Source organism: Onychomys torridus, chromosome 8, assembly GCF_903995425.1.
Source record: "Onychomys torridus chromosome 8, mOncTor1.1, whole genome shotgun sequence".
NCBI classification, from domain to species: Eukaryota; Metazoa; Chordata; class Mammalia; order Rodentia; family Cricetidae; genus Onychomys; species Onychomys torridus.
The window spans coordinates 46,454,024-46,524,340 of NC_050450.1; the positions used below are offsets into that span (position 1 = coordinate 46,454,024).

Genomic DNA, 70,317 nt, shown 5'->3' on the forward strand with positions numbered 1-70,317 from the left:
TCTCAGGTGTTTTATCATAGTGACAGAAATCTGACAGACACATACCTGGGCCCAGCAGACCTGGAAATTGGTCTATCTGCCTATTTGCAGCTGAATTTAACCTTGAATCAGGATGGGACAGATAAGAGTCACAGTTCTGTCCACCCATTGCAGGACTGATTTTTCTCCCCCAGAAACAAGGACACACCCAGGAGTAAGCATGTTTCAATGTTTTAAAAACACTTTTGATGGTAGGCATCCCTCCAAGATTTCGGGCTGCCCTCTTTGTGTCTTTCCAGGTTTGAGGCTCTGTGGCCCCATCCTTGGGAGAAGCCAGGCCCAGCATCATGAAAGGCATCCTCATTGCTGGCGTCTTTGTGGTATTTGCCATCTCAGTTATAGGTGAGAGAAGCCCCCTTCTGGATAAAGTCTTCTTTTCCACCCCGTCAGAATGTCCTTGTTCTTGGTATTTTGGTACCTACTACCTGGCCTGGTGTGTTTCGTGAGACCCTTCAGAGAGACCACTCTGCTGCCGGCCAGGGTTGGCTCTTCCTCTTGGGGAATGGAGAATAATGGGGAGACACTAAAGGGCATAGCTCCATCTCACAGCTTCAGTTTGGGGATCTTTAGAGAGCATTGGGCATCCCCTCTGTTCTTTCTTCCTGGGGTGGGTGTGGTGCTCTGTGAATGTCTACTGGTTGTTGACTTCCATGAATCCTTTGTCCTCTTAGACTCCCTGAAATGTAGACAGTGTTACTCACCAACTGAGAGCTGCAGTGACGAAGCCACTGAGTGTAAAGGAGAGGGGTTCTTAAGTTGTGTGGAGTCCTTGGTCAATTCCACTCTAGGTGAGCGGGGCTGCCTCCATCTCTGGGACTTGTGGGAGGGGGAAGCTAAAGAGGGTGGACACAAGAAGGACACCTGAGCTGGGGCCGGGCTGTGCAGTGAGGCTAGTGGGTGATGAAGACGACTCCCCTGTGACTGAGGTGAGCAGGAGCTGCATGGCTGTACAGGAACAGACTCAAACAAGAGGATAAGCCCTGTGGTGACTTGGGAATCAACCTCACTGATTAAAACCTCACTGTAGATCCATTTTTTTGTAGATGTAAACAGCAAGAGCAACTCAGAGCTAAATAGGAGGCAGGCATTTTGCCTGGGACATGTGTTTTTCGGCCATCTCATCTCTCATCCTCCTGGCTCCTTTCTCTTCTAGATCAAATATCTTTTCCTTGGTGAACTCCTCCCCAGGCATTCTGACTGATAGGAACCTCTGGGGCACTTAGAGTTCTTCCGTGCATAAAAGCAGGAAGGACAACAAGCTGACATCTAAACTGTGACCTTGGTCAACAAGGGCCTCAGGAGATGGGTCAATCATTAAAATGCTTGCCACACCAAGATGAGGACCTGAGCTTGTCCCTCAGCATCTACGTAAAAAGGCCAGGCATGGCATGCATGCCTGTAATCTCAGCACCGTGGCAGCCAAGACAAGATGATTCCTGGAACTTGCCAGTCTAAAACTTGTGAGGTCCAGACCAGCTCAAGACCCTTTATCAAAAAACAAGTTGGAGAGCCATTGAAAAAGCCAGTGTTGATCTCTGCCTCTTCAATGCTGGGCTTACGATTATATGCCAACAAGGCCAGCTAACTTTATTTAACTTTTTTTTTTTTTTTTTTTTTTGTGGTGCTGGCAATTGCATCCAGGGCTCTGTATGTGCCAGACAAGCACTCTACCACAGAGCCACACTCCCAGTCCCTTAATTTATTTTGACCAATCCACATTTAATGTAACAGCCACATATGTGGATATCTCCATATTGGGTGGTTCTGACTAGATTCTCTTATGGAGTTTTTTTTTTTTTTTTTTTTTTTTTTCTTCCAGAGCTGAAGACCGAACCCAGGGCCTTGTGCTTGCTAGGCAAGCGCTCTACCACTGAGCTAAATCCCCAACCCCTGACTAGATTCTCATGCAATTTCTAGGAAGGAGCCCCAGCTAGTACTGTGATGTTGTATCATATACCAAATCCCACTGTGTCTGCTTTATTATATTTTGAGATGCCAAGATAAATTAGTGGTCTGGGAGAGCTGTATATGGGTTAGATTAAATCACCATTTTCTGGTGTCCCTCCTGCCTGGCATTTGTACCCAGCATTTTGACATTATGAAACAACATTGTCACCCACAAAGTTCATGTTCAAGAACCAAGAGATGTAGTTAACAGAAAAATTATGAAAACTTTTAATAATATGTTAAGTAAGTTTACAACTTTGTGCTGGGTCTCATTTACATCTCTCCTGGCTGCACGTGACCACATGAGGCTCATAAGGTGTAGGTTAGCTAATGGCAGAGCTTAACCCTTCTCTCCGCTAATCTGATGAAGGGAAGAGTTCTCTGATGGAGAAGGGTTTTCTTTTTGTTCTCCCCTGACACCCCCCACCCTGACACTCCCCACCCCCCACCTACCCCCACCAAGACAAGTTATCACTATGTATGCCTGGCTGTCCTGGAACTCACTTTGTAGACCAGGCTGGCCTTGAACTCACAGAGACATGCCTGCCTCTACGTTCCAAGTACTGGAATTAAAGGTGTGTACTACTATGTCCCGCTGGGTTCTTCTCATTTTAAGAAACCTTCTCCAGTTTGTGGGGGACCTTCCTCCACTTTTCCCAGGGTACTCTTGAGGAGAGAGGGATAAGAAATATTAGGTAGAATGATAGGCCTAGTTGATGAAAAGAAAGACAGAGAGGCAGGATAGCTTCGGAAGGACCTTAGTCAATACCCAACAGCCCAGAACTTTATTCAAAAAGACTTTTTATAACAATGCCAAGGGCAAGGCAAAAGACCTCCCCCTTGCTAGATACAGCCAAGTGCAGACCCTTCTACACACCTGGTAACCATGCCCATGGTCAAATCATTCCCTTATGCTACGCTGCTGGGTAAAGCAAGCTCAGATTGTCTGACCTTGAGTAATTGCGCCTCCACACCGGTCTCTCCCAAGCTGTGCTGAGCAGAGGTTCAAGTCAACTGCCCCTGTATGAAGCACTGTTTCCTCACCTCGGAGCCTCTCCAGGCACTAACAGTCTGTGTTTGCCTTGGTGTAGGAGGGTCCCACTATCTGTACCAGAACAGTTCCTGCTCCGCAAATAATTGTGCCAAGAACAGCAATACCCAAGTGGCCTTCACGGTGCATGTGTTTGATAACCAAACATTACATTTTTCGAGCCAGTGCTGCCAAGGAGAGGCATGCAATGACACCAACCATGGTTTGTACTGGGCCCAACAGCCTGTCCTGTGTCACACCTCCATGCTCCACCTGTGATTTTCTGTCTGCTTTGCTTGGCTGGGGGTGGGGGTGAGTGTCTCAAGTCCATGCACTTCAGCACACAGCTGGATGACGTTAGCATCTGACTTATAGCAGTCCCACAAGAAACATGTGAGATGCTCAGCCAGCCCAGTATCATACTTTCCTCTTCTTCAGTGAAAATAGGGATCTCACGGTTCGTTTGTGTGGCCAGTGAAGCGAATGCTCACTAGTCATTCTTAAACTTTGTGATCTCAGGGCCTCAACTAAGAGTTTCTTTTAGACAACGTTTCCAGTGGTCTAGGCTCACCTCAAACTTGCTATGGAGCCAAGGATGACCTTCACTCAGTCCTCCTGCCTCTTCTTTCTGAGTGCTGGGATTATAGGTGTGTGCCACCACACCTGGCAACATTCTAAATCTCAAAACAAGTGAAGACCCCCCCCCCCAAATCTTTTGTTTATATGATCTCTACATGCTAACATTTGCAAGGTTGGAAATTAAAGCTAAGCAAATTCACAAATTTTTATTCATTTACTCAAAAGCAAAAATATTTAGCCGGGCATGGTGGCACATGCCTTTAAATCCCAGAACTTCGAGGTAGAGGAAGAGACAGGTGGATCTCTATTAGTTCGAGGCCAGCCTGGGCTACATAGTGAGAAACCAAAAACAAATAAAAAGTTATGCATATTAATACTAATAGAGTTTTACATAGATATAACTTCCAAAAAACATTTAATGAAATGAATGGCATTGTTTCATATATATGTATATATGTACATATATGGATACATATTAAAGATTTATTTATTTTTATTGTGTGTGTGTGTGTGTGCTTGCGTGTATGTGTACCATGCATGTGCAATGCCCACAGAGGCCAGAAGGGGCATCAGATCCTCTGGAGCTGGAGATATAGAGGATTGTGACACATGGTGGCTGGGAACTGAACCTGGGAATCGAGCATGTGCCCTTAATCGCTGAGCCATCTCTCTAGCACCCCATCCTCAAATATTTATTTTGATAGAGTGTTTTAACTTCTGGCTTAGCAGGAAGCTGGGATCTCATGTTTGCTTGTGTAGTTAGTCTGTTTCAGTCTCACTCATTATGTGGGGCTCTTAGAAAATTCTGCTGCAAGCACACAAGGCAATAGGAGAAAAAGGAGCAGATAACACCTTGATGTCATATAAAATGGTTTTAGCCTCTTGGAGTCCCTGCAGGGCCTCAGGGACCCAGGAATTCCTGGCCACAGTTTGAGAGATGGTCAAAGAAATGTAATGTCAATCAGATCCCTGTTGGCTAATACTTCAAACAGCTGGCTGGGGGGGCATTGGTTACAGCGTGGATTCTTTCCTTTCTTGCTCCTGTCTACCCCAGGGCACTGTGGACGACCATTCTTGCAGACTGGCTGCCCCATAAGGGTGGCCTCAGGGGTTGTACATGGGAAACCCTTGGACAAAGCACGCATCTTTAAGGCTAGATCTGAGGTTCCTTGATCACAGACTCTCCAGCAACTTCTCTGCTTGCCTGTCCCCCCTTCCCCAGAGCTGTATGATAACATGATTCTAAGCAATGGCTTTCCTTTACCCAGGAACACAGGGTCTCACCAACACCCAGTGCTCTGCTTGCTATAGCTACAACACAACAGACTGCCAGGAGAAAACCCGGCAGTGTTTCCAAGGAGAACGATGTGTCCACATCATTGCTGAGTTTGTAAATGGTAAGTCTGGGACTTCAGTTCCTTAACAGGGCTGGAGCTGAAACACATTGGCTCTTGATCCAAGTGCTGAGCTAAGAAGGACAGAAGGGCTGGGGAGGGTGGAAGCAGAGAGGGGGATTAGCTCAGGATGCCTTTCAGCTAGAGACTGTCAGGGAGTCTTCTGCTGGTTGCTACCTTCTACTTTTGCTCTTAGTCCAGGGCTGCTTCTGGTTGCTTTTCTCCTACCCTCCTGTGGTCACACCCCAGGCTCACTTATCTGACTGCATGACCCTCCTGCACTTGCTTCAGCCCTAGGCTGCCATTGCTCTGTGTAGATGTGTGGTGGCTACATGAGTGTGTGGGTTCACGCGGGTCCCTGGAATGCAGACACAGAGGCATTTTAAGAATGAATCTAGCCTTTCATGGCTGCAGGGGGTCCAGCCTCAAAGGACTGAAGCACTAACCCTTTGCCTAGGGCATATTTATTTACTCTTTTTTACAGTTTAGATAGTTAATTTTCATACCTTCAAAGCAACCCAAAAGGAGCTCCCAGAGACCAACTGCCGGGTGCAAATTACTTGAATTATCAGGTACCTCGGTTTTCCGGGTTTCCTGGACCAAGTTTTGCATAGGCCTTTGATCCTTGAGGAACTCTCTGATCCTTGACTCTCAGACAAGATTCACATAGGGCGATAAGAGAAACAAAAGGTGTGATTAAACAAAGGAAGGATTAGGGTTAGTTGCTGCTCTCTGGAGCCAGGCCAGGAGCTCAAGAAATGCCGCCACAGCTCTGTAAGTGTGGATAGGTGTGACTTACTTTTTTTTTTTTTTTTTTTTTTTTTGGCCAGAGCTGAGGATCACAACCCAGGGCCTTGCGCTTGCTAGGCAAGCACTCTACCACTGAGCTAAATCCCCACCCCCAACTTACTTGTTTTTATACCTATACACACACACACACACACACACACACACACACACACACACACACACACACGTTTCTTCTACGTCTTGAGAGGTGTTGGCTTGGGGCAGCTAGGGCCATCTGGTTATTTATTTTCTCCTACAAAAGTGACAGTGGCCATCATTTTGTCAGAGTATCTACCCTGCCTGATAGCAGCATGCAGCACATGTTTGCTCCTTGCTGATGGGACAGCCCTGGGGCCTCTGCTGCCTGTAACTCTGTTCTTATTTTCCCAGGACAGAGTAGACCTCTGCTGGTCCACTGTGGTGGGAGGTGGGGGGGGGGGGGTTGCGGTGGGGGAAGAGGGCAGTGGTGCAAGGCCAGGGCCGTCTCAGCAGTCAGGTCTGGAAGTGAATATGTAGTGTCCATCCTGGCTAAGGGAACCTTGGGAATGTGGTCTAGTGACTTCTAAGTAGGAAAAAAAGAGGTACAAACCAAAAACGAATAACCAGCCTGTCTCAGCTAATACACAGCTCAGACTAAAAGGGTTTAAGGCCTGCATCCAAATACAAATTTCATTTCTTTTTTTTTTTTTTTTTTTTTTTTTGCCTAACATCAACTTCAAAGCTTACCTATGATCCTGGAGTTTCCAGTAGATCCAAGCACTTTATCTTTTTTTTTTTTTTCTTTTTGAGACAGGGTTTCTCTGTGTAGTTTTGGTGCCTATCCTGGAACTCTGTAGCTCAGGCTGGCCTCGAACTCACAGAGATCCGCCTGCCTCTGCCTCCCAAGTGCTGGGGTTGAATTGGGTATGCACCACCACCGCCCGGCTTCTTTTAAAGCCTTTAAAAATATTTTGAAAGAGCTATTTTAGATCTACAGGAAAGCTGAGTTAGAGACACAGGTATTTCCCACATTCCCCTGCTGCCTGGGTCAAGTGTAATTGTCATCACTGTCAAAGTGCTCACCACAGTGGTAAGCCTAGGCACGCACTCGTGGTCACCCAAGCCTGCAGTTTACCTCAGGGTTCACTCCTGATACAGTCCATTCCAGCATGACCGTATCACATAGAGGAAGGCCTTCTGCCCTGAAAGCCTTCTGGGTCCCACCTGCTCAGGCTTTTCTTCTTCCCCACAAGACTCTGGCAAGCACTGGTCTTTTACACCTCCTCTACACGTTTTCTTATTCTGGAAACTCTTTCTCCCTCTCCCTTTCTGAGTCTCTCTGTGTTTCTCTCTCTCTCTCTTCCTACTCCATCACCTAATGGAGGATGTACAAAGTATGCAAAACATGCATTGTACCACGTTTGAAATGGTTGAGGTGCCCACACTGGCCTGGTTTTTAATTCTAAAATTGTGCTTAAAGGCAGCAAAAGACCTTCTGTGCTCATCTCATCCCCGTGTCTCCTGGTGGTGTCATCTCCTTGACACTGAAAGCCAGTCAAGGCCACACATGGACCCTTTCTTGCTTGCTTTGTCCAACGTCACTTTTAAAACCCCACTGAGGTGTACAAGCATTTCCTGACTCAGGCTAGTTCAACTCTCAGCGCTGATACCTGGGATGAAGCAAGAGCAAACTTTCCTTCCTGGGGTCTGGAGGTCTCCTTCACGCATTATGCTCTGACAGCACCAAGTCCCTTCACACCCTTGAGTCCCTTCAGTCTTCTGGGAGCTCCCTGCTTCCCAGGGATGCTCGAGTTGCAGCTGACAGACCGGTAGGGGCACAACCACTCAGAAGTAGCTGCTATTACAACTACATCTTTGAAAGTGCTGTGGACCTTTTTTCTACAACGGGAATCAGAAACTGTTTAAATAGACAGAGCTTTGAGTCAAGACAGAGAGGCTGAGCATTGCCTGTACACTTTCTGTTGGCTTTTCTTTTCTTTCTTTTTTTTTCTCTCAAGGAAAACTCAGGCAGGAAGAAGTCAGATCCAGAGGAGTGAGATGTGAAAGAAAATGGGGCAGGGGGTGGGGGGTGGGTGGAGCCCAGGGTGCCCACTGATTTATTCCTTTCTGAATGGAGAGTTGAAAGAAAGAACTGCCCCTGAGCCTGTTAACCATACTTGCCTTTTTCTTCTTTTTTTCCTCCCCTTTCTCTCCCCATTCCTTCTTTTCCCATTCCCTCCTCTCTGTGTTTTTCTTGATTGAGTCTTGCCATGTAGCTGAGGGTAGCCGTGAACTCAGATCTTCCTGCTACAGTCTCCTAAGCACTGGGCTTGCAGGGGTGCACCATCACACCCGGTTTGTTTTTGCCTTTTTCATTTGAGAGCTCCACAGGAACACAAGAGATGGGGCATCCAAGATACAGCTCCCATCCTTTCTTTAGGCCTGGGTTTGCAAGCCAACTTTCACAGCCTCATTTGCTTTTGGGGTTGGGTGAGGAGAGGTCTGGCCTCTGACCTCCACAGTTCTTGTACTGCTACTACTGTCTGGCATTCTTAATTCTGGACTTCTTCCTTAAGGTGGCTTTCAGAGGCAGAGGGGCTGTTGCATGCTGCTCAACTGCTTGCAGATAAATAGCTCTGTGTGGGCTGGGGCTTGGGCAGTAGGGTTGACTAGAGTTCTGACTGTCTCATGTGCATCTCCAGGCACTGAACGGAACACGGTGAAGGTGAAAGGCTGTTCCGATATCAGTGAGTCTACTTGTGAAACCCTGGCTCTTGAGAACAGGACAATTGGAGAATTCGTTTTCCAGAGCGTTAAATGTGAAAATGCGACTGTAATCCCAGTCACCACCAACACCCCTCCGGCCAGCACAGGCGTCAAAGCTTCCTTCACCTCCTCTGTCTTCGGCAGCCTCCTTCTTCTGAAGCTGCTGTTCTGAGGTCCCTGGGCTCTGCCCCCCCCAGTGTCCTACGGGCGTTAACACCCTTTATGTTCACATACCTTCCAGTTTTATTGCTCAGTGGGTTGGAAGTCACAGGACTCGAGGCAATGCTAGCAGCCACATTATGTCCTTTATTAAAGTGATGTTTGACTTCTAGACAGCCTGTCCTGATGTGTTTGGGGCTGGGTGTGGTTCAAGTCACTGCCCACCCCTTCTCATCTCGGGTGGAGGTAGGTGGGTCTTTGCTTTTGAGGTAGAAGCTTATTTGCCTCAGGACTCAAAGATGTCCTCTCTCTTCTGAGAAGCTGAACCTATGGCCTTGCTGGCACCTTCTACTAGCATCCCTGTACTCCAGTGTTCTACTTGCTGCTGCTTGTACAGTCACATGCAGGGGGTGCCCCAGCTGAGCCCTGGCATGCCCTGGGCTGTTCTTAGTACCAACACAGAAGTTCAGCAGCTTTTCAATCTGCTGCGACATCTTGATATCTAGTTATTCAACAGTTGTCCCAAGGCCCACAGCAAACGAAGAAAAAAATTGTCATCCCAGAGGCCTGTCACTATGAAGGCCCAAGAAAGGCACGTGCAGGAGGACTGCCGAGGACCAGACTGCTCCCACTGGCTGCATGATCAAGTCTCCAGGAAGAGAGAGGACAGAGGGGGCTCAGAGCCTGGGATGAGGAGGTCTCCTGGAGCACTGTGCAGGATGGAGTGTGGCTGCCGAGCCCTGGTCCCTTCACTCAGAGAGTTGAACCTGGTCATGCATTCCACATCAGATAACCAAGGGGGCAAGACAGCCTCTCAGACCCAAGCTTTCAGGGTTCAGGTTAAATAGTAAGGTGGACATTGGGCTAGTTTTGGATAAATGGGGTTTTCTGTAATAAAGAAACCGAAAGGTGTAAGCCAGCAAGGGTCTTTATTGAGGCCTGCTGACAGTGAGGATCTTGCCACAGAGCAAGCCACCATGAGGCCGTGCGCTGCATCACCGTGTCCATTCCGACTTACCTTAGCTCTCTAAAAAGCATTTGTTTTTACTGTTTCTGTGCACATGGTGTGTGTGTGTGTGTGTGTGTGTGTGTGTGTGTGTGTGTGTATGTATGTATGTATGTGTTCACATGAGTACAGTGCTCACAGAGGCTAGAAGAAGGTGCCAGATCCTCTGAAGCTGGAGTTATTGGTGATGTTACAGCCTGATGTGGCTGCTGGGAAGTGAATCCAGGTCCTCTGCAAGAGCAGCAAGTACTCTTAAGTGCTGAGCCATCTCTCCAGGCCCCCTTAGCTCTTAATTTTTAATTTCAGGTTTACTGAAAAGTTACAGAACCCAGAATGCTTGAGAATGCCTTCACCCACTGCTCCAGTTTCATGTCTGCTGCTGTGATAACAGAATCTCACAAAAAACACAGCTTAGGAGACAAAGGGCTTATTTCAGCTCGCTGTTCCAGGTTGCAGTTCATCACCCAGGAGAAGTCACAGCAGCAGGGGTGTGATACGGCTGGTCACACGGCATCCACAGTTGAGAGCGGAGAGAAACATACGCACAGAGCATCACTTGTTCACCTTGATTTCTTCCTATACAGTTCAGGACCCCCTGCCCAGGGAATGGCACCACCCAAAGTGGAATGGGTTTTCCTATATCAGTTACTTAATTAAGACAATCTCCCCTACCACAAGACATGCCTGCAGGCCAACCTAATATAGACAAGCCCTGATTGAGACTCTCTTTCCAGGTGGTTCTAAGTCAAGTTATAGTGGAGGCCAATCCTCTTACCCCACCTCTTGTCAACTTGTCATACAACACAACACTTTTAGACCATAATCTTTCATTTTTTCCAATTTTTATTTTTATGTGTGTTGATGTTTTGCCTGCAAGCATGCCTGTGCACCATAAGAATGCCCTCAGTGCCTCCCGAAGCCAGGGGAAGGCACTGGATTCTCTGTAATGGGAGTTATAGCTTCTTTGCTCCACTTTATACCTGCAGCTTTACATGCTCTTAGCATCTCCAGTACCCTGGGGTCTCCATGGCAACTGAGATCGCCTTCACAGCTCCACACAGGGACTGATTCTGTCACACAATGTCAGCCCTCAGCTCCTCTCCATGACCCCCTAAATCTTGCATGTTTTATGCTTTCAAACCCAGTACCACGTGGGTAACGCTTATATCTACAAGCTTTGCTGTCAGCTGGAGATGCAGTCTGCCCATCTTGGACCACAGCTGTATCAGGATCTATGTGCCGCTCCAGGGAAGTACTTTCCTTTTGTCTCTTGGAAGCTTAGAACTTCATTTCAGTGGTGTTGATCTCTCTGACCATCACAGCTGCTTCTTCTGCCCCAGCCCAATCAGCACACACAGATTCTTATCCAAAATGCCACACAATGACCCCATGGATAAAGTCTTTCATAGTCTCTAAAACCCCAAAAGCTGGGTCCAGTAATCTACATTTCTTACAGATTTTCTGTCTCCCAAGCTCCCACTGGAATGTCTCCCTCCTCCATTTCCAGCATCCAGTGGCTTTTCTAGCCCAAATGCTCTCATGTCCTCCCTATCATGTAGCCCAAAGAGTAAAATGCCACATGGCCAGGTCTATCACAACAACAATGCCTCTTCCGTAGTATCAATTTTTGTTCTAGCTTAATTTCTATTTCTGTGATAAAATATTCTGACAAAAAACAACTCAGGGCATAAAAAATTAGTTTTATATCCAATTCTAAGTTACAGTCCATCATTGCAGGGCAGGAGCTTGAGGCAGCTGCTCATACCATGTCCATAATCAAGAACAGGGAGAAATGTAGACATACATCTCACTTTCTTGCTTGCTTGTACTCAGCTGAATTTCTCCACTGTGGTGGTATTTTGTTCCCCAAAATATTGTGCACCCTAATAAACTTATCTGGGTTCAGAGAACAGAACAGCCACTGGATACAGAGGCTAGAAAATGGTGGCACTCATGCATTTATTTAATCCTAGCATTCCAGAGGCAGAAATCCGTCTGGGTCTCTGAGTTCAAGGCCACATTGGAAACAGCCAGGAATGGTGATACTCGCCTTTAATCCCAGAAAGTGAGGGCAGAAAGCAGAAAGGTATATAAGGCGTGAAAACCAGGAACTAGGGCTGGTTAAGCTTTCAGGCTTTCAAGAGGCAGTTCAGCTGAGATTCATTCTGGAAGAGGATTCAGAGGCTTCCAGTCTGAGGAAACAGGATCAGCTGAGGAATTGGCAAGGTGAGGTAGCTGTGGCTTGTTCTACTTCTCAGACCTTCCAGCATTCACCCCAATACCTGGCTCCGGGTTTGATTTTATTAATAAGAACTTTTAAGATTCATGCTATATCACTCTGAGTTCAGGACTTCTTTCCTAGGGTGGGATGGGTCCTCCCCCATCAATTGACTCAAGACAATCTGTCTTAGAGACACTCCAAGGCCAATCCAATATAGATGATCCGTTACTGACACCCTCTTTCCAAGTGAATCTCTGTTGTGTCAAGTTGACAATTAAAGTTAACCATCATACCTAGGTCCATATCACCTCAATACAGCCAGTGAAGGCAGGAAATGAACATTGAAACAGTAGCATTGGCTAATACACTTCATTTGTATTTTATGAAGTTTCTCTAGTATCCCCTCTCTGGTCTGCTTTCTAGTTCTTCACAATCAATCCTCCTATTTCCTCAGTTTCTTCCAATCTATGATAGTTCTGGGATCTTTCAAGACCTTAATAATTAAATGTATTAGTCAGGGTCCTCTAGAGTCACAGAACCTATGTAATGAATCTCTCTCTCTCTCTTTCTCTCCCTCTCTCTCTCATATATATATATATATATATATATATATATATATATATATTTAATGGAATGACTTAGAGGCGGCAGTTCAACAATGGCTAGTTGTGAACAGAAAGTCCATGAATCTAGAGTTGCTCAGTCCCAAAAGGTTGGGTGTCTCAGCTGGTTGTCCACATATTCTGGAATCCTAAGAAGTAGACTCCAATGACAGTGAAGGAAATGGATGTGCTGACAAGGTGAGGGCAAGCAGGCAAAGGATGAACACACCCCTTTCCTTTTTTCATTGTCCTTCAGCAGAAGGTGTGGCCCGGATTAAATGTGTGCCTTCCAACCTCAAGATCTGGATTAAAGGCATGTTGTCTTCTTGCCTCAAGGTCCAGATCACAAGTGTGTCCTCCATTTCTGGATTATAGTTCATTCCAGATACAGTCAAGTTGACAACCAAGAACAGCCATCACATTAAGAATGTTATTGTCCAACTGTTTTCTAGACTGTCTCTCAGTTTGAGCTTGTCTCTGGATTTTCTTATAGAAGTTACGCATTTGGCAATGCTGTGGCTTTAAGGAGGCATTTGATGCCAATGAGTTTTGTTGCTGGTGATGTTATCCTTGGCCAGTTGGTGAAGGTGCTACCTACCCGTATTTTGTGAAATTACTACTATATTTTAAACAATAGAGTAAATGTCGCTGATATAACAAATATATCTTAGTTACAAACACCACGCAATATTAGTTCATTTCTAAGTTACTTAAACTCTGTACGGATGGTCCTGGTTGGGCAGCTTCCCTGACCAGTTCTTCTCTGAGATTAAAAAGGGCAAGATCTTTTCATCCCATCATCCCCTGTGACTTTTAAAATACTCAATAAATGTTATGCATGTAGTGAGAGAGAGAGAGAGAGAGAGAGAGAGAGAGAGAGAGAGAGAGAGAGAGAGAGAGAAAACTCTAAGGGACTATGCAGTATGCCGGAGGAGACAGAAACAAACATACAAACACACACACACACAAATGCATATATATACATACACACAAATAAACATACAAACACACACCCAAACACATATACACACACAAACACACATGCACATATACACATACATACACATACATACTTGCATACATACATACATATACACACACACATGCATACATACACACACATACACATAAATCATTTTTTTAAAAGCCTCAGAACAAGGGAGTTTCAGCCATCATCAACCTTAAGATTAAGGAATCCATGTTTCAGAAGGAGAAACTGAGGCAGTATAGAAAGACAGGGAAAACTAAGGGGATGTTGGAAGAGGCTCTCACATATAAAATACAGACCACACTTACCATGAAAACATGTACCTTCACTTCCTTGTGACCTATGTGCAGTAACAATGCTGTTGTTGACTTATGTTATATCACCAGTCTATAAACCCATAGAATGCACTTCATAAACCCTATGAGCTCATTTACTACAAAATGTTCTGTAGCTAAGAATAAGTCTACCAACACATTTTAATAGTCTAAGTCCTATGAACAGTGTACTTAAGAAGTCATGATGTCATATGTGTATAACTACTATTAAGGTGAGTCAGTATGACTTCCTTAGGCACCCACATCTATTATGGGTCACTGTGTGTCTTATAAAACTTTTCTTAATTAACTCTCTGCTTCAAAAAGCAAAGTAAGTGGGTGGGGAGTGTAAAATCCATTCTTGGTCTGTTGGAGATGCTGAAGATGAGTACTCCTTCCTCCTTTCCTCCTCTTCCTCCCTCCCTCCATCCCTCCCTTTCTCCCTTCCTCCTTCCTCTTTCCTTGTCTCTCTTCCCTAATACCTTCTTTCTGGATTAAGTGTTTTTCAAAACACACCCCCACAACTATACCTTTTATTTTTTAACCTTTCTTGGGCATAAGACCCTTCTGCCGATCACACTGAGTGAGACATCAATATGAGATCCAACAGACCGACCTGGACTCTGACATTTTCAGACCTAGGACTGACTTGGTCGAGTTGGAATTTATTTATATAGTAATGTAGGAGAAAGTTTACTTCCTAAAATGGCAGCTTTAGCCCAAATGTAAATTGACAGATATATCTGCATGTTCTCCCAGAAGAAGATGACCTTGGTTAGTAATGGAATTACTCTGTGCTCATAGGAGAATGGTGGTGTGGGATACCCTCAGTGTGCAGTGATGCTCAGGGAACAAAGTTAGGAACCAGGACATGAAACTATATGAAGTAGATTTCAAATAATTTGAAAATAGCTAGACAAGAGATTTTAAGTCTTAGTAAAGTGTCAGGGGTAATTATCTGATTAAATAGTTCCCTACAGGCTCATAAGCTCTCCAGCTCTCAGGGAAAGCCTACCTGCTTCTTGGAGGATCTTGGGACAGATGCTGAGAACTGGCCTAACCAATGAGCTGTGGTGATGGGCAACAAGGATGGGCAGGGGCAACAGTTGCAGGCTGGTGGGCTCCTTCTTCATTCCCACCCCTTGGTGGGCCAGTGTGGTTTTAACATATGGATATGCCAATCATACTGTTTGTGGATGATGTAACTTATGCTTTCTAATGATTTCCCCCCTCAATAGACATATTCTAGCTTTATAATCTGGAACAGTTTAATCTAAAGCCGTCATGCCTGTGCTGTGTTTTCAGGCACATGAACAATCTCAGGTATAGGTTGGGAACAGCTCCAGTCTGTACAACACAGACTTTGTGGTTATTTTTTTCACCGAAGTGAGCATCTATTTAGAGTGCACAGCCTATTAATCATGACATTTTTGTCAACTAAAACTGGCTTTTATGGTATGATGTGAATTCCTGCTGGGAGACTGGAAATTGGTCTAAACCATACCTTCTTAAGCCATTAGTCATGACCCCAATGGAGCTGTGTAACTGAATGTGAGGGTTGTAAAAACGAACAACAAACGAACACACAAACACATTGACTCTGAGTACATATGTGCTCTGCTCCTACTGTCATGCTATGACTCTCACACACTCTGCCTGAAACACATCAGCTCAGATTTGAGACTACTGGATGCTATGAATTGCAATGTTTCCTTTATACACATCAACTTCCCTACTCTTTCAGAAACATAATTATTTACTTACAGAAATGAGACTTTATTTTCTAGCATCATTCATAAGCCTGTAACTAAGCTAGTCAGTTGTTGGCTATACTGTATTATAATGCTCAAATTAAAAAAAAAAAAATCACTGAGTTGGTGGCTTCTGTTTCATAGGGAAAAAAAGAATATCAAATGAACTTTGGTTTGGAGTAGGGCAGAATTTCCAATAATTTCTGAAATGCCTCTAAACATATGTATTTATGTAAGAAGCAGTCTTCTCAGAATTTGTGATTACAAAATCTGTCTGTATATATTGAAGATGTTATTTGTCCTGCACTATCCATTTAAGATCTAATTCTTAAAATCAAAACAAAAAATTATTTTTGTATGCATGTTCATGTGAGTGTATGTATGCCATGATGCTTGTATCGGATTCTGTGGTGGTTTGAATAAGAATGGCGCCTGTAGGCTCCTGTATTTGAATGCTTAGTTAGTGGCACTACTTGAGAAGGATTAGGAAGTGTGGCCTTGTTGGAGAAGTGTGTTGCTTGGGGTGGGCTTTGAGGTTTCAAAAGCCCAAGTCAGGCCCTGTGTCTCTTTCTTTCTACTGACAGCGGATCCAGATGTAGAACTCTAAGCTACTTCTCCAGCATCACATCTGCCTGATGCCGTAATGTTTCCTGCTGTAATGACCATGAACTAACTCTCTGAAACTATAAGCCAGTCCCAGTTAAATGTTTTCTTTTATAAGAGTTGCCTTGGTCATGGTGTCTCTTCACAGCAATAGAACACTGACCAAGACAAAGTCAGGGGGTAACTTTTGAAAGTTCCATCACGTTGAATCAGGGTCTCTCTTGTTTTTGATGCTATGGCTGAGTCCTCCATTAGCTGGCCCATGAGGTTCTGGGTGACTCTCCTATCTCTGTCTCCCATCTTTCTTTTCAGAGTGATGGGATTATAGATGCAAATCACCATATCTGGCAATTTTCATTTTTCAAATGGGTTCTGGGGATTGAACTCAAGTTGTCAGGCTTGTGTGACACACACTTTTATCCCACAAACATCTTGTCAGCCTTATTTAATTTTTATAAATAAAAATAAATAAATTCATTGTTAGAACCCAGACCCTCCAGCTGTAGCCTGTCTCCTCCCAGAGGGCCAATGTGTTCTCCTGACTTGTCCTTCCAGATGGCAAAACCTTAAGTGGGGAAAGGGGACAGGTAACACAAGTGACCACTGTCGTATCTCACACTAACTAGGTCTTTTGTTCTTCCAGATGCCCTTGTCTCTGGGACTTTTTGAACACTGACATTAATCAGAACTACAAGAAAACATAAATGTCTCTTAGTCTAGTGGACAGTGTCATCTGACTTTGGACCTATTTCCTTATGACATAATACCTTCTCCCTCCCCGGCCCCTTCACAGATTCAGGAAGTTACTTGTGCCTGATGGTACCTGCAGCAGCAATTTAAACAGTGGGGCTTTGTCTGTTCTTCCCAGGCAGAGACCTGCCAACTCAGTCAGAGGTTTCTACTAGGTGCCCACAAAATTGCTGTAGTACACATAGCAAACGATGACACTGGTCCCACCAAAGCTAAGTGCCCACCATAAAAACAGGTTCAGTGAGGCAATATGCAAATCATCTCAGAAGCCACAAACTTAATCTTCAGTTCCTACAGGTTAAACAAGGAAGTGCCCTAAAGCACCTGAGGTTATTGTAATCAGGAACATGTGATAGGTGACAGTGTGCTGACTGTCCTTTAGCTCCTTAGGAGAATATCTGGCATGTGCCTGGAAAAGATTCTGTATCTCAGCTGGCAGGAGCTTTTGCTCTACATAGTCTGATGAGCCATCTCCAGTTGCATGTGTAATTCCAATCATGTCTCTCATGGCCAAGAAAGAAAGAGAGAAATGGAGGCAGGACCTGAATGGGAAAAAGTAATGGGGTCAAAAATCAACTCTTAGCTCCTAGAAAATGACTTCAGGTGCAACCACAGACATCAGAAATTCATGTTTCCAGGTCTTCAGACGTCTTGAATGGTGGTCCATCCATTGAATACATACAGTTCAGAGCCACAGCCTGGAGTTTATTTCAGCAGCCAAATTCACAAGTTCAAGGTTACTACAGTAGCTTTAGACCTAAATGCTCAGGATGGGCTGAAATACTCTTATATGTTTGCACATAGATACTCTCCTTCCACCTGTTTAAGGGACTGTGGGGAACTTGGATCCTTATTCTGCACAACTTTAGAGAATGATGGGGTTGGCTGGCACCTCAGTTTAACCCCATCCGTTGCAGTGAGTTTGTCTACCTTTCCAACCTGGTCCACAGCCTCCTTATCCTACATTTAACCTAGCAGTCAGCATCTAACATTCTGCCCACATCTATCTGTCCATCACCCCATGACCTGGACCATAGGCACCATCTCATTCGTCTGGGAGTTCACAGTCCATTAACCAGTGCTCAATCAACAGCATTAAATACCAATCAACAAACTAACCAACCAATCGGCCCAGCCAATCAAGCCAATTGATTCAAGCAGCATCTGGACTTAGAATCTCCAGCATCTCCTCTTTAACCAGATCAACCAGTGTTGAGGTGATGCTTCCCTGAGATCTCAGAGTTCCAGCTTCCAGGGTTGTGAGACTATACGTCTTTTCACTATTCCTCTATAGAATGTGGTTGTGGCAATCCTTGCAAACTCATAGTTTGATAGACCAGGAGTCTAGAATAGACCAACTGCAAACAGAAGCCAGAGTTCTTAGGAGGAGTTCTGGAAAAGTATGACGTCAACGAAAGAGCCGTAGGCTAGCTCACAGCTTCCTGATGAGTCCAGTTCTGCACCATAAATGCCAATTCTTGGCCTTGTCTGCCTTGGTTGAAGCTTTGCGAGTCTCTTCCAGAGTGACAGCTGAGGCCCAGCCAAAGAGATTGGGCTTTTTCAGGTTCGATTGTCACAGTTTTGGAGGGAGTTTTATTTTGACACTGGGCTTTGTTATATAATCCTGTCAGCCCTGGTACTTGGTATGCAGCGTGGACAGGCCTTATACTTGTGGCAATCCTCCTGCTTTAGTCTCTTGCCTTGGATTAAAGATGCATGTCATGATGCCCATGTGAGTGTCGTATCCTAATAACATATTTGAATAATTGGGTCTGTTTTATTTTATTTTATAGGGTTACATAGGTCATTTCCATGCAGGTGTATAATGTACTTTTAGCATTCCCTCCATACCACACTACTCCCTTCTCATTGGTTCTTTGTCCTTCTACCTACTTTCTTTTCTGCTCCATGTCAACTGTACATATATAGATACACACATAAATATCTATAAAATCTGTGGCCCACAATGAAGAAAATATGTGACATTTGTCATTCTGAGACTGCTGTGATCATCTCCAGAAAATGCATTTTTCCTGCAGGTAATATAACTTCATTCTTCTTGCTGATTGAAAAAAAAATTCTAGCCACATTTTCTTTATCCTTTCTTCTGTTTTGGGAAATACAGGTTGGTTCTATGACTTAGCCGCTGTGAACAGTACTGCAATGAACATTGATGTGTAGATACTTCTGTGTCCCAAAGGAGTTCCATAGCCAGGCCATATGATATATCTAGTTTTAGTTTTTTGAGGAATATCTACTCTGGTGTCCATAGTGGCTAGACTAGTTTATATTCCCCTCAGCACTCTAGAAGGATTCCTTTTGGTCCATATACTGGCCATCATTAGATACTATTTTCTTGATGGCCAGCGTTCTGACTGGGTTGTGATGGCATCTCAATGTAGTTTCTTTGTGTGGATAGAGTTTAAAGTTTCCTTGCTGGATTCTGCCAAGTCAGTGTCTCCACTAGACAGCCTTAAAATCACACTGGGGTGTGTGCAGTCCCGAGGGCTGAGGCTGCTAATGCAGAGCCCTGTCTGTCTTTTTTTTCTTTTTTCAGCTAGGCAACCTGCTTCTCCCAGCCCAGTTTCTTAAATCTTGGGTGTGTTTCTCGAGAACATATGAGATTTTATGGTTCAAAACACCTTCACTGGTTACAGGGCTCACAGTGGTTGCTGTGAGGAGGCAGAGCAGTTGTGAGAGCTCTTGATGAACTTTGCACTCAGAGTTCTGCTGCTTGGATGGTGAGATCTTGGGACACAGACTTACAGACTCACATTTGCTGTCGGGATGAGAACGTTGACTTTCAGACTTGAAAAAGTCCAGTTTCTCTGACGAGGCCCTAACTTTCAGCTTCTCAAAGACAGTCTTGTTTGAGGACTCAGTTCATGATATAGGAGTTTATCAAGACCTCTTGAGCTAGCCTGTGGCTATCGATCCCACATTGTAGTGTATCCAGAATTCTCTTTAAGAAAGCCAGTGTTTCTTTAAGGCTATTCTCTTCATCTTCTAGTCTACCCAAGCACGAGCTTGAAAGCACTGTCACAACAACACACCACAGCGGGATGACACACAACACACAGCCTGTTCCCATGATCCTGGAGGCTGGAAGTGTGACATCCAGGGTCAGTAGGTCTGCTTTCTCTGAGGCTCTGTTCTTGGACTGTAGTGAGCATCTTCCTCTTTATATGGCCTGAAGTTGGTATATGTCCTGACCTCTTGTTGGATAAGGACCCACAGGAATGACCTTGTCTTCACCTATTTCTAGGAAGATTGTGCCTTTAAATAAAGTTACGTTCTGGGGCACAGTGGTTCTGTCTTATATATGTTAATTTGGGGGCTCTTTTTGTTGCTAACAACAAGTTGAACTCAGTCTCTCTCTTCTGTTAGTTCACTCACATCAGTCCATGGGCTGGTGAATATGCCCTGTAAACAGATCAGGGAGGGTCAGAAGGTTTGAAAGTTCAGGACTGGGGATACCACCGTTGGGTCAGAACCTGTAATTGAGGAAGAGCTAGAGAGCTCTTGCTTGTTTCCTGACATGAGGGTGGGGGCATTAAGTAGAAGACAGCTCATGGATACTTCTGTAAAAAGAAAGTGCACCAGCATTTGTGGAGATGGAGAGTGGAGGCTGATTTTGTACCAATCGCTCTTCTTCTCTGTGGATTTAGCTAAAATCAGAACTTGAGTTGACTGTGGGACATCTCCTGTCCAGGGCCCGCTAACTGTGTAAATAGTGGGATGAATTCCGTCAAGTTCTAGCTGTTGCTCAAAGAATATATGTTGAGATTGAAAGTCCAGGAAACACCTGTAGAAATAATTAATTCTTCTTTTATGGAAGTTAAAGTTTGTGCTCTCTCTCTCTCTCTCTCTCTCTCTCTCTCTCTCTCTGTGTGTGTGTGTGTGTGTGTGTGTGTGTGTCTGTCTGTCTGTCTGTCTGTCTGTCTGTCCTGTCTCTCTGTCTCTCTGAGATAGGGTTTTATTATGTAGCTCTGACTGGCCTGGAAGTCTTTATGTAGACCAGTCTGGAACTCACAAGGGTCTATCTGCCTCTGCCTCCCAAGTGCTGGGATTAAAGGTGTGCACCATTATGTCATACACATTTCTGCCCCCTGAAGTTTGGCTAAAGTGTTCTGCTAGCTAATGCACAGAAAGCCTGAGTTTCCAGATGGATGAGCTGATGTTTACTGACTTGACCATATGATGTGAAAATACTGGTACTGCTGATCCTTCTTTGATAGTTGAGTTAGATGTAGTCTGTGGACCAGGTTAGGGAGGTTAGACAGGGTCCTTGATGTGCATAGGTTTAAACTGAGGCACCAGTCAACACAACACTAACTACAGTTGTGTGGACCAGAAATCAAACCTTCCCACAGCTCATTACAGGGATGGAAGGAGAGTATCTATGTGTGATCATGTAAGATCATGCCAGCCAGCCAGGACATTTAGAGGTCAGGTTATTGGAGTAGTCTTAATCTGGGAGTTTGCTGAGAAGGGCAAGATGCTCTTGCCTCCCTGAGTGATCCCCTAGCTGTGATGCTCAGTGGATATATTGGTCAGAATGGCCACCATCCCAGGCATCTGGAAGCCTGGAGAATAGGAACCTCTGCTGTGGTCCTTGCTGGAGTCACTTGTTGGGTCAGGGTACTGGCTACACCTTGCCACTGTTCTCATTGCTGTCGTGCACTTGTGTTCTGCATCCACCTCTCTCTTTCTTCCTTGGACATGGTGGGCAACACTCTTGACCCTCAAGGACAAAGCTCAGCTCTCCTCCTCCCCAGGGTTTCATGTCTTTGTAGAAGTTACAGCCAAGGCTCTGCTGATCTCTGTGTCTGTCAAAACGTCCCCTCCCATATTTCCACACCTCATCCTTCCCTGTCAGAATGTTTCCTCCGATACCTCCACACCCTAGCCTTGGGGAGTCTGGACAGCCATGCCATCCCTTTCCTGTAGCTCCACATTCTTCAACACTTAACATAATGGGTTCCCAGGTGGGATCTCTATCGTCTCCTGCCACACTGTCCTGGATATTATCAAGATCTTGACAATTGCAGAAGGGCGGATGAATTTTGTACATATTTCTTGTTTATTTCTCCATTGCAAATAAGTAGGCTGATGTAGAGATAGCAAGAGTTTGGTATAAAACCAGGAAGAATGATAAAGAATATGCTCTAGAGGAACATACTCAGTTTCTCTCCAGCAGAGAAGCACATCGGTTCTAGGTAGGAAGAATGGAGTCTGTGAGAGGGAATGCTGGAAATTTTCACTGAGGAAAAGTGGGGGATGGTGTGGGGCCAAGAACTTACACTCTGGAATTTTCAAGTGCCTAGAGTCTCTTCTGTTAGCTCAGTGGAGGTTCAGGACCATCAGTCTCTTCTGTTAGCTCAGTGGAGGTTCAGGACCATCATAGCCTCCTGCCCCTCCCAAGCAGCCAGGGTTCAGGAAGTATTGTTCTCACAGTTTCTCTTTCTCTCTCTAGAAGACCAGGAAGTTTAGTGCACTGGGCTTCATGTCAAGATACTAGTACAGTTCCCTAATTGTCAGGCACCATCCGCTGGGCTATAAAAGTCAATGGTAGTGAGGTCAGATAATGTATTCCTTTCTTCCTTTCTCTGGTGAGATCACTGGCCATCCTCTCCATCTCAAGGCAGTCCTTTCAGAAGAGCAGGACTACTTCTTGGTGAGCATTTCAAGTGTGGGCTGTGATACTTGGTAATGGAGGCCAGTTGTTAGGGGGAAGGTGACTTGGGAATTGGTGAATCCATGTCCTTAGTTAAGGGGCAGATTGCTCTTGAGCACCATGGCCCAGAACTTTCTAGCACACAGAGAGCCTCCACCTGCTCTCCAGAGGAGCTGTTTCTCGACGCAGTCATTTCAGCTATGGAAGGAGATCTAATGCTCTCCAAACTCATTCAAGAAGATTCCCTCCTGAGGGACATTCCTTCCCTGGGAAGGAAGACCCCTCCCCACCCCCCATGCCTTGATAGAGGGTGAGTATCTTTTCCAGTTTTTATCCTTCCAAATGACCACATCTAGCATAAGTCAGTGTTTGATAAATTTTGACTTTCAGAAAGAATGAGTGAATGAACAAATGAATGATTGAATGACTACTTGGACAAACAACACAGTTTGGTATGTGGATTGCTGAATTACAGGTCTGGACCCCATAGCTCTGACCCCACTGTCCTCTCTTGTACCTCATGCAGTGTTAACAGAAGTCACCATGGCTTGGTCCTGCAGCCTGAAGAGCCTCCTTACACTCCTTGTCTTTACCACCTTCGATGTCAGCTCTGAGGGTAAGAGTACATGCAGCATTCCTTTCTCCTAAAGAAGGGGGAAGTGAGCAGTCAGAGTCTTGGGGAGGTAACCAACCACATGAGACTCTGATGGTCTGTCTAGCCCCTCATGGCTTCTTGGTTCCTAGGAACTACATCAACTACAAGGCTCTGGGATTGCCTTTCAAATGATGTACATTTCCTCCTTGCAGAGAGTTACCAGTGTACAGCACATCAATGTGGAAATGAAACATGTCCTGAGAATGCAGACGTTTGTACAACCACTAAAGGCTGCTTCAACCAAATGCAGAAATTTGATGCACCAGGTAAGTCAACCCTCATACCTTGAACATCCTCCAGGTTATCTTCCTTCTTTTCCAGGATGAGGCTGGGAGCCTGGGGTTCTAGGAGGTGGTGGAGATGGAGCATGTGCTTGTTGTAGGACCTAGATTCTACATGGTGAGGACCATTTGGGTGTGACTCCATTCTTAATTTCATAGTGTCAGGGATCAAACTTGGGGCATCACGCATGCTAAGCAAGTACTCTAACACCAGTCACTCCCTTTGAGCAAATGGTCCCTCTGTTGGCTCGTTCTCTGAAACAGACCATTGCAGAGGGACTCTTGGAGAAGTGCAGTGCTCAAGGCAAAGGGGATGAAGGGGCAGGTTCTTTACCACTAACTCAGGAGGAAAATGTACTTGGTGGTTCATTTTTCTGCAATTCCAGATACATACCAAATGTTTAAGCATAAAGGGTGTGCTGAAGAAACCAACACATGCAGTGAACTGGAATTCTCGGCAACGCTGGGGGCTCAACGGAGGTTTACATATGTGAACCGGTGCTGCACATCTGAGAAATGCAACCAAGAGGACATAACTCGTGAGTACAGGTCCTGTCTGTGCCCCGCCACCTGCTCAGGGCTCCTCTGCCTTTCCAGGAGTCCATCTCTCTGCTGACGGGCTGCAGCCCTGACACTTGCCTTCCCCTTTTGCTTGAAGTTTTCATTTGTAAGGGTCTGGGGTGCATACAAGCCCCTCTCTTGAGTAAGTGTGTATACACTTGCATACAGACTGACGGGCTCGGCAGCAGTAACTGGTCCTGGGTCTACTCTCTAAGTAGATTCAATGAATCTGTAGGTTCAAATGCTTTGGTCTGCTTCTCCAGTTGAGAGACTTTCCTCACCTATTTTATTCCTCATCTTGGATTTTTTTGTGTGGTTGAGATGGAGTCTTGCATGCATCCAGGCTTGTGTTGTATTACTGAGGTCAAGCAAGCCTCCTGCCTCATCGTCCAAAGTTGAAGTAGCTGGGAGTACAGGTGTATGTGACCAACTATATAGGCAACACTGGGAGACCAACAGACATTTAGATATAACCAGCAATGCTGTATTACTGCTAAGTGCAACCAAGGGGGCACACAGTGTGAGTCAAGCTCGTCTCTGCACCCTTGATACCTGCACCACGGCTCCTCTGGCCATCTGTGGGCTCCTCCCTGTACTGGGATGCCTCAGAGCTGCATGCTTGCCTTTCCTTTTTCCTGAGGCCCCTGTCCTTGGGAAGTGTAAGGGTAGATACAAGCCTCTTGCCTGGATGGGAGAATGAGTGACAGCAAGTGCTATGGATTGGTACTCATTCTTTTCATTGAGGCTATTGATTTAAATGTGCTTCCCATCCCCCATCCTTCAGCTGAGAGATTTTCCTCACTATTTAATTCCTCATCTTTGTTTTGTTGTGGACATGGGATCTTGCTGTGTTTCCCAGACTTGTCTTGAATTCCTAGACTCAAGTAATCCTCCTGCTTCAATCTCCCAAGTAAGAGTAGCTAGGAATGTATGGGCTGTCACACCTGGCTAATTCCTCACCCTTTGGTCAGCATCTTTTTAGATGGCACATCACCTCCTTACCCAATGTCTAGGAATTTTTCTCCTGCCATAGTAGAGAGCCGAGTGACTTAAGAAAGGTGAGGATAGATGGTTTCACAATTACTACCAAAGGATCTCAGATTCCTGTCTTCTGTTCCCACCTCCTATGGCATTTTAGTTTTCTTTTCTTTTCTATTCTTTTTTTCGATCATGAAAGAACTATATGGTATTCGATTGGATGAAGTAGTGATGTTCTTTCTCAGCTATTGCTTCCTGCCTTTTCCTCAAGATAAATACCCTTTTCTCTCTATTCAGTATCTCCACTGCCTGCAGAAGCCAACGGTGTTCAGTGTCTCTCCTACTATATGGAGCCAGGCATGCTGAATATCCCAGTTCTCCTGAACTGCACAGGAAATGAGACAAAGTGCGGTTTGGTTATCGGCACAGGTATGATTATTTCCTTAAGCATTGTGACGCTCACATTGTTAAGGGTACATATAGTGTATCAGCCATTTATTCCTACACAGATAATTGTGCCACAGCTTAACTGGTGAAAACAGGAAATAGTTATCACCATTCAGTATCTGAACGTCTATACACTGAGAACAGCATTGCTATGCGGCTATCTTAGGGTGCCTCATCAAGCTGAGTTCTGTTGTTGGTATAAGCTGTGGTCCTTCAGATGCCCAGGGTGTCTCATGGTTCTTCAGATGGAGGATCTGCTTCCCAGCTCATTCTTGGCTTTTGGTGGGTCTCACTTTCTCTTCCTCTGGTCTCTTCATGGGATGCCAGTGTTCTCCTAGCATATCCTCCTGCTTCTCTCTCAGAGAAGTGATGAGAGACAGGCATAGAGTCATTAGTGGAGTTGAGAGTTGTCAAACCCTCATCTTCAAAGTGATTAACCCAGGTGTGACATGGGTGGATTCAATGGGATCAACACTTAGGCGCCTCTGCCAGGAGATAGGCATGATGGGGGCAGATCATCTTAGAAGCTGCTTCCTCCATAGAGCAAGGGCAACAAGGGGCCAAGTGTTTGCTTGTCCCTCTAAGCTTCAGATGGAGCCATTTATCCTGAGAAAAAAGAGTGACAGAGGAAGAGTTGAGCTAGGGGATGGGAACTGAGGAGGAGAGGGAAAAATTTATCTGCTTCCCACAGAAGAATCAGGTTTGGGTACCTTGTTGCTGTGATATTCTGGAATGGGACCTTGACTCAGAAGTGCACAGAGCGATGACACTTGAGTTCCAGAAGCCATCATCACTCTTGTGATGACTCGGACTCCATCGATAAGCACTCAAGTTTTGCGTAAAGCCACTGACTTTAGTGAAATATTTATAATTTCCCATGTAAGAGAAAAGTATGTATTTGTTGTGAAGGGCACAGATGCATTTCAGGAATTAACTGCTAAAATAACTGTAGGGTTTTGGTCTGGTCTGTATGCTGCAGGGATGAGCTAGCAAATCCTCATCAAAACATGAAAAGCTCTGTGGAATTAGTGGTGTATTAGGAGCTGGTTAAGTGGAGGATTGAGAGCTTGATGAAACTGGAGGCAAGCTATGTTTTTATTTGGAAAGAATTTTGACAGAGGTTCTGGGGTGAGCCCCAGTGTTAGCCTTGTGTCTGAGATGCAGCGGTCCCTATAAGGTTCCTACTGTACTGGGAAGACAATGGGACCAAAGGACACTTCAGCTGGGCCTCTGCATGGATGGAATGGAGATGAGCTCATGCATCTCAGTCAGGAGGAAGAAGTCATGCCCTCTGGACCATTCTGAGCACAGTTTTCTTCCCCAGTGGATGTGGGTTTTGAGGGCAGCAGAGAGGCGAGAGGAAACTAACTCTTGGGTCTTCTTCTTAGTAGTGGGAAGCAGCAACTTCTTTTCCTTGGTGATGGCCGGAATGGGCTGTGCGACAGAAAGTGCCTGCAACCGGACTGTGACTGTCCTCAACAACACAAACATCCGCACCATCTGCTCGGATGAGTTCATTGTATCTCCAACCCACCCATCAGTTCCGGATAGCACTGGTTTTCGACCTACAGCCGTCTCAGCAGTACCAATTCTGATTACTCTCCTCCTGCTGAAAGTCTTGTTTTGATCTTCCAGGCTTAGGCAGTCCCATAGTACTCCACACACACTTGTCGGGCGTCCTTCAATGTAGGAGAATTAAAAGCTGGCGATTGCTTGGCTTGTTTGTATTTCAGCGTAAAAAAACCCCACTCCATTTTCAGTTTTACTTAGTTTTAAAAATTGTGTGTGTGTGTGCATGTGAGTGTGTGTGTGTGTGTGTGTGTGTGTGTGTGTGTGTGTGCATGTGAGTGTGTGTGTGTCTGTGTGTGGTGTGTGTGTGTGTTGCTGGTGGAGTTTAGAAGAGGGTGTCAGATCTCATTCAACTGGAGTTATAGGTGTTGTGATATGCCTGATGTGGGTGCTGGGGACTGAACTCTGGCTCTCTGTAGGAGCACGATTTGAATTGCAGAGCTGTCTCTCCAGCCCTCTATGATCCATTCTGAAACAGCCTCTCTCTTCACTCTTTGTAGCATGCCCAAGATGTGGAGAGGGCAGTCATGAGATTCTCTTTAGTCCTGCTTTCCTTTCCAACCATCCCCCGAGTCACATAGCCTGGAACATATCTTTTCTGATTATTAATTTCTGTTCATAATTTGTAATTGATGCTTATTAAGAAAAATGAATTTGAATGGATAATTCGGAGTCTTGGAGGATCATTTCCCACAGTTTATCATAACACAGCTCAAATATAGCTAGATATGAGGGTACATAAGCTCATAGCACTCAGGATGTTGAGGCAGGATTACTGCATGTCTGAGGACATCATGTGCTTCATAGTGAGTTCCAGGCTAGTTGGCACTACATAGAACACCTTGTTTAAAAAAAAAAAAAAAGAATCAAACAAAATAAGATACAAATCAAAGAGGAAATGATGTCAGGTACCTCCAGAACTCTCTCACCTCAGAACCATGAGCATGGAATCATCATCATCTACTCACTCTGCATATTTTAGTAGGGATGGGCCCCAGGGTACAGGCAGTAGATGTCTGTCAAGGAAGTTATAAATACTCGATTTAAATTATCAAGATATTTCCCCCAAGGTCCCAGAAATCTGTCTCCTCTCATGGCAGAGTTTGGGGCATTGATAGCTTCCACCACACTTGCTGTATGCCAGTGAGGCAAGGGGATTCCAGGAGAGAAAAGGCTTGCATAGAACCCAAACTTGACGCTGACCTACAATAGACTAATCCTGCGCAAATGGGCCCCTCCGTTCTCAGATTCCGTTTCCAGCAGGGCCCAACATGTCTCCTGAGGTTTCATGAAGGAGAAGAGCGCCCTGGTGGTTACTTCATCTGTGAGAACTGTCTCTCTGCACCCACCAGGCCTGCCTGTGGTCTTCCTGCTGCATATCCTCCTTCCTTCCTGGTACGAGTTACAAGGCTTCTCTAAGCTCCGTCTATGGTCCTTTGTGGACTGACAGGAACATTCTTCCCCAGGCCTGTCCACAGCCCTGCGCACTCTGGATGCACCCCATCTACATGGCGTGAATTTTATGCTCCAGGAGGGGGGCTTTTAAGAATTTGCATATTGGCCTGGAAGTGGCGGTTCATGCCTTTACCTCCAGTACTCAGGAGGCAGAGGCTGGTGGATCTCTGAGTTCAAGAGAAACTCTGTCTTGAAAAACAAAACAAAAAGAATTTGCACATTGTTTTTCCTTGTTTCATGCTCAAAGTTGAGGAAGTAGGAAAAGTGTATGAGTCCCTCCTAGGATCCCACTCATTGCTTGCTGACCATCAATTGCCCCTTTCTCATGACCAGAGAGCTGAATTTTGTTAACAGTAAAAGTTCTTGATATATTTTGGGGACATCTGACGAGCTGGTCACTGCTCTCTGCAGTTTTCAAGCATGAACTCAGCTCCTGCTTGCACAGTTGTTTGTTTGTTTGTTTGTTTGTTTTATAATGTGTGTACTGTCCTCATCCCCGGATGACAGGAAAGGAAGCAGCCATAAAGAGGCGAGTTGGGTTGTTATGCTAGTACACACGGAACCGAGAGTTCAGCCTAATCTACGGTTAGGGAAAAGAGTCCAGTTGCCGCTCTAGGAGCTGGAGAAATTTCAAGTCTGGGAGCAGGGTGTTTGGTTGCCTTTGTTAACTGAGACTTCTGTTGTGACTATAAAAAAATGACAATACAATTGGTGGCTTGAAACAGCACAGCGTCACAGTTCTGGAGGAGAGTCTGGAACGAGTTTTGCTGAGCTAAAGTTCAGGTGTCCCCAGAGCTGGTTTCTCTGTGGTTGAGCATGCAGGGACCCATTTCCCTGTCGGTCTGTACAGTGGTCAGTGATCACCTGCATTCCTTCACTCTTCTGCATCTTCCACACACATCCCTCCGCCCCAAGTCTGGCTCTCAGCCTCTTCCCCTGGGGCCCTTCCTTCTTTCCTTTGAGGACTCTTGTAGCTGACCCGTGTAATACAGGGGATGTTCCCATCTCAGGAGCCTTTTCTACTTCTGCAAAGTCTCTCTCACCTCATCAGCATAACACAAATGGTGTTGGGGGATAGGGTGTGTGCTTATTTATAGACTAGTCTTCAGTCGATCATATAACCTACCAATTAAAAAATGTCTCAACGTTCTGTAAGGTATTCATAAGCAAGGCTGGTTGGAACTGGGCGCAGATGGTCCTGTATTGTGGAACTTACTAAGGACTGTGGCCATCTTTGGGAGCAAATTCAGCTGACACAAAGCATGTTAGGTTATGGGAAGAGCAGTCCTTTGAGAGAGTTATTGCTGGAGCTTTATCTACAAGGAACTCTGGACATGATGCATGGTGTTCCCTGTGATGGTTGGTAAAGACAAGGGCTCCCTTCCGTTGCCTCCTGATGAGACAGCAGCACATGGTGTGACACATCATAGGCCATCATGCCAAGAAGCTGGTGAGACATGTTTTTTTTGGTGGCCTAAGAACCAGGGAAGGAGTTTCTCTGCTTACTGTTGCCTCTGGTAGTTGCCACTCCTACCTCTCTGCACACAGAGGGACACGGTGGTGGCAATCAGCAGGCTCTCTGTCACCACCCCTGGCTCCTTCTTGGGTGTGTTCCTACAATAAAGGCTTAGTGTTTTCCCAGCTCCAGTTCCACCCTTCTAATCTGTCCAGTGATACATGAAGCATGCAGTTGAAGCTCCCTTTGTGCCTGTGACTATTGCCCCACTCAAGCAAACCCATGCCCGACAGCATGTGGTGGTTTAAAGGAAAATGGCCCCCCATAGGCTCAGAGGGAGTGGCCCTGTTAGGAGGTGTGGCCTTATTGGAGGAAGTGTGTCACTGAGGGTGGGCTTTGAGGTCTCAGATGCTCAAGCCATGCCCAGTGTGGCATTCTCTGGATGTAGAACTCTCAGTCCCTCTCCAGCATCATGTCTGCCTGGGTGTCACCATGTTTCCAACCATGACAAAAAATAGATTGACCCTCTGAAACTGTAAGCCAGCCCCAATGAAATGTTTTCCTTTAGAAGAGTTGCCATGGTCATGGTGTCTCTTCACAGCAATAGAAACCCCAACTAAGAACACACCAGAAGCCCCTGCCCATTCTCTGTGGCTACCACGCCCTCCTCTGAGTATCCCTGATCACCAGCCCTTGGATCTGTGAAGACGTGGAATGACCCTCTGTTCTTTGGGAGACAATTCCTCATCTGCTCTGGCTTCTCCTCTCTCTCTGCTGCCTATATGCTCACATGTGTCATTGTAAGTCCCCTTTTTGACGCTTCAGCTAATTAGCCTTCCTCTCCTCTCCTGATCCCAGAACTCCTCAGGTCTGGTCTCTACATTTACATCATCTGCCAGAAACTAGAAAGCAATCTCTTGTTTGTATCATGGTGGCCCCAGTGCTTTGTAAAGCTCCGTCGCAGTTCACAGGTAAAAGCAGGATAAAGCTGGGCCTTTCAGCCTTCTGTTGGCACCTGTGTCCTTTGTGTTAACTCTTCTGGTCATATTCTTGCTCAGTTCAGCATATCACATTTGAGAGTCTCGGAACTGGTGGTGCACATTTTTAATTCTAAATTTGCCATCCTCGACCCCTTCAAATGAAAGACACAAAGAAAAAGTGAGGCTTCTGTTGGTCAGCTTTTCCACCTTATTCAGGCCGCCCAAAAGGCACTTCTCCATCACTGGCCAGACCCTACAATCACATGAGATTCCTGCTATACTGTTACCCAATGCTGCTTTCTTTCCTTTTGAGATACGGTCTCTCCTAGAACTAGCCATAGACCAGACTGACCTGGACCTCACATGACCATCTGTCATATATCCCTGACTAAAACCTTGTGTCTATCTGGAGATTTTATTTGAAGCTGTTCTATGCCAGTGTTCCGAGCTCCCCAATTACTAGTGTGCAAAGACTGTCACCACAGTGTACCACAGATGTGTGGCAGAAACAAGACCTCATGCTCTCCTAATTCTGAATGCTTGAAGTGTGAGCTTTGGTACTGAAAGGTGTGGTTGCCCTGGGGATTCTGCCCTTGGGTTTTAGCTGACCATCTTCTCCCTGTGGCTTTATTTATTTCTGCCTGCTGTGTTTCTAGAATCTGGGTCCTAACCTCTGTTTTTTTGTGGGGGGGTTCAAGACAGGGATTCTTCATGTAGCCTTGGCTGTCCTAGAACTTGGCTGTCTCAAACTCACAGAGATCCACCTGCATTTCCCTCCCAAGGGCCAGGATTAAAGGGCATGCCACCACTACCTGGCCTAATCTCTGTTCTTACAAGGCCACCTGCTGTGTTGAATGAGGACCCACACTAAGGACTTCTGGGAAGACAGTCTCCAAATGTGGTTATGTTCTCGCCTGGTGGGTGTGGGGTTAAGCTTTCAAATTACTTTTCCTGGGCTTTGAACCCCTAACACTTCCTCTTTACAGAGAGATGTTTATACCTATATATCTGACAGAGGATTAACATTTATAATTTACAAAGAACTAGAGAGAGAGAGAGAGAGAGAGAGAGAGAGAGAGAGAGAGAGAACAAGCCACTAAAGAATGGGTTAATGAACTGAACAGAGTTCTCAAGAGAAGAAATGAAATGCAAATGGTATATTCAACACCCCTAGCTGTCATAGGAATTAGAACTTACACTACTCTGAGCGACCTTTGAGTTAGAATGGCTGTTTTCAAGAGAACACGTTTTGTGGAGTGTTGTGGAGAAAAGAAGAAACCTTATTTCTGATCATCAGGGCGTAGTATTTGTTCTACAAAATTGGGGGCCCATGTTTGCTGAGTATGTGTTGCAGAATTCTAAGGCCCTCTTGATGGATCATTTTCTTAATTGGAATGAGGTGGCTTTGATCTCTTCCGATTAGTTGTGTCTGAGGTTTATTTTGTCAGATGTTAAAATGGTGACAGATACCTGCCTGGTTCGTAGCTCAGTTTGCTTGGAACACCCTTTCCGCACTTCGGTGACTTCACTCTAGAAGTAGCATCCATCTTTCATCAAGAAGCATGTCCTTTGAGGTAATAAAAATATGAGCCCTGCTCTTAACCCAACTGGATAGACTATTTTTTTTTTGAATATTGAGAATTATGAGCACTGGCATTAAGAGGAATTACTGAAATTATTAATTTCTAGAATTTTGTAGATTTTGTATTGTTTGATATTTTCTTACCTCTCTTGCTTACCTATCATTTCCCAAATGTTAAGAAACTTAACTGATAAGCTTTACTAAAAATATTTTCTATGTCTTTAGAAGGAAATTCTTTTCTTTTTCTACCCATGATTCCTAGATTTGGTCTTTTCGTAGTGCCTCATCCATTTTGAAAGTACTGCTTGTAAGAGCTGGTCTGGAATGGTGGCTGGCAGCCTCCACCAAAGATGAAGGTGTCTTCCCTCCAACGATGACAATGACAGCAGAACTTATGAGGAAAGACCCCTAATGTATTGAACTTGCTCTTTTTTTGTTTGTGTTTTTTTGTTTTTTGTTTTTGTTTTGTTTTGTTTTGTTTTCCGTGTCTCTGTAGCCTTGGAGGCTGTCCTGGAACTCGCTTTGTAGACCAGGCTGGCATTGAACTCACAGAGATCCACCTGCCTCTGCCTTCCAAGTGCTAGGATTACAGGCGTGTGCCACCACCGCCCAGCAAATTTGCTCATCTTTTTAGGGTGGATTATGCAGTTGTGAATTATATTGATGAGAATGTTTCAAAACTTTATTACATTGGGCATGTAGAAATATACAATGATAGCAAAAATGAAAAACCATTACCTATAGCAGGCATCGAAGGCTTGGCCTGTTATAGGCCCCTTCCCTGAACACCAACAGATAGCACAGTCCATTCCTGCCATCTGTGTGTTTTAGACACCAACTTCACAGAGCTGAGGCATCTCCAGGAATGGCCAAGGATTCCACAGGTTCGGGAACTTATTCCATGTGCGCTGGTGTCCTCAACATTAGCTTAAACACCACGACTTTGCCCTTTTCTTTGCATGTACGGGATTTAACTTAAAACCTTCATGCTGAAACACAGGTAGTCAGCCAGGTTTCCATTAGGTGCTTTTGAAATCACACTGAGGTGTGCACAGCCCCAAGGGCTGATATTGCAACCACACAGCCCTGACTGTTACCTCTTCTGCCCCTCCCTGGCCGATTTCCTAAACCTTGGATGTGTGTCCAGAGAACAGTTTGGGTTTTGTGACAAAATACCTCCGAAACTTACCCTGTTTGCGGTGGTCACTCACTTAGAGGCAGGACAATTGCAATGAGCTCTGAACAAACTCGGAGCCTTGAATTCTGCTGTTTGGATATTGAGCTGTGGAAGCACAAAACCCTGCACATTCACACTCATCATTGGGAAGAGAACATATTAGAACACTGGCCCATGGGCTGATGAATATCCACAGCCATTAGGAACAGTCAGAAGGTTTAAAAGTTCAAGACAGGGGACTCTTTCTTCAGTTCAGAATCTGTAATTGAGGGAGAACTGGAGAGTTTTTACCTGTTGACTCCATGGGGGCAGTGGCAATGGGTAATGAGTTCTCGACCTATGGGTCATGACCTCGGGGGTGGGGTATTGAATGACCCTTTCACAGGGGTCACATATCAGATATTCACATTAAGATTCACAACAGTAGCAAAATTACAGTTGCGAAGTAGCAACAAAAATAATTTCATGGTTGGGGTCACTACAATACGGCAAACTGTATTGAAGGGTCACAGCATTAGGAAGGTTGAGAACCACTGGAGTGGAGGAAGGCTCTTAAGTCAGGCCAACAGACACTACTGGAAGCAGATGCTCCAGTGTTTGTAGGGAGGAGGACTGTGCCTGATACTGCATTGTCTGCCCATCTCAGTGGATTTAGCTGAAACCAGGAACTGGAGTTGGTTGTGAGTCATTTCCTCATTGCTGTTTGGAGCCTGGTAGCCAGGCCAAAGGCAGGCTGAGTACTATGAAGGTCTGCCTCTTCACTAATGGAAAAATTAGTTCATTTATGGGAGCTTAAGTTTGTTCAAAATGTTTTCTTTTAAAGTTCTGCTAAAATTTTCTGAATGCTATATTTGTTTGTGGTCAGAAAGCTGTGAGCTTGCAGAAGGATGAGCTACTGGCTATGGACTGGGCCATGAGCTAATGATTGGGTTAATGTAAGAGGAATACTAGATGTTGGTCTACCTCTTTGATGACTGATTGGGTTAGATGTAGGGTGTAGATGAAGGGTCTGTGGACCAGGCTGTGAAGGGACACAGGTCCCTGGTGTGCATGGGTTAAACTGAGGTACCATTTTGCAGATAACTGCCTACACTTGTGCAGAAAATAGATCAAACTTCCCTCTTTTTACAGGTGGAGAGAGAGAACATCCATGTGCCAAAGTGTGAGAGCGTTTCTGTCATCCAGGCATTTACGCTGAAATTACTTTAACAGTTTTGAACATGAGCGTTTATTGAAGTGGGCTAGCAGTCCAGGCTGTGGTGCTGAACTGTATGTATTGGATGGTCCAGTGATCCCAGACATGTGAAAGCCGGGAGAACATGACCTGATACCTGTGTCTTCTGATGATGTCACTGAGAGGGGGTGACTCCTTATGGTTGTTTTCATTGTCCACTGGGTCCTGCCTCTGCATCTCTATTTTTGTTAGTGGTGCACAGCACTCTGGAACTGCACATCCAGTTGGAGAGGGTTTCTGTGATTGTGTAGGTCAGAAATTAGAGTATCATCTGAAATGTGGCCTTTTCTCCAGCGACACATCAGATGTTTCCCGGAGAAGCAAAGGGCAGGTAGGGCATCTTCCCCTGACACATGTACAACCACCTTGGGTGCCTCAGGACATGTTCTCGTATAACCTGCGATACTTGCAGATCAGCTCGGTGGCTTTTCGAACTATTTAAACATTGTTTGATCATCTAAATTCTAAGCATTGGTGAAAATAGCTCCTATTCAAAGTCAAGAATCCCCTTTCTACTCTTCCTTTCTTGAGAGTTTGCCCTGTATAATCCAACCTGGTCAAACTTGCTGAGTATCTGAGGATGACCTTGCGATCCTCCTGCCTCTGCCTCCTGAGTGCTGGGATTATGGGTGTGTGTCACCATGCCCAGATTTATGAAGTGCTGAGAATCGAACCAAGGGCTTTGTGCATGCCACCCACGCACTCTACCAACTTAACCTCCATTCCGGCACACTCCCCTTTCTTTGGTAAGTTTGTTGATGCAGTGGCTGCTGTAGACTGAAGACGCTGCATGGACACAGCTGGTGGCCTTTGATGCCATCCTCTCTGCCCTCACACCCTTCGCCACTGTGTTTCACACACACACATATGTATATATAATGTGGGTGTTTTGATAAAGGAAAATTACTTGTATTTGTGGAGTATGATGTTGTATTTCAATAAGTGTATACATTGTTTTGTGTTTAAATCTTGATAATAGCATTTATCTCCTCAAATATCAGTCATTTCTTGGTGGTGAGAACATTAGAAGTCTTCCCCCTTCCCCCTCACTTCCCATGTCATTATTTCACCACTTTTTTTCTTGTTTCATGAACTTTTCCTATTTCAAAATATATCTGTTGACACCAACTTGCCCGCATCCTTCCCTCCTCTTTTGCCCATGACTGTTGCGAGGTTAGTGAAGTTTGTGGCAACTCTCGGGGCAGTTGGTGACTGATGTCACTTCTGTGGGGACTCAGTGCAGGTGCTATGTAGTGTGTGTGTGTGTGTGTGTGTGTGTGTGTGTGTGTGAATGTATGTGTACACACATAATTTCATATATATTCATGCTTTGACATATTAAAAATGAAACAAAATAGAATTATCATTTATTTTATCTGGAGAGACACTGACACTCTGAGGGCTAACTACTTCTTAGAGACAGCAAAGCATTATCGTCACATAAAAAGTACCTGTGCTAAGCAAGCTAGCAGAGCAACACCTTCTCTGTCTGGTCTATACATTCAGAGAGGAGGAACTTGTCCACCTTAATCGGCACAGGTCAGGTAGGTACCAGGCCACCAGGGACCGACCACTCCACAGCTTGAAGCTCACCAAGGTTAGTCTAACTGGCCTATTCTCCACTGCCTTTCTGTGTGTCCTTGTGTGGCAAAGCACACCCTTGTTGTTTTAGGACCAGAAAAGAGGAGGAGCAGGGAGGCTGGGTACCACTCCAAGGCCTAAGCCAGTGTTTCAGTCTGATGAGGCAGTAATGGCCCCCAAGTGGGGAGTGATGTCATGGCTGGTACCATGTACCCAAACGTTAATGTGGGACACCGAGGGACTAAGCTCCCCTTAGAAAGACATGCAAAGAACTCCATCCTTCCTCCAAAGCCCGAGTGATTCCAGCTAGGCGTAGAAGGATTTCAAAGTGGGACCCGGGGGCTCTTCTCCAGAGTGCGCTCCCTGCAGTCAGTGGCTTTCTGAGGCACCAGATATCAAAATGTGGCCAAGGAAGAAAGCAGGCAAGGGTATCACAAGGTCTGAGGCTACAGGGCTCCTTCCAGTTTTGCTATGCAGAGCCACCACCTAGAAACCAGGAGGTGGGCTGGCTTATTTCCTTTCTTCTGAACCCACCCTTATCTGAACCCATCACTGCCCCCAGTTCACCGGCTTGTACCTGACTTGCTGGGAGACCCACCTTTCTATTGCTTTTCTTTGCATATGTCCTCAGCATCTCCCCGGGGCTGCAGGTGCTGAACCCCTGCCCTCTCTCCTCATTCCCTGGGGATCCACTGTCCTTTAGGAACAGGTAAATTTTGAATGAGTGGGGTTCTAGCCTCCAGCCACACATACCAGTGTAACTGGTCTTCTGGGTAGAAATAAGGATATTCTAAAGAGACAATTGGGTTCCTCCCTTCCACTAAGGAACCCAGTAAATGAAAGTCCCCCAGGAATCTGATGCTGAGAGAAAGAGAAGGCCTCAGCCAGAGGTGAATCTCATCTCCTAGAAACAGATTCAGTTTTGACAACTCGCTAAACTGGAGCCTAGACAGTGATGGGTAGGGCTGTGCTTTGGCCAGGACTGCTTATCTAGGTGTATAACTGGCACCTTACTTAAGCAGAAACCTCATGCCAGGGTCCTAAAGATGGACTTGGAGGGTAGGCCACCAAACCTGTTTGTCTCTCTTCCCGGTGTGGCCAAATTGAATAAAACTCTTTTGTGTGTTCTTAATTATTCCGTATTCTTAATTATTCCTTGTTTAGTTGGCTTTGTTAATCGGTGTCAGGCTTGGTTGATGGAAACTGTCAAGCCCAAGCTCTGATCTTTAATGACTCAAGATATGCTTTGAAGCCTGCGATTCATATCCTGCCTCTCAAAAGGCTTAGTTCTGGTGTCCTGGAAGTCAGATATCTCCTAAGATCAGGCACAGCCCTCTTCTATTCCTGCTCAGGCCGCTACAGACTCCAGTCCCATGTATCAGCTTCCTTTAATCATAGGCAACCCATAGAGAGGAGAAGGAATACTTACCAGGTTGGGACTCCTTAGGACCCCCAGTTGGATAAAGGCTCCCCTGCCACTCAGGGCTGTCAGGTCACAGGATGACACCACAGCATGGCTAATGAAAAAGACTGTCATCTCTGGGCACTTGGGTCTCTACAGATGCCATGTTGGCTGCTGTCAGTCTACAGAATGATGTTTCTAGTCCCAAGAATGGGATGGAGGGCCCTTGAGGGGACTATGGGAGCATTCTGAAGCCAAATGTACAGGAGACATAAATCAGACAGTGAACCCTCTAGGTCCCCAGTGAACCCTCTAGGTACCCACTAAGCATGGTGCCCAAACTTCTTTGACCACAGGTGAGCGTCCACAGATTAGCACATATCTGATGGGGTTGTCATCATGGAGATTTCACTGAGGCCTTGTCCTGGAAGCAGGAAGTTGGCACAGAATTGGGTGGTTCTTGGCCAGTGGGGTGCCACACTTTGTTCCCACTGTCACTATGACAGTGGCCTCAGGTTGCTGTACATAGCAACAGAGCGAGCTCACTTCTGACTGGCCTGCTGGGTAGAATCCAGGCCATTGGCAGTAGACCACAGCCCAGCTGAGGTTAATCATCCCAGGATCTGCTGTCTCTGCTGGTCTCTTGGACTCACATCTTCTTTGTGGGATCCTTCCTTATTGCCAGCTCCTTCAGCTGGTCAGGAATCCACCATCCAGGATTAGAAGGCTTAACAATCTGAGCAGGTAAGAGAAGAATGAAATGTGCAGTTGTGGACATTGACTGAGGATTCCGAGGAGGATATGAAGGCAGGTGGCTTGGGGCTGGCTTGTGTGGGCAACTCACGATTCTCTACGAAGTAGGGAGTTGGGATTCTTTGCTAGGCTGACAATATTCAAAGGGACCCGGGGGACATAACTCTAGAAAAACCATTGGGATCTGTATGGCAAATCCTGGCCATCATCTTATAGGCCCTGACAACAGGTCTCTTTCTAACTAGCACTCTTTGGAATGGATTGCAGCTGGAGTTTTCCTGCATCCCTCCTGGTGCACAGCTGCTCGGATCCAAGTAAACGCACAGAAGCTTATATTAATTAAAACTGCTTGGCCATTAACTCAGGGTAACTACTGACTAGCTCTTCTACTTAAACTCAGCCCATTTCTGTTAATCTATATGTTGCCCTGTGTTTCATGCTTTACCTGTGTACCATTACATGCTGCTCCTGGATGGTGGGCTGGCGTCTCCTGACCTCTGAACCTGCCAAGGTGTCCTTCCTCCTGTACCTCTACACACCAACTTCTGAGGCATCTGGACATGCCTGCTGCTCTATTCCTGCAGTCTTCACCCTCTTCAATATTCAGCATATTGGGTTCCCAGGAAGATTCTCCCTGCCCTCACTTCTACGACATAGCCCTGGATTTTGAGAGAATGTCATCAAGATCTGGATGATTGCAGGAAGACAGAGGAAGAGAGTCCCTCCCACTTGCCTTTTCTCCCCATTGCAAAGAAATGTAGCACTTGTGCCTTAACAAGAGTTTGGCATAAAAAGAGGCAGAAAGAGAAAGAAAATATAGAAAAATGCACGTAGTCCCTCACCCTCAGAGATGCACGTGTCCTGAGGCTTGACTCCCGGAAGAAGGAGGGGATGGCTCCTGACAGAGGCAAGGTTAGGATTTGCCTCAAGGAAATATGGAGGATTCTAGGCACATCCAGTGGGCTGCACGAACTCCGATCCATAACTTTTGAACCTAGAAAACCTCAGCACAGCTCACTGAAGCCCAGGGACCTTGTAATCCCTCTCCTTCCTTCTTCCGCCAACCAGAGGTCCAGGAAGAGCTCTTCTTATGGTATCTACCTCTAGCAGGTTAGTTCAGTTTAGTGCACTTGGCTTCACGCTAAGATTCTATCGATGTATAATGTTAACTTGTGAGAGGATGGCCAGTAGGTTGTAAGAGTTGGCAACAGCAAGTACAGAGGGAGCCTGTCCTCAGTGCTCATCCTGTCCTTGGTGCTCATTGTGCATGCTCCTTTCCTCCTGTTTCAAAGTGAGAACACTGCTCAGGCTCAGACAATCAGGACCACTTCGTGGTGAGCATTTCCAGTGTGTGATTGTGACATCTGGAGGCTGGCTCTTTGTGAAATGGCAGCTTTGGAAATGGTGAACCCATACCCTTCGCTAAAGGGCCGATGAGCTCCATGGCCCAGGACTTTGGAGCACATAGAGAGCCTCTACCTGCTCCCCACAGGAGTCACATCTTGACCAACTCAGCTATTTCAGCTGTGGAAGAAGATCCAGTGCCTTCCAGACCCATGCAAGAAGAATCCCTCTTGAGCAAAAGTCCTGCCCAGGGAAGGATGACTAACTCTTTCCTTACAGTTTTGCATCCTTCCGAATGGTCATATCTGGCACAAAGCTAGTGTTTGATAAAGTTTGGCTTGCAGAATGGATTAATTAATGGATAAAAACACGAACAGATAATGTTGCCTGACATTTGGGTTGCTGGATTACAAGGACTGAGCCCATTAACTCTGATTCTTTTGTCCCCACTTGTCCCTTGTGCAGTGTTCATGGGAGTCACCATGTCCTGGTCCTCAATTCTGAAGAGTCTCCTTGCTGTCTGCATCTTCACCCACTTGTCTGTCAGCTCTGAGGGTAAGAGTAACAAGACACGTTTTGTTCAAAGATGGGAAGTGGGAGTTGGGCACTAAGGTACCTTAGGGGGACTCCATGGATCACTCAAGCCTTCAGGAGTCCCTTCAATACTCATGACTCCTTGACCCCGGGAAAGTTTGTCAGCTATCTGAACATGTTTATTTCCTCTTTTCAGAGCGTTATGGTTGTGATAACAAAAAATGCTATAATGGGAGATGCATATCTAATCCAAAGACTTGTGAATCCTCTAAGGGCTGCTTCTACCATGTGCAGGAATTAAAAGTACCAAGTAAGCCAATCAGCACTCTTACAGTTGTCTAGTGATCCTTTCCTTCTTCAAGGATGGGGCTGGGAGTGTGGGCTTCTGGGAGGAGGTAGGGATGGGCATTAATACTGGATGTAGTCTCTAGGGACAGAACTGAGAGACCCTGGTTCTGTTTCTCATATCAGTCTCACAGGGCTACTGGAGAGTGAGCCCACACTTCTTTTGGCCATGCTGGGGATCAAATTCATGGCACCATGCATGCTAAGCAAATACTCTATCACTGGACACCAGTCCCAATGCAACAAAAACTGTCCCTCTATTAATTCGTTCTCAGAAATAATAACAGAGGGACTTTCAGAGATGAGGAAAAATAAAGACAGAGAGAATGAAGGAACAGATTCCTTACTGCTGGATGCTTCATTCTCTCTTTATCTCAGAAGAGAACATTTCTTGGGGGTTTGCTCCTCAGATGTTTTATCCAGAAGCCTAAAGATTAAGGAGAGCAGCTGTTCTAAAGACGAGTGTACGGAACTAGCATTCTCAGCAACACTTGGGGGCCAATGGAAGTTTAGCTATGACCATCAATGCTGCTACACTGACCAGTGCAACAGAATGTCCAAACATGTTGGTGAGTGTAGCTGTCTGTCTCCACTATCTGCTCCATGTTTCCTTTGCCTTTCTGTAGGCTCATCTCTCTGTGCTGGGACTCAACAATCATGCTTGCCTTCCTTTTGTGGATAGCACTCCTTGAAAATGGTTTGGGATGGATACAGGCTCTTCTCCTGTGTGGTAGACTGAGTGACAGTTGGGTGGCAGGGATTGGTCTTGGGGATTTTCTCTAAGTGTGAGTCTTTTGGTTTAACTGCTTTGCTTTGGCCCTCTGGCCAACAGGCTTTTCTCACTGATTTAATTTCTCAGGTTCATTTTTGTTTTGTTGAGAAGTAGTCTTGCTGTGTTTCGGAAGTTTGTCTTGAATTTGTAGGTTCAAGCAATCCTCCTGCCTCAGCCTCCAAAGTTGGAGTAGCTGGGAGTATAGGTGTGCATGACCACACCTGGCTCATTCCTAACCCTTCTAGAAAACAGATTATCTCTTCTCCTATTATCTAGGCCTTTTTTTGTTTGTTTGGGTTTTTTGAGACAGGGTTTCTCTGTGTAGCCCTGGCTGTCTATCTAGGACTTTTTCTCCAGGACTGAGAGCTGAGTAGCTGATGAAGGTGAGGACAGCATGGATTTCTATGCCCTCCTTCCCTGTACTCACACACCAGTGCCTTTCTCCCACACCTCCTTCCAGCTCATCTTGGTTGCAATGCTTTTTTTTCATGGAGAAAAAAACCCTCATTTAGATGAGTAATGGATAGACACGTTCTCAGCTATTTCTTCTGCCTATTCCCCAAGATGAAAACTTTTCTCTCTCCACTCAGAGTCTCTTCCATCTTTCCAACCCCAACCCAATGGTGTGGAATGTCCTTCCTGCTACAGTGAGGATGGCGAGTGTAAGCCGGTTCCCCTGAAGTGCACAGGGGAAGAGACGAAGTGCATTGAAGTTATTGGTACAGGTACGAGTACTTCCTCGAACATCTTGTTAAGAGTACAACAAATCATTCGTCACTAGGCAGTGAACTATACCAAAAGTAGCAACTTTTTTCCTTTTTCCTTTTTTTTTTTTTTAATAGCAACAGCCAACATTTATTACATCTCAGCATGTGTAGAACTGTAATCTGAGAATGGCCCAGTACATGGTCCTAGCTCAGGGTGTGTCATGGGGGCTGTGTTCATTTGTTAGCAGCTTGTGGTTTCTCACTGGGGGGGGGGGTTCAGCTCCTTTTCTTATGGTCTCTTCATAGTATGCCATAGTGCTCTTATGACTAATCACCTGTATCCCTCATAGCAAATGACAGAGACCACAGAGAGAAAGGGAACTGTGGATTTAATGCTCTAATCTCTGAAGTGACACATTATTTCCTCTTATAGACTGTTGGTAGTTTAGAGCAACCTGATTGGACCTGGCTGGAAGCTACCAGGGGATGGAAGAGACTCTTTGGGGCATCTTTGAAGCCTGTCTCCACATGAAGAAAGTGGAGGGCCATGTATGGGGCCATGTGCTTCTAAAGTTGGGAAGGAGCTATTAGTTGAGAGACAGGAGTTAAGGATGGGAGGGAAAGGAAGGGGGTGAGGGAATGTATCTGCTTCCCACAGGAGAGTCAGGTTTGGGCACCTGTGTTGCTATGATGTCCTGGAATGGGACTGTGGTTCACTGGAAGTTTAGGAGGTGATAGCACTTCAGATCCAGATGTCTTTACCACTGCCGCCATGTGTCAGCCAAAGCCTGTGATTAAGCACTCAGGTTTTACCAGTGACACTCTACATAACTCTACATTTAGTAAAAGATTTTTTTTTTTTCATTAAGAGAAAATGGTGTATTTGTTATGAAGGACCCATATACCATCGAGACAGGAACTGGGAACCAACTGTAAGATTTTTCTTTCTGGAGTGCACAGCTAGAGGGAGGAAGGAGCTAGACACTCTTTCCTGAACAATATATGAAAAGTTTCATGGAGCAGGTGGTGTTTTTAGGAGCTGATTAAATGGTGGACCGAGAATTTGATAGTTCTGGGGGCAAGCTACGCTTTTACTGGGAAAGAATTTCGACAGAGGTTCTGGAGTGAGCAAAGGATGAGTTGAGATAAATGAAGAAAATGGGGTGTCACAGAATGCAAAGGAGTATTAAAGCCCTCCACAATGGGGCAGGCTTCTACCTTAGTTTACCTTGGGAACACTGATATCTGGTACCTTCTACAGTTATTCTCATAGCGAACTCAGCCCTCAGAAGAAGGAATGTCAATTTTTAAGGGATGCACAATATTTCCTCCACGTAGAGGAGGAGAGAAAGGGGAGGGGGGTATACTAGAAGAGTTTCTACCAGCAGTTGAGACCCTGCATCTGGCCTTCCTCTTCTCCTGCATCAAGTTCATCTCTCCTAGTGAGCAGGTACCCAGAAGCCTCAGTGTTAGTCTTGTGTCTCAGATGCAAGAGTCCTTCTAAGGTTCCTTCTATATGGAGGAGACAATGGGGCCAGAGGACAAGAAGGCACAGACTCTACATGGACAGAGCTGTGGTCATGTTCTCCTGCAGAGGTGGAAGTTGTGGATTCTGGACCATTCTGAGCACACTTTCCTTTCAAAGGATGTGGGTGGGGAGAGAGAGACAAAGTGAGAGAGAAGAGTAACTCCTGGGTCTTTTCATCAACAGCTATGATTAACGGCCCTTTGTGCTCTGTGATACGTGGAATGGGCTGCGCAACTGTGACTTCCTGCGGCTTGAAGAATTTGACCATCCTGGAAAATGCAAAAATTGACACCTTCTGCTCCAATGGCAGCCGCCCTCTCACGTCCTTCTCATCTGCTCTGACTTGTCTCTTCCTAATGAAAGCCTTGCTTTGATCCCTTGGGGACTGTAACTCCCATGACCCTTCCTCACATTCAGACACATCAGCCGCCTTTTGTGACTATTTACCCAACAGGGGAGAAATAAAAACCACTGACTGTACTTTATATGGAAAGTTCTTGCTTTCTTCTTTCTGGCACATTTCACAAGACTGATTTCTTTCATGTCCCTACCCACACCTTGAACCCCACCCCCACAGGGTACAACCTCTCCCAATATTATCAATCTACACTCCTCATTTGTAACTGTGTGTTGTTAATGAACATATTTATTTTCATTTTTTGGGAACAGGGTCTGACTAGATAGCTCTGGCTAGCCTGCAATTCATTATGTGGATAAAGCTGGTCTTGAACTCAGAGATTTGCTGACTTTTGCCTCTAGGTGCAAGGATTAAAGGTGTGTATCACCACAGCCAGCCTAGAAAAAAAGATTTTGAATGAACAATTCAGAGACCAAGAGAATCATTTTCCAAAGTTTATTGAAGTCTCTGGATATGGTAGTGAGTGTTTGCAATCCTACCACTTAGGAGGCGGAGGCAAGAGGGTTATTGTTACGTGCTTATGGTCAGCACTTAACAATATGGGCTATACGCCGAGTTTCAGGCTAGCCAAAGCTACAAACATGGTAGGATGCTGCCTCAAAAAAAATTAAACAAATACAATGAAAGAAAAGAAACTAATAGTGTTGGGAAGATAGGTCAGTTGGCAAAGTGCCTGTTTTGTAAGTACAAAGATCTGAGTTCGATTCCTAGAACCCAAGTTAAAACAACCTGGCATGGAAGAATGCGCTTGAATTCTAGAGCTGAGAGAAGGGACACAAACAGACCCCCAGACTAACATAATGGACGCATTCCAGGCCAGTGAGAGCCCCGTCTCAAACACAATAACAAAAATGGTAGAATGAGCATGAAGAATACTGACCCCCCCATACATATTAAAATAATAAATAAGGAGGCGGTAGATGTAATTCTAAAGTCTTATTAAATAAGAAGCACAGAGCCAAATACAGAGTTAAAAGCCCAGAGATGGAGTAGTAGCCAAGAGCTAAGACTACCTTATCTTACCACTCGCTACCGTCCTTCCTCTGAGAGAGAGAGACCTTCTTCCTGTGTCCTGTCTTTTTATTGCCTTCCTGTTCTACCTTCTCATTGGCTGTGAATCTCATGACTTCCTCGTCACTGCCTGTCTATACAGACCTCCATGTCTCTATGGTTGGTACTGAGATTAAAGGTTCTGGTCACCACTTGACTGTGTCCTTGAACACACAGAGACTCTGCCTGACATGTGATCGGATGAAGGCCATGTGCCACCACCGCTGGACTTCTGCTAAATGGCTTGCTCTTAGCTCTGATCCCCAGGCAACTTTATTAACATACAAATAAAATCACATTTCAGCACAAATAAAATATCACCATAGGAGGCAAATACAACCAAGCCTCCATCACTTCTGAGCCACATGTGTGCAATCCTTGCCACGAACTCTGTATAGCTCAGCATCTTAGGAGATGGGTACCAGGATACAGGTGGAGTCTGTGAAGGCAGTTATAAATGCTAAGCTTAAAGGCTGATGGTGCTTGAATCAAGGGCCAAGAATGCTCTCCCTTCTCACTTGGGGTCTGGAATGTTAGTAGCCACTGTCACACTTCCTGTGATACCCATGAAGAGAGGTTTAGGTTGAGGAGAGAAGCCTTCCTAATATGCAAACGTGTACCATGTCCATGTGGCGCTGATGCCACAAAGCAGCGATTCTGCTTAAGAAACCCCTTGGTTTAATTTCAGTTTCTTACAGGGCCTGTTTATCTCTGAAAATCACAGGGAAGAGAAGAGTGCCCTGGCAGTTATTTCTTATGTGGGGGTTGGCTCTCTGGCCCTGCCAGGCCTTACCCTGGATCTCGGGACACCTGGCTTCCTCTTTCTTCTCACAAGCTCCACCATCCCTCAGTGTCTCTCAGCCTCTCCACAATGTGGTGTGTGACTAGAGGGAGCACCCTTTTTCAGGCCTGCCTACACAGCCCTTACACTGTCTTCATGCACCTAAGACTGTGTGGGATAGATTTCATGTCCCACTGTGGGGCTGAGTCTCAATATGAATGAAGACCAGCCTTGAGACTGCTCTTTGGAAGAAATACACTAATCTGTTGTTCAAATCAGGATGTCCCATTGTCTGACCATGATGTAGGGGGAAATCTTACTGAACTAATCTATTGGAATATGAAGGATTTGGTATATACCTACTAGCTTGACAAACCCATCTTAATTGCAGTGAGAGGATCACAGACTCCAGAGCAGAGACCAGCCAAAAGGATTGTGTCGTCTTTCTAATATAAGAAACCGGTCTCAAACTATCTCCTGAGATGTGTGGGTTACATTTACCCTTTCCATTGAGGTTGGGGTTTGTGTTAGCTTGTAGAGGTCAGGGGGAGTGCAGAGAAAATGAGTCACATGGGTTCAGGTCTGGGTAAGGGAGGAAGTGTCTTTCAGCTTTTACCCTTGGTGCTGCACACACACTGCTGTGGGGTGTGTTCCACTCCTATACTGCTGTGTGGTGTGCTTGACTCCTACACTTCTGTGTGATATGCTTGACTCCTTTCAATGATTTTTTTTTTTTCCAGCATAGAATTTATAGATCTACAGTGCCATAAATACCAACTCCCTTACCTCATCTGGAGCAGGGAGGTGTACCCGCACTTGTTCTTTGTTGAGAATAGAAAGCAAGAAACACATTTTTGAAAAGGCACAGAACTTTCTAGAATGTGTGCATTGTTTTCAGTGCTTATCGTTGATCTGGGAAGTGGTGTGTGTCCCTCTGTACTTGGTGATGAGTCAGGATTAGTTCCCTCTCTTTCTCATTGCCAGAGAGCTGGATTCAGTAATGAGAGAAGTTCCAAGTCTTTGTTGAGGGCTTTTGATGAACTAGTCACTGTTCTAAGCCGTTTCTGTACTCAGTTCATTCCTGCAGAACTTCTTTAAGGCAAGCACTGTTTCTTTTCCCAGTTTACAGATAAGGTGCCAGAGCCAGAAGACATAAGCTAAATTGTCTTGGTAGTAGATGGTGAGGTTGAGATTTCAGTCCTATACTTCATGCAGGTAAAAAGAAGCAAGTTGCCCACTCTATTAGCTGCAGAAATTTAAAATCTGGGAACAGGACGTTTTGTTTATCTTTTGTTAACCATATCAGATTTACTTTGTGCTGTTTCAAGCCACCAGCTTCATTGAAATTTGTTTTGGCCGCAACAGAAATCCAATTTAAAATTGGGAACAGGATGTTTACCTTTGTTAACTGTGTGAAATTTCTATTGTGGCCACAACAAATCAATACAACTAGTGGCTTGAAACAGCACAACGTCACATTTCTGGAGGAGAGTCTGGAATGAGTTTTCCTGAGCTAAAGTTCAGGTGTCCCCAGAGCTGGTTTCTCTGTGGTTGAGCATGTGGAGACCCATTTCCCTGTCTGTACAGTGGTCAGTGATCACCTGCATTCCTTCACTCTTCTGCATCTTCCACACACATCCCTCCGATCCAAGTCTGGCTCACAGCCTCTTCCTCTGGGGCCCTTTCCTCTTGTATAATATTAAAAGGACCAGCCTTAATATTATACTTCCCAGGGGCTCAGGAGAGAAACTACGAACAGTGAGAATTATTTTTAGGAAGTGAATCTAAGTATATCAAGCTCTTTGTCCATTTACTTTATTCCTCTGAGATAAGATCCTATCTACACAGCTTCAGTTCTGTTCTCGTGCCTAGCTCCTCTTTTGCCCGATTTCTCTCTACCTTTATCTACTGTTCCTCTAAGTTCTGTTTTAATTCTGCCTCATCTAGGTCCTTCTCATCTCGTTCTTACCCAGCTAGTACTTCCCCATCTGGCTCTTCCTCATCTTCCATCTCGTCCACACATTCTCTCTGGTCAAAAATCCTCCTTATCCCTCTCTGTTCTCCATCCTCAAGTTCTCCACGTCTCTCTTCTTCCCCGTCTCCTTATACCTCTAAGTTCTATCCTTCTTCTCTGAAAATAAAACTGCCTTTTTATCCCTTTGACCCTTATCCGTTTAGGCTATCTGCCATTTTTCTGCAGGGTGGGGCAAAGTGTGCTCGGTCACTAGGCAACCTGTGTACAGCTAGATGCCTCTGGTGATGGTTAAAGGGAGATCTGGAACTAGAGGTAAGGTTTGGGAAAGGAGGAAGTAAAGCTTAATTGGCACATCAGCCAGGCCTTCTCAAACAGGTAGCCTGGATGCTTAAGTCTGTTCTTAGAGAGTACAGAGGTATCTATCTCTGATAAGGTACTTTCCTCCGTCTGGGGATGGACCTGGCTGGATGCTGCCAATGATGATAATTACAGGGAGGCTTGAACTGGGGTTCTGGCTGGGCATAGCTGTCAGAGCAGAAGGTTATCTAAATATTCCTAGAAGTGGTTAAGTAAGGAGTTAGGGGTCTATAAAGTTAGTAAGGCTCTAAGAAAAGGAGGGTCCTAGCTAAATTGTGCAAAGCTATCACTTAAGGTCCACCTGACCTAGGTCGTGTCTCCATGTGGAATTTACTTTAATTTCAGGAGACTTATTATGTGGTGGTTTGGACTGTTATTCCTGCTAGTCCTTGACTGTGGCTAAGGGAGATATCTGATTCCAGAGCTAAAAGGAGAAGAAATGGATGGGCCTGAAGGAAGGAAGTCTTTCCTGAGGTTGTTCTCCAAATACCTCAAACGTATGTGTACAAATAGTGATCCATCCACACTGTTAGCAATTCTTAGGAAAAAAATCAATTGGGAAAGCTGTGAAGGCACACATGATTTTCATAACAGAAGACAACACTTCCTTCTTTCCTTTGAGGACCCTTGTAGCTGACCCGTGTGATACAGGGGATGTTCCCATCTCAGGAGCCTTATCTACTTCTGCAAAGTCTCTTCTACCATATGAGAATGACACAAATGGTGTTGGGGTGGTGGTAGTTAGGATGTGTGATTATTATAGGATAGTCTTTAGCAGATTAAGAAAATACTCAGCCGGGTGGTGGTGGCACACACCTGTAATCCCAGCACTCAGGAGGCAGAGGCAGGTAGGATCTCTGTGAGTTCGAGCCCAGCCTGGTCTACAGAGCTAGTCCAGGACAGGCTCCAAAGCTACAGAGAGAAACCCTGTCTGGAAAAACAAACAAATAAAAAAAAAAAGAAAGAAAAGAAAAGAAAAAGAAAAAGAAAAAAACTCAACATTTTGTAAGGTTTTCATAAATGAGAATAATTGGAACTCAGCACTGGGCTGGAAGCAGCCCTGCAAGGCTTTTGTTACACCAGCAAGGTCTGTGACTGTCACTGGGGCAGAACTCAACTCCCAGAGTGTAGTATGTGACCACAAGCAGCAACTCTGCGTCATTTCAGGGTCATACATGACACATGGTGTCCTGTAAGAAATGGAGCAAGGATGTGTACTTCTTTTGCCTCCTTGAAAACAAAACAAAACAAAACCCAACCCCCCCAAACCCCAAAATAACAGGGTATGACATGAAGCTGCTGTGACAGTGTGCTTTGGGGGCTGAGTCAGTCAGAGAAGGGGGTTCTCTCTCTCTGCCTCAGTTTCTGTGAATTCCACATTGCTAGCTTAGTCTGCTGTGCATTTTTTTTCCTACTACTATCTCAGAGAAAAAGGTCCAATGCGAGGCCTTCAATCTACAGAAGCCTGGCAAAGAAAGCCCTGACGCTATGGAGGCGTCTTTCCAAGATGTCAACACCCCTCTTTTCTCCTCTCCCCACAAAGCACAACGTTTCCTTATTAAGAACTTTTGGGGCTGGTACTTAGTCACTGGCCTCTGTCAAATACAGGTGTATTCACGACTTTTCTCATTGCTGTGACCAAATACCCGACCAGAAGCAGTTGATGGGGGAAGGCTTTATTCTGGCTTACAGTTCAAGGGGATCATTCCATCATGGCAGGGCTGCTGTGGCAGCAGGTGCAGAAGGCATGGAGGCAGGGGTTCAAGCTGGCATCCACAGTCAGGAAGTAGAGACAGATGAACTGATGCTCGGCTTGGCTTCTCCCTTTTATTCAGTCCTGGACCCTCAGCTCATGAAGTGATGTTGCTCACATCTAGTCGTCCCACCTCAATGGACACACTGTAGAAAATCTTTCACAGATTAAACCCAGAGATTTTTTGTCTCCCGGGTGATTCACGGTGACCATCAGTGTAAACCATCATCACAAGAAATAGCCCAGGGAATATAATAGGGAAGAACATTCCAGAATTCCAGACAGGCCACTGGCAGGGTTAAGTTAAAATGTTACCTTGCATTCTATTTGGCACTTGGCCTTCTGTGGCGGCTTGGATGAGAGCGGCCACTATAGGCTCATGTTTGAATACCCGGTCTACAGTTGGAGAGCCGTGTGGGAGGGACTAGGAGGTGTAATCCTGTTGGAGGAGGTGGGGGGCTTCAAGGTTTCAAGGCCCATGCCATTCCTTGTTAGCTGTCTTTCTTTCTGCCTCATGGTTGTTGTTTCAAGATGTGAGCTCTCAGCTACTGCTCCGGCTGCCATGCTCCCTGGCATAATAATCATGGACTCGCCCTCTGAAACTGTAAGCCTCAAATAAACTCTTTCTTTTAGAAGTCGCCGTGGTCATGGTGTCTTCACAGCAATAGGAAAGTAACTCAGACATCATCCACGGAAATGCAGTAGAGTCAAAATCCCGCCCTCCCCCCTCTTTTTTTTAAAAATAAGAATAGCAGGAATCAGAAACTCCCAAAATGCTCTCGTTTTAATTTAATCATTTCTGTAAAGATCTTTTCTTGTCAGCGTGACACAAACCAGGGTCACCTGGGAAGAGAGAACCTCAACTGAGAAAAATGTCTCTATCAGATTGTCTTGTAAACAAATTTGTGGAGCACTTTCTTGATGGATGATTCATGTGGAGCTGTAGGCAGTACCACCCCTGGACAAGTGGTCCTGAGGGGTGTAAGAAAGGGAGAGAAACGCATGCCTGAGGAGTAAGCCAGTAGGCAGTGCTCCTGTATGGTACGGCTTCAGTTCCTGTCTCCAAGTTCCTGCCCCGGCTTCCCTTCACGATGTAACCTATGAGATGAAATATAGACTTTCCTCCCTAGGTTGCTTTGGGTCATGGTGTTTATCACAGCAGTAGAAAGCAAACCACTACAACTCTTACTACAGCATTCTCAGGTAATGATCATTCTCAAATTTGGGGGATTTCACTGAGCCCACAATGAACGATTGTTGTGAACACAAATTTACAGAAGGTAAGTCCCAGCTGTTGCTCCAGCATGGAGCACTTGGCACAACCCGGATGATCAGAATACACTTGATAGTATAAGTTATTTTCCTCTTCTTTTTTTCCCCATCTTGGTCCAAGGTCTCCTCTCTCTCTCTCTCTCTCTCTCTCTCTCTCTCTCTCTCTCTCTCTCGTTTCTTTTTTATCCCCCACTGTAGTCTCCCGGTCTCACTGATTTTCCTCTGTATCGTGTTCTCTTTTGTGATAAGCAACATTGGGATCTTTGAAGTGGACAGATGACAGACACCTCAGGGGTCAGAGAGAAAGTTTCACGGCAGGATGGGTCGAGGCAGCCACTCCCACGCCATGAAAGCGCGCGCGCGCGCGCACACGCACACACACACACACACACACACACACACACACACACACACACACACACAACCAGAAGAAAACTGTCTTAGAGAGAGAGACACAACGTCTCGGGAGAGGCACATCAAGACAAAGGAGAGGGGGTCATGGTGGCCCTCAGAGGCAGAGACAGACAGATCACTATGAGTTTGAGGCCAGCCTGGTCTACGTAGTGAGTTCCAAGCCAGCCTAGGCTACATATAGGGAGACCTTAGCTCAACAAAACAAAACCAAAGACCAAGGGAGAAAGAAAATGGCTACAAAATTTTATTGAGGAACACCTCCATCTAGTGGCCATTTATGGCATAACTGCTAATTTAGCTAATTTTGGTTTCCGTTTTTCATTCTATTCGCTCTAAACAAGCCACCTTTGGGCTCCATGGTTCCCTTCACTCAACTCTGTCACTTGAGGACGGTGTAGATGATACCAAGGAGACCACTGAGGCTCATGTGTGCATGTCCACAGTGGCGACAGGCCTTCTGAACTTTTCAGGGGTGATAGCTAATAAGATCCTCCCAATCCCCTGTCCTCTAACAGGAAGTTGTAGCTACAGGTGGGCCTCATAGCCCAGGCTGACTCTGACCTGAAACACTGTTTGTGGGGATGGACAACAGCAATAGGGTCTGCAGATAGTGCTGGGTCTCAGGAGCTCCTGAGGTGGGGGGCTTGAGCAGCAGCAGAGAGCCAAGCATGGGGCATAGACCTGCACAGTCTGGGCTCACTGGGAAAGAACCTCGGGGTGTAGCCTAGCTCCCTGCAGTGACTCAGCTCCCATATGAGTGCTGCAGCTCAGATCTGCCACCACTTACCCTTGCGCCAGAGACTTCAGTACAAAGTGGCTTGCTATGGGCATAGATGAAGTGTCTGTGAGGGTCCTGGGAAGAGTGTAGACTCAGCACTCACCTCTAGGCTGCTGCCATTTTGTAGGGTGGTGACAGCGCCCTTTGTGACGTGGTTTAACAGCAACTGCTTCTTGGGGTGTGTGGCCTGGGGAACCCATGGGGTGTTTAGTCACATGGGCTCTGTGGGGTTCTGACAGGAATGGCTGCTGGCTCCCCAGTGGTAGAAGATGATGTGTCTTCTGGTGGAGGTCACCTGAGGACCTTAGTGGTTCCCTACAGGTGGCCTACACTGACAGTGGCAGCATGCTGCATCCTGCTGGCTGTCGGACTGGAGGCATGAGGGTGATGGAGTGGAGGCATGGGGGGTGGTAAGGGTGGAGACAAGGGGGTGGTAAGGGTGGAGACATGGGGGTGGTAAGGGTGGAGACTTGGGGGTGGTAAGGGTGGAGACTTGGGGGTGGTAAGGGTGGAGACATGGGGGTGGTAAGGGTAGAGACATGGGGGTTGAGTGTAACTCATGTAATCTGATCTAGCCAGGGACACATCTGTTTTCTCCATTGAATAACTGCAGACCCGTTACTGGGTCCTTGGGGTGTCTGAGAGCCGTTCTGATTGTGGATAACTATGCTTGTGCTGTTGTGGGTAGACAAAGCTGGTGTCTCCTCCTCTGCTACCATGTGGCAGGGTCACTTTGCTGATGTGACTGAATCGGAAGTGTATCAGTTTCAAAGCTGATTGATCCAGTTAACTCCCCCGACTCCTGTGTTCACTGGGTACCTCTCATAAGCAACAGTGTTAGGTAAAGTACTGTACTGGAAAGGCGGCTTCGCCATTGAAAGCACTTGCTGCTCATTATCATCTGTAACTCCAGCTGTGCGGATTCAACACCCTCTTGTGGCCCTCTAGGGCATGACACTCTCACACACAATTTTTAGAAAAGTGTGTGAAATCATTATCATTGATTTGTCTTATGGAAAGCTTCATCTGCAATAGAAATTCTCATATTATTTAGCAAGATTATATGAGATGAAAATAACTATCCACTTTTCTTCCAAGACAGGGTCTCTTTACATAGCACTGGCTGTCCTGGAACTGACTATGTGCACTAGGCTGGCTTTGAAGTCATAGAGAGCCTCCCATCTCTGCCTCACGAGTGCTGGGACTAAATGAATGTCCCATTGTGCCTGGTTGAGCCTTCTTAAGGCTGGAATTCAGCTTGTGTTTGCAGTGGGAGTTCTGGGAGAAACAAATTATTACACAAGACAAAACCAATCACACTTAGCCAGCTGGTTTTTTTTCTTTGACAGAGCGAACAGATCGAATAGGATTTAGCTCATGAATTGGATTTTTTGGGGGTCATGAATTGACATTATTCATAAACTGTGGAAGTCCCGAGAGAAAGCACTGTCATCTGTGCAGTGTGACTGACTCATCTGAGGCTGAAGACCAAGTCCTAGTGTGCATTTCTGTTGCTGATAGAATACCGACCAAAAGAATCCTGGGGAGAAGGGGTCTGTTTGAGCTCACGGCTTACGTCTATCAAGGAAGACAGTCAGGGCAGAAACTCAAGGCAGGATCCTGGGGCAGGAGCTGAAGCAGACCCATGGAGGAGTACTGCTTCTTAGCTTGCTCCCCATGGCTGACTCAGCCTGTTCTTTTTTATACCATCTAGGACCACCAGCCTAGCGAGCCAAGTCTTCTTATTATTAACCATGAATCAAGAAAATGCCCCACAGGCTTGCCCACAGGCCAGTGTCACAGAGGCAAGTCCTCAGTTGAGGTTTCCTCTTCCCAGGTGACTCTAGTTTGTGTTGACAAAATCTAGGCAGCACCAGCCAGAGCCTGGAGGTTTCCAAGTCGTTGTCATTAGGAACATCCCATACTTCAGCTGCTTTTTTTTTTTTTTTTTTTTTTTTTTCCGAGACAGGGTTTCTCTGTGTAGCTTTGTGCCTGTCCTGGGACTCGCTTTGTAGACCAGGCTGGCCTCGAACTCACAGGGATCCACCTGTCTCTGCCTCCCGAGTGCTGGGATTACAGGCGTGCGCCACTACTGTCCAGCTTCAGCTGCTTTTTAACACAACTGACAATCACCTCGGTTGGGGTGGGTGTGGCTAAGACAAGCAGGAATCAAAATGAGAGATGGGGGTGATGGCGGAGTCAGGCTCAGCTCAGGGCAATCCATCCTGGGTTTCTGGCAGTTGACAAGGGATGAGCTGTCCAGCCTCAGGTTCCCTGGCTATGCTAATGGTCAGGGGAGGGGAGCTGGAGAGACCCCATTATCCAGAGGCTTCTCTGTCAGGCTTGTCCTCCAGTGAACCCCGAGAGAAGCCAACTGCACTGTAGCACACATCAACACTGTGCCCAGCTCACTGAGTCCACTGTGTCCACTGCTGGGCGGCACCTCCACGGTGCACTAAACACCAAACACGTGTTTCTTTGGAACCTCAGACACTGTGTTGTAGTTTCTCCCTCTGCGGGTCCCAGCCATTCCTACATGACATAGCACAGACCTCACACTTCAGCCACACACTGAACCTTTCCCTTGTCACAACACAGTCTTCTACCTCATGTCTAAGCTAGACCCAGGGCTGGTGGGCAGAGCCCTGTTCATTCACACTTTTTACACCGATTTATAATCATGCCTTGGTTCTGAAAGCTCAGAAACCTTAAAGACATTGACCTGGCTTTGGCCCTGCTGTGGTTAGTTTCTCTAAAGCAGTGGTTCTCAACCTGTGGGCTGCAACCACCGGAAATCACATATTTCTGATGGTCTTAGGAACCCACAACCAAAACTTCATTTTGTTGCTATTTCATTAATGATTTTGCTACTGAGCAGTGTCTCAGTTCCTAAGACCATAGGAAATAGGTGTGTTTTGATGGTCTCAACCCACAGGCTGAGGACCACTGCTCTAAAGCATTCCTCCAGGAAAGGAGGGTAGAGGGTCATTAGGATTAGGAAACTCAGAAAGTTACAAGATCCACAAGTGCCCTCAAGGCTCTACACTGCTGCGGAAGTCGGTGAGATGTGCAGGGAGCTAACTCTTGGGATACAGCCTGAGTTGTCACCCATGCTGGAGGTGGGCTGTTGGTGATGCCGCTAACATCACTGGTGACCCACCCACCATGCTCCTGTAAATAGCCCCCCCACCCCAAACTCACCGATTCACTGAACTAGTCTTGGGTGGGATCATTCCTCTGGTTTGTCACTAGTGCCCTATTTTGGGTGAATGAATAGATGTTTGCTCTTCCCTCCCCAGGAGGTCACCTAACAGGCTCTGGTCCATTCCCTGTGTGGCTGCGTATACACTAAACTGCCTAACCTGCAGGTGGATAATTGTGTATATACTTGTGCCAAGACGGACAATCAATACGATCAATAAACAAAAACTACAGCTTTAATTCTTTAGCAATGGTGGCTGGGCCTCTGCAGCTGCTCAGGGAAGCAGTTTCTTCAGGAAGAGAATGAAGAAGAAGATGGGGGTTGGGGGTCCAGCTCTGGCTCTGGCCCCGTTTCTGACGGCTGATTTACAACTTACACTTTTGTTAGTGACTGGGAAACCCATGTAGGAAGTCACTGTGTCTTTGCATAGGTCTATGGTTATGCATTTCTTCAGTTCGATGGCTATGTCGCTGACACCTGTGGGGAAACACATGTGAGACTTCCCTGCTTGGCTTTAAATCCCACTTTGACCCACACAGACTGGTCTACAGAAGGAGGTGGAGGCAAGAGGATTCCAAGTTCTGGGCCAGTGTGGGCTATGTAGCAGGACCTTATACCAAAGAGAGAAAAATCCAATGCAAAACCCTAAATTATTTAAAAGGTGGGTTAGACATGAATTAGTAATAATAGTATATTTTAGCCTGAAGTGCAGCCAGCTAGGTTCCATGAGAGCTGGGTCATTTCCATAGCTCCTCTCTACCATCTCATTTTTCTCCTGATGGATCTAGGGAGCTTTTTTTTTTTTTTTTTTTAATCATGGGACTCGAATCACACTGCTCTCTCGATCTAGGACGGGCAGTGAGTGGGTTGGGATGTTTTTCTTCAAGCACAGGGTCTTCCAATCCCTAAATTACCCCCAACCCAGGCCAATCATGTATTGGTGCATCTTCTAAACATCAGTGAACTGAACCCTTCCTAACCCACAGTAACCTGCTAGGGCTGAGGTGCTAGCAGAGTTTTGATTGACAGTGTGTCGATGGTGGTATGACATCTGTGCTGTGCTGGGAGAATTCTGTGTGGGGCTGCTTGCTTGGAGCTATGTGGACCTATGCTGCTGTCAGGCATGTGGTTTAGGATGATGAGGACATGCACCACTCATTCTCGGCTTGAGTTGTCTATTGTAAGAACAGCAACAGCCACCAATGTTATCGTTTGTGACTATGCTCTAGGCCTTTCTTAAGTGCTTTGGGTCCGTTCTCTCAGGTGTGGGGCACTACATGCTTTGAAAGGTCTCATCTGGCCATGTCTGGATACTAACAGCAACCTTTTACTGCTGTTTTAAAGCCAGAATTCCTGTGTTGTGCCAACTGCAGAATGCAGAGGTGTCCGAGGCCAAGAGACCAACCCAAGTGGCTCATGTGATGAGCTCCCTAGAGCCATCAGGAGAAAAGTGAGAATCCTCTTGCCTACACCTCCTGAGTTCTGGGAGTGCAGGTGTGTAATCTGCAACCACACTGGCTCCACTGGATTTTATTAAAGCATCTTAAATTAACACTCATTATATTTTTATAATTCCTTTGAAGCAGGGTAAAATTTTGTCATTGCTTTTTTTCCAGACTTTGAAAGTGTGTGTGTGTGTGTGTGTGTGTCTGTGTGTGTCTTGTCACAAAATCACCCTGTGCTTTGAAAAAAACTAATGAGAATTTTTAAGGGGTGAGGTTTCATCTGCTATGTGGAACAACATTCGAGAAGCCAGGGAGACTCTGGCAATGAATGCACGTACAAATTCACGAGTGTACAGGAGACAGTGAATTGGACTTTTTCACTTATTCTGGAGACACAGAACACTGCTGTGTGCCCCTCAGGACAGGAGCAGCTTTCTCGCTTTCACTGTGAGGCGCACACCCCTCGCGCTTCAGAGAGAGCACTTCTCATGCGGCTACACAGTGTCTCGGGCAAGGAAAGCACCTGTATTGACGATGCCGGAGAACTCCACACACTTTATCTTATTTGTTGGGCACCACTTGAGCTCTGGACTACACTTCTTCCCCCTCACCGCGAAGCATGTGGGACACTTGAGGCCGCTGGAGCTGAATTCATTCACGTCCTTCTCCTCTAGGTCACTCACTGTAATTTCCCAGGAGACTAGGGGTGGGGGTGGGGGGCGGGCAAGACAAGACAGAAAACTGGCAGGCCATTGGTCACAGGCAAGGGAAACACAGATGTCCAAAGAGCTGGTCCTCTCGGACTGGTCCTTCCCAGTTAGCCACCCCCGACCCCCCCCCCCACCTCTGCTCTTGAAATCCTCAAGTGACACTTTCTAATTCCTCCAGGCTACACTAGAGCTACCACATAACTCCCAGCCTTCACGGAGCATGCTCTCTGATGGGGAGGACACACCATCTGCAAGGAAAATGAACACTACAGAGGGAAGGGGCTGTGTCATGGAGTTCAGGGTGGGGCTGCAGGGCACAGGGGGTCAGGGAAACCCTCAATGAAAAGGTGTTCTTTTGAGTGGAGCCCCAGGGGAGGTTTAGTTCCAAACACTTGCAGAGAAGGATTTGGCCTTGGAATCACAGGGTGCCCTCAGAACGGGCCCAAACCAACAAAGTGGAGCTTGTTTTCCCTGGCATCCCCTGACTCTGGGGATCCATAACGTCTTCTCAGATGTAAGGCAACGATCTGTGTCTCTATCTCTGTGTCTCCATGGCTGTCACTGGTTATGACAGGGCTTGGCTACTCTAGCGAGAGATGGCCTGGGCAGAGTAGAGAGTGATGAGAGCTATAAATGGAGAGGCAGAGGCTGTGCAGGGAGGGAAGGGAAAGGAGGAAGAGGAGAGCCCAGTGCTCTGGCAGAACTGCTCCAGGCCATCTCCCTCTAACTCTCCTTGACCCTGTTACCCCAAGGGCTGAGGCACGAAAAGCATGAGGAGGTGCCCACTGGAGCCTCCACATCCTCTCCTGACCTTTCTTAGGTACCAACAGTCCTGCATCAAAACGTTTTTTGCTATTTTGTTCCTCTAATTGGAGCCCTGGGGCAGGGGGCTGAGCCCACGGGGACTGCTGGAGATGTAGGCTTTGTACTAAATCTCTGTGAACAAAACTATGCTTGTCTTTTGTTTACAGGGGCGTCCTAAATGGGCTCCTTGCAAACTCTTCCTGGTGACTGTTTCTACTGTACCGATGGATCCATTAGTGTGAGTGCAAAGGGGTGGGTGCCTTGTGCATGGCCGGGCATCCCCCTCTTTCCCTGCCAAAGAAATGAGAACGTACAGACTGTGGGGGAAAATGAAAATTATGAGGTGCACATGAGCAGGACTGACTGTTGAATTAGTGGGCTGAGTGATTGTGTGGTTGGCGTGGGAGGATCTGTCATCAAGGGGGAAATGAATCATCACATGATTGGGGGGCAGAGTTATGGTGTCTCACATGACTTGATGCCTGGACCTGGCTAGAGGCAAGGGGATGAGGAAAGGACAGACACGCAGACACACATACAGAAAAGCTGGGGTCAGGTGGGCTGAGTGTACCCTGATGGAGCCACAGCAACCCAGAAGCTCAATGTGTTTATGATTTACAGCATGGAGGGGAGGAGCTAGCTAATTCTGTGGGGAGAGGATGCTAACATCTGGAAGAAGCTGCGGTTGCTAATTTTTATTTATTTTTTTAATACACACTGCCAATACTTAGCACTTTGCATTGGGACCAGTAGAAGGCTTTGCCATCCTTCTGAGTCTGACCTGGGTAGGTAGGGGAAATTGCCAACTTCCCATGGGTCTGATGCATTGGTCCTCGATATGGCCATACCCATGTCAATGATACACACTCACTCAGGACTTCATCTGTTCTTTACACATCCACTCAAGGCTTCCTCAGCTCCTTACAAGGAAGTGGGGTGGTTCAGAGGTAGAGAGATTGTCTGACATATATGAGGCCCTAGATTCCACACATACATGTGTGCGTGTAGATGTAACACTAGCTTTAAAAATAAATATGGCTCATATCTGTGACTGCAACATTTGGGATGAGGCAAGGGGATTTCTCTGGGATTGAGACCAGCCTGGATTACGGGAGACCCTGTCTCAACAATAACAACAACAACAAAAGCACATAAGTGACCATACTGCACTAACCACGTGACCAGGTCTCAAAGGCGAATCCAGAAACCCTTGTGCTTCCCCGGTAGAGGGTGCCTACACAGTGCACCCATTTCTCAGGGAAAACAGGAAAGAAGCAGGAATATTTAACCAGAAGCCTTACACCACAGCACACTTTACCTTCTCTCAACAAGATGTCACTTCTAGGAAACTAGTGCAAAGCTCTGAGAACTTAGTGAGTGGCTGGCATTGTGTTAGTCTGAGCTCACACTCCAAGGGGCTGAAATCACATCCCTAACTCTCTAGAAGGGACAAAGGATGCAGATAGGCTCAGCTGTCCCCTCAAGCCAGGTAGTCAGGAGGAGACACTCAGGACTCTGTCCAGAGCACTGCCGAGTAGATCACACCCGATGCAGGCAGAAACCACGAGTCCTAGTTCACGGCAGGTGCCAGGCAGGGCACAGTGCAAGAGAAGGTGGCACCAAAGGAGCAACGCATTGGGATTGTGAGGACACGGCTGTTGGGAATGGCGAAGGAGGTGGAGATGTGGGATATAAGTTGGAGTGGGATAGGGAACACAAAAGAGAATTCAGGGGGAGGGATGTGGAGAATACAGAAATGCAAGCTGGGATGGGCTGGGATGGCTCCATCTCACCCTCACCTGCAGAGAAGGGCATGAAGGCGAGGCTACAGGCCAAGAGAAGCCTGCTCGGGGCAGTTAGGTGCATGGCTCAGGCTGTTAGGTTCCGTCTCTGTGGAGAGAGCAGGGTCAGGTGGAATACACGTAAAGCAACGTGGCCCGGCCACCCCGGCTCACCCCTTCCTCCATGTGGGCAGCATTGGCTCCCAGTCCAAAGCCGCTTACAACTGGAACCAGGGCTTTACACGTCCTAAACTGAGCACGTGGGCTCAGCAGCTGGGTGGGCGGTGCTGACAGCCGGGGCCCTGGGGGCACCTGGACTCAGACACACTTGACTTGTACCGCCTGAAGGGAACTCTGGGCCATTCTCCTCCTTTTCACATGGCTAAACTGTAGTGGGAGGGTGGGGGCAGCTTAAGAGGTGCCCATGTCCTCTGGACGAACTAGGAAGGTTGGGTGGCTAGGGTAAAACCAAGAACCAGTACCGCTGAGATCCCCAAGTGCTGCTCTTCCTTAAGATGGCCAAACTGCATTGCGCATGCGTGCGGAGGTCCTCCAGCTTGTCTGCCTGTTCTCATTGGTCTGTATCTCAAACTCTTCCCGCCTTCTCGGAGCCTTGGCCAATGAGATTCCAGGACCTCAAGTTTCCAAGTGACCCAAGAAATCTTGGCAGGGGATTTCAGCAGTCCTGAGAAACGAGAGGCGTGGATAATGGGGCTTCTGTTTTCCCCACCTCACTCTATCTTGTGGCTGGTTGCCTTCCCTACTGTCTCGAAGACCCTCTGATGAGAAGTACCTATGTACTTTTAACTGACACCCATTCCTCACTCCCCCACGCCCTCCAGTGGGCGATTCGTGGAGAGCAAGCAATTCCTCATTTCAGGGTATTTTCAAACGTCAGCCTGTCTCGGCACTAAACATTTTGTGAGAGGTGTTTTGTGCAGGCACGTGGCCGCCAGACCCTAACACTGTGCCTTGGTCATGAGCATGCTGTTAGTGTGTGTTAACTGGATGACAGATCTTAGAGGTACCGGAACTCTTGCTCACCCACCGACCCTATCGTTGAAACATTGATTTCCCATCAGCTGCAGAAAATCCAAGTAGTTTCTTGAAGCAACCATCCACGGGTGAATGGATAAAGAAAAGGTGTTATATGTAGACAATGGGACATTATTCAGCCAAAACAAGGTGGTGGTGGTGGGGGGTGTCTTGTAGTCTGCTACGGCCTGGGGTGGCTAAAATAATAAAACTATCAGAAACTATAGAATGTCCAGGGGGTTAACCAACCACAGTGGAGAAGCAGCTTCCCTGATAGACTTCTGCTAACAGGAAGCCGTGGGGGGAGAGAGGAGGAGGAGGTTGGGGGAGCATGGGGTGTCAGATGAGGCCAAGTAGCTGGACTTCACAGGGCTTCATAAGAGGATGAGTTTGAAACGCCTCTGAAATATTTTGCGGGTGTGCTGAGGTAGCAGGTGTGTTCTGAGGGGGGAGCAGAGGAGGGGGAGTCTGGCTGACTGTCAGTTTGTATGGCTAACTTTGGAGCCAGGTGATGATGGAAGCCGTGGCATTAGGTGGGCGTGGGGGTGTTGAGAAGAGAAGGGTCTAGCCCCAGGCTTTAAAGATCTTTATCACTTAATAGGAAAGACTAGTCCAGAAGGGGAAGATTCAGGGACATGGAGTCATTGCCAAGGCAGGAACAAGTTCCAAGAAGCTGGAAACAGGACCAGCACGCCTGAGGCCTGGTAAGGAAATGTTATTTTTGAAGTTATGCATCAATCCAGTATTTATTATTGGTCATATGTTCCAGGAGCCCTCCTAGAAGCTGACAATGTGGTATTAAAGAGCAAATCCTCTGACTTCTGGGTCTGCGAAATCTAATGGGGGGGGCACCTTAAATCCACACATGGCATGAGGAGAAGATGATGGGACGAGGCCAGAAAGCTGCTGGGGTTGGGATTAGCGATGCAGGTGTCTCTGATGCTTGAAGCAGTTTCTAAGCAAGAGATGGAGAAGCTATCTGAAAATGTCAGGTGCTATTCTGACCACGGAGGACTCTGCTGAGGGCCTGTGCTGAGGACAGCATGCTTGAAGACAGGGTGTCAATAGAGAAGGTTAGGAAATAGCCAGGGATGAGGGGATTTGTGGGTCTTTGACTTTTACTGGGGCTGGAGGGGAAGATCTCAGATGCTCAGCGATACAATGAGGATGGGTTACCGCTGTGGTCCCCAAAGAAGCCTGGGGTTTGCTGAGATGGAGGGGAGACAGTGTAGACAACTCTTTGCAGAAAGAAAACCGTAGCTCCAGGGGGGTGCTGGCTTCTCCTTTTACCCCTTTGCGTATGAGTTTGGGAGTTGACTTCCTGGACCATGGAGGAGTCCCAGAATAGGATCCTGAAGTTACAGATATAGAGGCCCTTCTCAAACAGACATGCCTTAGCAGTCCGTGCAGATGATGATGATGAGCTGAGGTGCTTGCCTCCAGGCCTCTCTCAGGTCTCAAGCATTCCTACTGACTCCACACCTTCCCATCACCTTCTTCATTGCCCCTGTTACTTCCTTGTTCCTGAGGCTGTAGATGACAGGGTTAAGCATGGGTGTGAGAACTGTGTAAAAGACGGATACTACATCATCTTGGCCCGGGGAGTGATAGGAAGCAGGTAGCATGTAGGTATAGACAAGGGGCCCATAGAAGAGATTCACAACTGTCAGGTGGGAGGAGCATGTGGCGAGGGCCTTCTGACGCCCCTCCACAGAACGCATCCGGAGCACAGCAGCCAGGATGAGGGCATAGGAGGTGGTGATGAAGGTAATGGGTACCAGGAGGACCACCACGCCTGTCACGAAGAGTACCTGTTCATAGGCTTCTGTGTCTGCACAGGCTAGCATCAGCAGCGAGGGCACCTCACAGAAGAAGTGGGAGATCTTCCGAGAGCCACAGTAGGGGAACTGAAGGGTCAGAGAGGTCTGAATGGAGGCGTTGAGGGATCCTCCCAGCCAGGAGGCCACAACCATGAGCAGGCACACCCGGCGGCTCATGAGCACCGGGTAGCGCAAAGGGTTGCAGATGGCCACATAGCGGTCATAAGCCATGAGGGCCAGCAGGAGGCACTCTGCAGCCCCCAGGAACATAAAGAAAAACATCTGTGCCCCACAGCCCCCGAAGGAGATGCTTGTCCAGCCAAAGAGAAAGCCCACTATCATCTTGGGGACAGTGACTGACGTAAAGAAGACATCCAGAAAAGACAGCTGGCTGAGGAGGAAGTACATGGGTGTGTGGAGTCGGGTATCCATCCAAATCAGAAGGACCATGGCCGTGTTGCCGGCCATGGCAAGGATGTAGACCAACACCACCATGCTGAACAGAAACAGGTGCAGCTGGCTGTTGTTAAAAAGGCTGGTGAGGACAAAGCCAGTGGTGGAGTAATTCCAGTGCTTGCTGCCCATCTCCTGCTGAGCTGCCCTGTGGGGAGAAAGAAGCAGTTCTTCACCAGAGAGAGGGAGAAGGGTTGAGGTGAGAAGAGAATAGTCAGAGAGCCCAAGGGACCACCCCGGGAGCCGAAGAGGCAGCAGACATACTCTGTCATTAATGTTCTTGTCCGTATTTGTAGGATCGTTATTTCATAGGGAAACCGTTATTTGGAAGCATGGCCTGTAGTGAAAACAGTGTTCAGAGGGAAACACACCTCTCCAAACGTGTGCTGTGAAAGAAGAAAGACTACAGACTAGCAGTTTAACTGCCCATCCCACAGAGAAAACCAAGGATGCTTGGGAAAAACCCAGCACATCGCAACATGCCCCCCCTCCATTCATGAGATACGCATCGTTATTGATATTTTCAGTTCTAAGCGAACAGATGCACACAGGAAACTATTTCACAAACTTACAGCTGACCCGAGGGCTAGGTCCACACATGTGTGAATTATATGCTTCGACACTCTTGTTGATATGAGGGTTTATGTGACTCATTTTTCTTACAAGCGAGAGCTGTGGGTATTGCTGAAAGGGGGCATTCTGTCATCTGCTCAAACTGCCCAGCCCCGCACTTCCCTTGTGGTCCTGGCCATCAGGAAACTCACATCTGGGTTTTTGTGCGCTGATGCAGTGATTGCCTTCTATGGGTTTTGACACTATGCGGTCATCTTAGTACTATTGTTTTCTGATCTTCAACAGTTTCATAAAGGAGCCTTGTCTCAGTACTCATTTATGCCAGGAGATGGCTGAAGCCATGGCTTTAGATTCTGATGCCCACTGGGCTCTGTGAAGATAAACACATGGCATCCTTGCAAGGAATAGGGAAAGCAGCTGTAGTAGTATCTCCTGGGAGCACCAGGGACACCTGGTCCTCCGCCCTCAGACTGCATTCATTCAGGTGAGCTCCAGTCTCAAAGAACAGCTCAGGGAAGCTACAGTGGGAAAGAAGTCACCCAAAGGCAGTTTGTGGAGGCCAGAGAAGGGATACGATCTGGTTCATTTCTGATGCCCATTCCCCTTCAGGCAAATTCCTCTGTTCACCATGGCAGGTTGGAACACTGTTCCCAGCATCTTGTATCCCGGGGAATGCCTTGACTAGCTGCTGGGGTCTGGCAGCTAGTGACTTGGGTGGTGATGACTGAGGAAAATAAAGAATGACCCGGAGCTCCCTGAAGGAGCTGTGGGTGCAGGAGACCACTGCTGCTGGCAGGTGGGTCTCTGGGACACAGCAGGAAGGCGGCAAATGTGACAGATGACGGCCTCAGTTAAACACTCCTGTGAGAATCACTACCAGGGCTGAGCAAGCTGAGTGATTGTATCTCGACCCTGAATCTAGTCTCCAAGACTGACTGCTTGCTGGTTTTAAAATTTTAATTAATTAGCTAATTAATTAATTAATTAATTAATCAATCAATTGTTTTGAAACAAGCTGCCATGCAACCGGACTGGCCTCAAACTCACTATATAGCCCAGGATGACTTTGAACCTTTCTGATTCTCCTGCCTTCACATCCTGGGTGAAAGTTTAGGCATGTGCCCTGATGTTTGCCTTTATGAGATGCGAGGGATGGAACCCAGGCTCCTTGCATACTAGACAAGCACTCTACCCACTGAGATATAGCACCATCCTTGTCACAGACTGCTGTGATGGGTGATCTGGGTTGAGATCCACTAACTAGACCCCAGCCCAATTGTACTACTGATGGTGAAGCCAGGATTGTCCCACAGTAAGACAGCCAGGAGCGGGGGCGGGAGCGGGGGCAGGAGCAGGAAGCAGGAAGCAGCTCTCCATGGTGCTTCTCTTGGCTCTTAGAGTGCTGCAAAGGAGGCCTGTTTAAGGCTTCAGCCTCACTGTTCTTAGGCTATCCATGCTAGGCACAAAGATCTCAGATCTGATTCCAATAAGTTCTGAGCTCGACTGCCCCAGGATCTCAGCGTCTACTCTAAAGCCTGTCTCAGGAGTAGAGCTCAGAAGAGCACCGTTAGAACCAACCATTGCAGACAGCTCTAAGTCAAAATGAATGATGCCTCTCAGGGTAATTCCTCATAAGTTGCCTGCCAGCATGCCTTTTATATGCAAACCTTCCATTCTAGAGTCTACAGCCCATAGCTTTCTAGTATCAGGGGCCACATTCTGGGACACCTATCATCTTATCTTAGATGATCCCAGGGCAAGATTCTGGGCAATTAGAAATGATGCCTGTAACGAGAGCCAGTCCGAATCACTTGAGCCATGCCTATACCACTGCTTACCTACCTTGCTCATTTATTCTTAGAGAAAACAATCCAACAACAATCAGACAAGACTGAGGAAGAGTCAACGGGGCTGTAGTGCAGTTGGTAGAGTGCGTGGATAATCCTTTGCAGTCAGTGATGCCCTGTGTATTGTAGAACACTTAGCGCCATACCTTACTGTACCCTCTAGATGCCAGTGGCAATCCTGCTACATCGTGACCACTCAAAGACTCTCAAGACAGCACGGAGTGCCTCCTGCAGCTGTAATCACCCCTGGGGAATCTCTGCAAGAAGTCTTTTCCATTCCTTCCTCTCCACTGACACAAATGAGCAGGCCTAGGAGCTCACAGGCTGTCATACTTTTATTCTGATCTAGCTGAATGTCCTTTTCAGGTTTTATCCAGTTTAAAGCTTGTGGTTAAGATATTGGCAAGTTGCTTGGGTTCCTGACCAAGCTCCACTGATTCTCAGCTATGTGACTTGGGCAGGTTACTCAGCCCCAGGTTCCTGTCTCAAAGAATGAGAGCATTAAGTGGTGAGCATCTGGGAGTGTCCTCAGAGGACTGATCCCCCTGAGCACTGGCTGCTGCTGGCATCCATGTTGTTGCCACTGTGTAGCTTACACATGCTTCTTTGTAACATGGGGTCCTAGCACACCCTTCCCAGGGTTATTGTGAGTGTAGAATAGGGATATGAGGATGGCGTGCCTTTTCCAGAGCAGATATGGTGTGGACTCTTTTACACACAAGCAACTTAATTTTCATCCAAACCACATACTTCTGTGCAAAATGCTTGTAGTCCCTCCCATGTGTGGATTCCCTGTCTCCAATTTTTGACTCTTGAAACAGGGTGTAGTGTGATGGGGATAGCCTCATACAGACTGCAGACCATCTGAGGTAAAGGACTGTGCATTTCTTTCTCTTGTATTATACCATAGAATTTGGATTGTGCTGTTTCAAGATCGGTGCTGCGGGTACATGGAAGATGTGTGGAGTAGATTGGAAAGTATGTTTGCTCACAGAGGCTCCACCACCTCCGTTTCTACCCCATGCCATGGTCATGAGAAGTCAACATCTCCTTCAGGAGCTGGACACTCCTGCCTGATGCAGCAACACTTCCTTCTTTGTTCCAACATGGGTTTTCTTCCTTCAGTGGGTTCTTACAGTCGATGGACACACATGCCCTTCAATGTATGTGACAGGTGCCTGCCTGTGTGTACATGCTTATCTGTATGAGTGTGTGTGTGCGTTTCTCAGAACAATTACTCAAAGGAATTCTTTTTCCTTTATGCTGTTTCAGAAGAGATGAGGCTTTCTGTTCTTATCTCTTCTAGCATGTGGAGATCAGAATTAGCAGACAACAGGCACTGAAGAGTGACTAGAAAGAATAAAGGAATTTATAGGTGTGACCCATATGTTTACTATTATAAGCTGTATTAGCCCAAGGTTGGTTTGGTTGTTTTGACTCCTATTGTTTTTCTGGGCTGATTTTATATCTTTTATGTCTTATTACTTCATCCCACGGTTGGATAGACATTCACCCCCACCATACTCATAAGGTATAGCTCTAATTTTTATAATGTCAGGTATTTGATGTAAGAAAAGCCTGCCGACTATCAGAGATACTGAAGCTGAGACTTTGAGAGAGAAAAGAATTGCCTTCTCCTCCCCAACTCACCTCACACTGTACCAGTCTGCACTGTCCATCAGGAGCCTTCCTCTCTCATCAACTTCTCTTCTCCTTCCATGTTCTCTCAGAGCTGCAGGCTGGGGTTCAGAGACCAAAGCAGCTCCCTTGGGAAGTCTGCATGGAGAGCCATGAAAGCTGAGTGTGAAATTTGTCCTTGTCACACAGGGTACTCCTTCAGAGTTCTCATGTCCCTCAGAGCCCCTTCTCTGCACAGTATCTTCTACTGACCTTTACTGCAAGGACAGTAAGCTGGTGGTGATTGCCGGCACACCAGCACACTCCAGAATGCCACCACTGAAAAGCTGTCCTGATTTCCCACTCTCAGGACATCAATTACGCAGTCCTGAACAGGGCTTGTCATTTTCCTGTGCAAGCTGGACTTATCCGACAAGCGTACTAAGAGGTTGTCAGCTGCCTCGTCCCAAGTCTCTAAGTCAGAGATGAAGTGGGACTTCGAATAGAAGTCTGTCAGTCTTCATGTTGAAAAGGTCTCCACAGCTCCACAAGTCCTGAGGCCTGTGCTTCACTCCTAAGACCAGTCATTTAACTGGTCTGGGGGCACAGCTTGGTCTTTGGAAGATTTTAAAAATATTATGGGCACAAACAAATCTACTGAGTTAGGGATTCCCTGGACAGGAGTGATGGATTCGCCCACTGCCAGCAGCCACAGGGGTAGACTAGGGCACAGAATCCAGATAAGCACCATTTATCATGTGTTTACTGGAAAATCCTCAGCCTCCAACTCGAATCTGACAAGGGTGGACATCAGAAGTCTGTGTCAACACCCTTACAAATAAGCACTGTTCGGAGGCTGGTAAGAACCACTGCTCTAGCCAGATGTTCACAACCAGGGCTGGCTTGCCCCTCGGGGCGCCCTAGCCTATGTCTGAAGACCCGTTTGATGGTCATGATGAAGAGGTGAGGTACTGCTGACAGGTGGGGAGAAGCCAGGTATGATGTCCAACCAGGCACAGAATGGGCTCGTAGCACAAATAATTATAGCACAGATAGCTAGCCAGCCCAACACACCCACAGCTCGGAGGTTGAGAAAGTCCATTCCTGCTCTGTGCTTGTCTGTGGTGAGCTGGAACTGTCCTAAACTTATGTGAGGGTGTTTCTATCCCCTTTCCTGGGTGGGAGCTGAATTAGGTGTTGAGGGGTAGTGTGGACGGGTGTGATCACTACAGATTATCAGAGGAGGAAAGATGAAGAATGAGCTGGAAGTGCCATGTGTGCATGTTCATGTGGGCACATGTGCACATGTGTGGTCATGAGTGTGGAGATCAGAGAAGAGCCTTGAGCGTCACTCCTCAGACACCATCTAACTTTTTTTTTTTTGAGGCAGGGTCTCTCACTGAACTGGAGCTCACTGAGTAGGCTGGACTAGCTACTATCAGGGGCCCTATCTCTTCTTTCCCAGTATTGGGATAAAAGCACATCACCATGCCCCACTTTTTATGTGGGTTCTGGGGATCAAACTCAGGGTCTCAACTTTGCGAGACAAACATTTTACTGACTGAGCTGTCTCTGGAGCCCAGGAGAAACTCTCTCAATGATGTCAGTTCCCACTATCATAGCATCCAAACAGCCTCAGCCCAGGCTTCTGGGGATACAAACATGGTCAGCAAGTGAAGAGCTTGGCACAAACAGCTAGCTGGGCAGATGAGTAAACAGGCAGTGTGTCACCCTGCAGAGCACAGGGGTTTGCTAGGCTCATCTGAGTACATAGTCAGCCTGTACCTAAAGCAATAGCTGCTCCAGGGTCCGCGACTGCTCCAAGGCCTGGCCCACAGACAGAAGGTTCTCAGTTCATTCTGGCCTCACTGTTCTGCAGACTGTCAAGGCCATGGTGGGAGTCATTAATTTCTGAGTCATTTTGTCACTGGCTGGAGCAGGTCTCTAGGAGGAGAGGTGGCTTCCTCTGTGCTCTCCAGTTTTCACTGTGATACTGGGATTTCTCAGGTCCATACTCTCTGGATGCAGATGATTATACTATCTTTCCTTTCTGCCTCTGTGAAAGACTCAGAGTGTTCCACAGCTATAGAAAGCTGGGACTCTGAGATGGCAGAGTGGTAGATTCTAGTGCATTCTGACCAAAAGCCAGGTCTTGTTCTGACATTTGCTCTCCAAAACCTCACTTCTCCAAATATCAGTGAATGATGGTAGTCTATCTGAGAATTATTTAAGAAACACCAATTAAAGGCTTAGCTTAATCCCATGACATATAATTTACAGGTGCTAATGGAGCTAAA

The 70,317-nt window shown here is 46.5% G+C and overlaps 4 protein-coding genes across 4 annotated transcripts; 3 read left to right on the plus strand and 1 right to left on the minus strand.

Moving 5' to 3' along the window:
• The first annotated feature begins 326 nt into the window (after positions 1–326).
• Positions 327–8,695, plus strand: LOC118588509 (ly6/PLAUR domain-containing protein 8-like). Its single transcript, XM_036194859.1, has 6 exons — positions 327–381; positions 711–827; positions 3,078–3,239; positions 3,886–3,891; positions 4,864–5,009; positions 8,483–8,695. Exons 1-6 carry the CDS (start codon positions 327–329, stop codon positions 8,693–8,695), a joined length of 699 nt encoding a protein of 232 aa, XP_036050752.1.
• A 14,154-nt stretch (positions 8,696–22,849) lies between these two features.
• On the plus strand, positions 22,850–27,274 carry LOC118588306 (protein RoBo-1-like). The gene is made up of 6 exons (XM_036194554.1): positions 22,850–22,904; positions 23,121–23,210; positions 23,402–23,515; positions 23,917–24,069; positions 25,367–25,498; positions 26,905–27,274. The coding sequence occupies exons 2-6, from the start codon at positions 23,138–23,140 to the stop codon at positions 27,141–27,143; spliced, it is 711 nt and encodes a 236-aa protein (XP_036050447.1). The 5' UTR covers positions 22,850–22,904; positions 23,121–23,137; the 3' UTR covers positions 27,144–27,274.
• An 11,269-nt stretch (positions 27,275–38,543) lies between these two features.
• On the plus strand, positions 38,544–44,398 carry LOC118590410 (protein RoBo-1-like). The gene is made up of 6 exons (XM_036198405.1): positions 38,544–38,696; positions 40,515–40,604; positions 40,780–40,893; positions 41,339–41,497; positions 42,291–42,425; positions 44,119–44,398. Exons 2-6 carry the CDS (start codon positions 40,520–40,522, stop codon positions 44,307–44,309), a joined length of 684 nt encoding a protein of 227 aa, XP_036054298.1. The 5' UTR covers positions 38,544–38,696; positions 40,515–40,519; the 3' UTR covers positions 44,310–44,398.
• An 18,686-nt stretch (positions 44,399–63,084) lies between these two features.
• On the minus strand, positions 63,085–64,141 carry LOC118590313 (olfactory receptor 2T27-like). The gene has a single exon (XM_036198224.1). The coding sequence runs from the start codon at positions 64,113–64,115 to the stop codon at positions 63,168–63,170; it is 948 nt and encodes a 315-aa protein (XP_036054117.1). The 5' UTR covers positions 64,116–64,141; the 3' UTR covers positions 63,085–63,167.
• Between the last annotated feature and the right edge of the window lie 6,176 nt (positions 64,142–70,317).

Coding starts and splice junctions, on each gene's coding strand:
- LOC118588509 (XM_036194859.1), top strand. CDS start 327: ATGAAAGGCATCCTCATTGCTGGCGTCTTTGTGGTATTTGCCATCTCA. Junction 382..710: donor ATTTGCCATCTCAGTTATAG/GTGAGAGAAGCC, acceptor TTGTCCTCTTAG/ACTCCCTGAAATGTAGACAG. Junction 828..3,077: donor CTTGGTCAATTCCACTCTAG/GTGAGCGGGGCT, acceptor GCCTTGGTGTAG/GAGGGTCCCACTATCTGTAC.
- LOC118588306 (XM_036194554.1), top strand. CDS start 23,138: ATGGCTTGGTCCTGCAGCCTGAAGAGCCTCCTTACACTCCTTGTCTTT. Junction 23,211..23,401: donor CTTCGATGTCAGCTCTGAGG/GTAAGAGTACAT, acceptor TCCTCCTTGCAG/AGAGTTACCAGTGTACAGCA. Junction 24,070..25,366: donor CAACCAAGAGGACATAACTC/GTGAGTACAGGT, acceptor CTCTCTATTCAG/TATCTCCACTGCCTGCAGAA.
- LOC118590410 (XM_036198405.1), top strand. CDS start 40,520: ATGGGAGTCACCATGTCCTGGTCCTCAATTCTGAAGAGTCTCCTTGCT. Junction 40,894..41,338: donor GCAGGAATTAAAAGTACCAA/GTAAGCCAATCA, acceptor TTTGCTCCTCAG/ATGTTTTATCCAGAAGCCTA. Junction 42,426..44,118: donor CATTGAAGTTATTGGTACAG/GTACGAGTACTT, acceptor TTTCATCAACAG/CTATGATTAACGGCCCTTTG.
- LOC118590313 (XM_036198224.1), bottom strand. CDS start 64,115: ATGGGCAGCAAGCACTGGAATTACTCCACCACTGGCTTTGTCCTCACC.